Here is a 72089-nt window from a genome sequence, read left to right as displayed (position 1 = left end):
ATCTTAAGGATAAAATAATACTAACGTTCTATAAGATTTATAACTTAAATAAAAAGTAACTATAAACGCTATATAACTACTTTAATAAGAATCTTTAAAAGGGATAAATATAAACGTTAATATTTAAAGTAAGCTATCTAGTTATATTTATTTTAAAGAAAAATAGTAAGCTATAACTAATTATTAACTATAAACGCTTAAACGATATTATAATAAAGGACTAAATACTATTACTACTTATATCGGAACTATAAGATTAACTATATAGTAAAAAATAGTTTATAGCCCTTAACCTTAAAAGCGCTTATAACTTAATATATATAAAAAAAGGATATAAATAGATAATAGCCTTTAAAATAAAATTTAAACTATTTAAATATCTAGTAATACTATTTAGATATATAAATATACTAGCTACCTTTTAATAAATAGTTAATAATATCCTATATAAATACTTAAATATCTTTATAGTAGTATACTTAGATAATATTTTAATCTTCTTAAATACCTTAGAAGAATATAAAGAATATATTTATAAGGTACTTTATATACTTTAAAGTATAAAGTTACTAATTAAACTAAAGAAAAGTAAGTTTTATATATAGGAAGTAGACTTTCTTAGATATACGATCTTATTAAAAGAGAAATAAATATAATAAGATAAGATTAACTTAGTTAAAGAATAGCTAATATTAAAGAATGTTAAGGACGTATAAAGTTTCTTAGGATTTATAAATTACTACTAACGATTTATTAAAGATTTTAGAAAGATTATAGTACTATTATATAACTTAACGAAAAAGGAAAAAGAATTTATATAGGATAATAAAGCTAATAAAGCTTTTAAATATATTAAGACTATAATTATATAAGAACTAGTCTTAACTACCTTTAATTTAAAATAATAAATTAAACTTAAAATTAATATATTAGACTTTACTTTAAAAGTATAAATCGGATAAAAAAATAATAAAAAAAGACTATAATTAATTATATTCTACTTAAAAAAGCTATATAGTATAGAACTTAATTACCTTATTTATAATAAAGAATTCCTTATAATTATTTAAGCTTTTAAGGAATTTCGATACTACTTTCTTAAAAGTAAGTATAAAGTTAAAGTTTATATAAATTATAAAAATATCTTATACTTTATAATAATATAATAGTTAAATAAATAATAGATTTAATAGGCTAAATACTTATTAGAATTTAACTATAAAATAATCTATAAAAAAGAAATAGAAAACGGTTAAGTTAATACCCTTAGTTAATAAAGTAACTATAATATAAAAGTACTTATAGTAAAAGGATAGCTCTTAGAAATTAATAAAAATAAGAACTATTAATAACGATAGCTAAATATAATATTTAAAGTATAACCTAATAACTTAATATACTAAAGGATCTTAAAATAGATAAAAGAATATAAAGTATTAAATAAATATAATATAGAATATTTAGAAGTTTTAATATATAAAAATAAAATTTAAATACTACTAAAATTATAAGATAAAGTTATATAAGATATATATAAATATTTAATATATAGATACTAAGGAATCTAAAGAATAATAAAACGGATTAAATAATAATATAACTTTTTATAGCTTAAGGAAGTAGTATAATAAGTTATTAAAGAATATAAACTTTATATATAAAGTAAAGCTAAACGATATAAACTATATAGAAAATTATAACTACTACTAGTACTAAAGAAACTATAGGATTTAATAGCTTTTAATTATATTATAAAGCTACTACTATTAAAAGAATTTATAACTAACGTTAAGTATAATAATATATTTATTATTACCGATAAACTAATAAAGTATAAGTATTTCTTACTATATAAAGAAGTAAGTAATATAAAAGTACTAGTATATATATTTTTATAAATAATTACTAGTAATTATAAACTATTAAATAAGATTATCTTTAATAAAGGAAGTATATTTATAGCTAAGTTTTAGTAAGCTCTTATAATATAATTAAAAATAAAATATAAGCTTAGTATAGCTTATTACTTATAAATAAATAGATAAATAAAACGACTTAATTAAACGCTTAAATAATATTTATAATACTATATTAGCTATAAATAAAATAATTAAGTTAAATAGCTATTAATAGCGTAACTAGCTTATAATAGCTTAGTTATAAAAAGAACTAAGCTCTTATTAGTATACGCTAATTATAGATATAACCTAGAAGTATTTAAGGTTACTTAATAAGGACTATAAGTAAAATAAGTAATACTATAAGTAGATTAGCTATAAAAATTATATAAAGAAATATAATAAGAACTTTAATTTATTAGAAAATAAATATCTACTTACTATAATTAAAAAGGATTATAAGGACTAATCTTTTAAGAGGGAGATATAGTCTACCTTATATAACGAAATATTAAAATAAAATAACTAAGTAATAAATTAGATTTTAAGAAACTTAGACCGTTTAAGGTTAAGAAAACTATTTTAAAAGTTAACTATAAACTTTCGCTATTAATAATAATATAGATATACTTAATATTTTATATCTTATTATTAGAACTAGTACTATAAAACGCTAAACTATAGGAAAAAATTAAAGTTAACGACGATTAAAAATATAAAGTAAAATAAATACTAGATATAAGAAAATAAGGTTAGTAATAAGAATACCTTATTAAGTAAAAGTATAACGACCGGTATTATTTCTAAGGGATAAACCTATTAAGGGGTTTATATTAATAGATATAATAAGGCGTAGTTTAAGTAATAATAAGTATATTATATTAGTAATAAGTTAGAGGTCGTAGACTATAGACTATGACTAGGTAATTAGAATTAAAGATAGAATCGTAATAAAGATCTATATTAAAAGCTAGAGAGCTATTTATTTAAAGAAGTAAAAGTAGGTAGCTATATATACTTATAAAGACTATCCTTAGATTATAGTCCTAGCTATAATCCCCTTTATAGCTTACTATAGCTTACTTATAAGCTATACTCCTATATAGTAATCTATCTATATAAGGCTTACTTAGCTTATATATATTCTAGGTAAGCTAAGCTTAAGTAACTTCTTATCTTAACTATTATTCCGAGCTGCCTTATTATATAAATATAGCTAGCTCTCTTATAGCCCGCTAAATATAGTTATAATACGATATCTCCCCTCCTTTTAGTCTTATTTATAAGACCTACTACTACCTTAGCCGCTATATATAAATATACCCTTATTACGCGTATATATATTCCCTATTTCGTCCTTTCTATCCTTTAGGATATACTACTAATAGTATATTTAGTCGCGTATTAAAGGATCGTTCTTATAAGACCCTTAAGCGTATTTATTTAGCTAAGTCTATTAATTATCTTAGTTTTAACGTTATATTATATTCTTTTTATTTATTACGCGGCTTCCGCTATAAAATACTAAAGAAATCTTCTAAGTATACTAAATATATATAGTAAGGTTGTTCCTACGATACGTTGGGCGTAGCGATTAGCTCTTATAAGTAGCTTTATTATCCTACTTATTATTTATAGCTAACGTATTTCCTAGTATCCTAAATAAATCTAGAGTCTAATTAATTAGATAAAGAAAAAGAAATTACTAAGGAGCGAATATTAAAAGCTTAAGCCGACCTAAATAAAGCCTTAGCTTATTTAGCGTAGCTTCGCTATTAAAAGCGCTAGCTAAAGATAAAGGGTACTAAGATAGTCTATTAGGGCCTTTATTCCTTAAATAACCTTAATAAGGCTAAGCGCTAAGAATCTAAAGCGGTAGTTAATATTTAGTTTATAAGTAGATTTAATATAATTAATTAAAATACTATTAGTTTATTAAGCGATTTTATAATACCTAAGGTAGATTTTATTAATAAAACTATTAAAGTAAAAAACTATAGTAAGTTAAGTACTTAAGTAGTTCCTAAGTATTTTCTTTTAATTTATATCCCTTTTACTTAATAAGGTATTCTTATTACTAACCTTATTTTCTTATATTTAGTATTTATTCTACTTTATATTCTTAATCGTCATTAACTTTAATTTTTTCCTATAGTTTAGCGTTTTATAGTACTAGTTCTAATAATAAGATATAAAATATTAGGTATATCTATATTATCGTTAATAGCGAAAGTTTATAGTTAACTTTTAAAATAGTTTTCTTAACCTTAAATAGTCTAAGTTTCTTAAAATCTAATTTATTACTTAGTTATTTTATTTTAATATTTCGTTATATAAGGTAGACTATATCTCTTTCTTAAAAGATTAGTCCTTATAATCTTTTTTAATTATAGTAAGTAGATATTTATTTTCTAATAAATTAAAGTTCTTATTATATTTCTTTATATAATTTTTATAGCTAATCTACTTATAGTATCGCTCGTTCTACTTATAGTCCTTATTAAGTAACCTTAAATACTTTTAGGTTATATTTATAATTAGTATATACTAGTAAGAGCTTAGTTATTTTTATAACTAAGCTATTATAAGCTAGTTATACTATTAATAGCTATTTAACTTAATTGTTTTATTTATAGCTAATATAGTATTATAAATATTATTTAAGTATTTAGTTAAGTCGTTCTATTTATCTATCTATTTATAGATAATAAGCTATACTAAGCTTATATTTCGTCCTTAATTATACTATAAGAGCCTATTAAAACTTAGCTATAAATATACTTCTTTTATTAAAGATAATCTTATTTAGTAGTCTATAATTACTAATAATAGTTCGTAGGAATATATATTATTAAAAGACGCGGTTATTAGTTATATATATTAATTATAGCGTACCTATAAGAGCGCGTTTTACTTTTACTTATATAGCGTAATAGTCTTCGCGATAGTTATAAGCCCGGGAGGGGATAGTATACTACCCCTATAACTTCTAGTAACTATACGCGGTGCGGGGTTTAATCCCTAGTAGACGACTACCTCTCTTAGATTTCCTTAGGTTATTAGCGTAGCGCTTAGTATTCGACTCCCGTATCTTAGGCTATAAGGTCTAGGGCTCCCGGCGGAGCCGCGATCCCTAAGGGGGTATATCGGAAGACGCGGTTATTAGTTATATATATTAATTATAGCGCACTTATAGGAGCGCGTTCTACTTTTGCCTATATAGTATAATAGTCTTCGCGATATATATACTAGCTCTTTTATATTACTTACTTTTTTATATAGTAAGAAGTATTTATATTTTATTAATTAGTTAATAATAATAAATATACTATCGTACTTAACGTTAGTTATAAGTTCTTTTAATAGTAATAGCTTTATAATATAGTTAAAAGCTATTAAATCCTATAGTTTCTTTAATATTAATAGCGGTTATAATTCTCTATATAGTTTATATTATTTAGCTTTACTTTATATATAAAGTTTATATTCTTTAATAACTTATTATACTACTTCTTTAAGCTATAAGAAGTTATATTATCGTTTAATCCGTTTTAATATTCTTTAGATTCCTTAGTATTTATATATTAAATATTTATATATATCTTATATAACTTTATCTTATAATTTTAATAGTATCTAGATTTTATTTTTATATATTAGAACTTTTAAATATTCCTTATTATATCCGTTTAATACTTTATATTCTTTTATCTATTTTAGAATCTTTTAATATATTAAGTTATTAAGTTATACTTTAAATATTATATTTAGCTATTATTACTAGTAGTTCTTATTTTCGTTAATTTCTAAGAGCTATCCTTTTACTATAAGTGCCCCTATATTATAGTTACTTCGTTAATTAAGGGTATTAGCTCGACCGTTTTCTATTCCTTTTCTATAAATTATTTTATAGTTAAATTCTAATAAGTATTCAGCTTATTAAATCTATCGTCCGTTTAACTATTATATTATTATAAAATATAAGATATTCTTATAGTCTATATAGACCTTAACTTTATATTTACTTTTAAGAAAGTAGTATTAAAATTCCTTAAAAGCTTAAATAATTATAAGGAATTCTTTATTATAGATAAGGTAATTAAGTTCTATACTATATAGCTTTTTTAAGTAAAATATAATTAGTTATAGTTTTCCTTTATTATCTTTTTATTTAATTTATACTCTTAAAGTAAAGTCTAATATATTAGTTTTAAGTTCGATTTATTATTTTAGATTAAAGGTAGTTAAAACTAGTTTTTATATAGTTATAGTTTTAATATATTTAAAAGCTTTATTAGCTTTATCGTCTTATATAAATTCTTTTTCCTTCTTTATTAAGTTATATAATAGTACTATAATCTTTTTAAAATCTTTAATAAATCGTTAGTAGTAATTTATAAATCCTAGGAAACTTTATATATCCTTAATATTCTTTAGTATTAGCTATTTTTTAACTAAGTTAATTTTATCTTATTATATTTATATCTCTTTTAATAAGATTATATATCTAAGGAAGTCTACTTCTTATATATAAAACTTACTTTTCTTTAGTTTAACTAATAACTTTATATTTTAAAGTACGCGAAGTACCTTATAAATATATTCCTTATATTCTTCTAGGGTATCTAAGAAGATTAAGATATTATCTAAGTATATTACTATAAAGATATCTAAGTATTTATATAGGATATTATTAATTATCCGTTAAAAGGTAGCTAGTATATTTATAAGTTTAAATAGTATTACTAGATATTTAAATAGTTTAAATTTTATTTTAAAGGCTATTATTTATTTATATCTCTTTTTTATATATATTAAGTTATAGACGCCTTTAAGATTAAAGGCTATAAACTATTTTTTACTATATTATCGATCTTATAGTTCTAATATACGTAATAATAGTATTTAGTCCTTTATTATAATATCGTTTAAGCGTTTATAGTTAATAACTAGTTATAGCTTACTATTTTTCTTTAAAATAAATATAACTAAGTAGCTTATTTTAGATATTAATATTTATATATATCCTTTTTATAGATTCTTATTAAGGTAGTTATATAGTATTTATAGTTACTTTTCGTTTAAGTTATAGATTTTATAAAACGTTAGCGTTATTTTATCCTTAAGATAAATTTTATAGTTTTATTAGCTATATTTAAGTAACCCTATCTTAAGTTCTTCCTTAAAGAGTTTATTATATTTCCGGTATTCTTAAAGGATATTCTTTATTTTATCTTATAAGCTTTATTCTTTTTCTTAAGAGCTAGTTTCTTTTAACTTAAGCTCTTTATTAATTTATTTAAGGTCTTTCCTTAAAGTAGTAATAACTCTTTAAATATTTATATTATATCCTTTATTCTATTTATATTAAATACTAAGTTATATAGCTATATTAGTTAGTATATAGGTCTTATTAGTCGATTTTATTATATCTACTAGTTTAGTTACTATTTTCGTTTATATCGCTAAAGCCTATAATAATTTACTTAAACGGTTATCCTTTTTATCTTATTTAGTAGCTAAATTATTATAAAACTTTACTTTCTTTTAAATCTACTAGTCTTAGAAACTTATATCTTCGTTTTAATATAGCTAGTTAGTTTTCTAGTTAATTAATAAGTTACTCTCTTATAGCTATAAAAGTCTTAATATAAGGTTATATTCTTTAATATCTATAATATTAAAGTTAACTTATTCGTCGTAGCCTTAAATATTAATATTAAGGTAATTAATCTTTATATTAATAATTCTATTATTATAGTTAAAGGCCTCTCCTTTAATATTTATAAGTTTATATAGATCTTTCTTATATCTCTATATAAGTTAGTAATAATTAATAACTTTAGGTAAAACGTAATTACCTATTATATTATAGTCTAAAAGTATATATATATAATATCCTATAATTTAAATATCTAATACTATCTAGTTATTATAACTTACTATTACTATATATAAGGTCCTTAGATCTTATTATATTATACTAGTCTATAGCCCTTTTATAAATAATATACTTTATTTTTTACTTAGTCTTTATTTATTTTATTTAAGTATTCTTCTTTAATTTATTATTAATATTATTTCTTTATATTTTCGTTATATAGTATTATATTAAGGCTTAAGAGACTAATTTCTTATAGCTAATTAAAGATTTCTTATTTCTTAACGCTATATTATTTATATTATACTACTTTATAGTTAATTATATACTATACTTTATAATTCTATTTATTTTTATACTAAAGGTTAAGTTTTTATTCTATATCTTTTTATTTTTATATAGTATTTTTATATTAATTCTTTCTTAGTTAAATATAGCTTATAGCCTTTATATATATTACTAATAATCTTTTAGTATACTATTATATTATTTATACTATACTTATACTTTTTTATATTTATAAACTCTATAGTTTAAGTATATATATTCGTTATAATCTTCTTTATTATATTTAACTTATTATATAAGTCTTTAAAAGATTAATAGTTTAAATACCTTAAAATAAGTAGCGTTATACTATTCTTTTATTTTAGCGTATTTATAGATTTTATATATCTTTAAAAGATATCTCGTTAATAAACTATAATTATCGCGGTATTTAAGTAGTATACTATAATTAGGTTCTAATAATATAACTTAGTTATTTAGGTAGCGTTAATCGATTTTCTAGTAGTTTAGTTTTATACTTAAGTAGGGTTTTAAAAGTACTTATCCTTTAAATTTAACTAAGAAGGCGTTATATCGTGCCTTTTATTATAGAGTAAGTAGAGGTATATATATAGGTGCCGTTTATAAGATAATATTAATAAGCTATATAAAGCTCTTCTATATATAGCTAGCCCGCCCTTATACTTATAGGATCTAGCCCTCTATATATAACTACGCGGCTTAGGCTATAGCCTAAGCCTATTACCTATAATAGTTAAAGACTTTTATATAATACCCTTCCTTAAGTATAGTATAGCGCTACCTTATTATTAGCTCCTATATAATTAGGCTTATACTATAGGCTCTTCCCTACCCTTTCCTATTAATAAGGCCGGCCCTACTAGCCCTATTATCCCCGCGCCTATTAGCTTAGGTAGCCGGGACCTAGCTCTATACTCGTCGGCCGGCTAGCCGTTTAAATAAGGGTATAACTTATTATATACGCTCCTAGGTAGCTAGCGGCTAGTCTAGACCTACGTAAGCCTTAAGTTACCTATCCCCTCTACCTTAGGTAGCTTCCTCTACTAAGGGGTATATAAGGCAGTATCCCCCCTTCCCCCCTTCCCTTCCTTCTCTCCTTTCTTTAACTATAGTAGTAGTATTAATAAGTAAGTTCCGCTTTACCTAAAGTATTAGTCTATTCCTAGCTATATAAGCCGCTCTATTAATATATACTTATAGTAATAGCGGTAGTAGTAATAATAGCCCTAATAATAATAATAACTTTAATTAATAAGTTCTATGCCTTATAGAGCGGGAGGCTATATTCTATCGTACTAACTTCCGCAATAGATATATCCGCCTCTCCCTCTCTTACCTCCTCCTTCTTAGAGTATACAGAGTCGTTCGTCGACGCTATACTAGCCGCGGCCGATAATAACTCCGCCGCTACCGCCGCTCCTACCCGCGCCGCTACTACCGCTCCTACCGCCGCCGCCGCTACTTTTACTACGCTATTCGCTCTTACGTCGCCCCTTAAGGTAACGACGCTATCCCTGCCGCTACCTATAACGCCCGGCCTCTTAGCCCCCGCCTCTATCTCCGCTATCCCTATAAGTCTATAATTAGGTAAGCGTAATAGATATTATCCGCTAACCTCCTATAGTATAAGCGTTAAGTATAGGCTAGCGCTACCCGCTTAGCCCCCTATATACGTTATATATCGTAGGAGCTTAACTACTCTAACTAGGCCGGGCGCCGCTACGGTAGTAGCTACTACTAGTACGCGCGAGCCGGCCGCGCTTATAAGGCGGCGCCTCCTATCCTACTCGCTACGGTATTAGCTTAGAAGGCTAGCTCGTATAGGCAAGCGCGGGGGGCTACTAAGAAGCGCCTTACCGCCGCCGCCGCCGCTTACTATAACCTCCGCGCCCTTAAGCAATAGGGCCTTATACCTAAGTAAGTCCTACTCCTCCGCTCTTTTATTTTCGCCTTTAACGTACCTAGCGCTAAGGATACTACCTCCGTTACCTTATCGGCGGTCCCCTTAGCCGTGCCCGCCTCCGCTACCGCCGTTACCCTTACTACCGCCGCTAGCCGTCGCCCCTCTACCTTTAAAGCCGCCGCCGCCGCTAACTAGCTTATAGGCTTAGAGGGCCGCCTTAGCGCCCTAGAGACCGCCGCCGCCGCTAATAAGAAGGAGGAGGCTAATAAGGACGACGATAACGAGGATAATAATAATAATAATAATAAGAAATAGGCCTAGGTAATCTAAGGGCTCTACTTTATAATAAACGCTATTTTTATCTTTACTTATACTATTACGCTTATATTACCTATATTACTATAACTGCCCTTTCTACTATACTTACTTTATAGTCTTAGCTTAGGCTACTATTAGTAGTTTATTAGTTTATTATTCTTATCTACTATTTTAAATAAGGCCTTAAACTTATCGAGGGCTATAGTTCCTATAAACTTATATATAGGTTCCTATATAAGGTTAAGATACCTATACTACTTAATAAGGACCTTCTAGCGTTTCCCCTTACTAACCTTTTTCTAGCGCGCGGCCTATATCTCTTTAACCTTAAACTCGTCCTTTCTTTTTACTTTAATTATAGGCGGTTAGGCGTCCGCTACTTTTTATCTAGGTAGCGGGTTAAAGGAGGCTCTATAAAGGAGGTCTACGTTAATCTTATTATAGACCCCTATTAAGAGACTATTAAGCTCTATAACCTATAGGCTAATAACCCTCTATACTATAAACTTTATATATAGCTAGTTAAGCTTCTTTTTTAGTTATACCGACCTATAGTTATAGAGGTCTAGCTATACCTTATCTCTTACCGTAAACCTATCTACTAGGGCCCTAGTCTTATTAGCGTACCGCTCTTAATCTTATACCGCGGCGGCTATTATAGATTAGTAATAATCTATAGTCTCTTATAGCTTTTATATAAATATAAAGGCGCGGCCCTCTAGTAATAAATTACTATACTACTCCGCTACTATATTTATAGTAAAGGGAACTAGTAAGGGTAGTTTAAAGCTATATATTATAAAGAAAAGGGCTATCTTAATAAAGGTATATAGTTTACTATTTAACGTAAGTTAGGCCGCGGGGAGCTAATAGTCTTAGTTTACTTAGTTATAGGCTACGACGGCTTATAAGTAAGCCTATACCTCTTAGTTAACCCTCTTAAGCCCTTTATTAGTCTATAGGTAATATACTATACTAAGTAGCTATATAATTTAAAGTAGCTAGTATAAGTACTACTAAAAGCGGCTAGTTTAATTCGATCTCTTATCGCTTATAATAAAAGCTAGCTAGCTATATAAGCGGGCCTAGTACTATAGGAAGCGCTCTATATAGGACTCTATATCTATAAATAGTATTAGCTTTAATACTATAGACTTACTAAGTTAGTCCTTAATTACTTATATATAGCGGTTACTACCCTTTATAAGTAAGAGGTCTATTATAAAGTCTATCTATATATATATATAGAACCGGTTAGGTACTAGAAGCTACTTAAGTAGCCCTTTAAGCTATGCCCTTTAAATCTTAGTATAGCTATAGATATTATAGTTATAGAGGAAGCGGCGAATATAGTACTATAGGAGGGGCTAGTAAAAATCCCTCGTAAGGCCTACTACTATACCTTACCTACCTAGGTAGCCTACGATACTAGAGTTATAAACGAGCTAGACTAGCTTCCCTTAGAGCTTATTCTATTTATCTAGCTCTAGCGGTCTATCCTTCTCCTTAGCTTCTATAGTATACGGCGCGCCCGGTACTTATAGTCTCCCCCGCTAATATAGGTGCCCTTATAGGTTAATATAATAGTTAGCTACTTATACCTTTAGCTTTAGCTTTAGATCGAGGCGTTAAGTACTAGACTTAACGGCGCGGCGTATACTCTTATAGGTATAGTCTAGAGACGATATCCTATCCTATAAGCGCTAGAGGACCTTATCTTAGAATACCCGCGCTATACGCGCCCTTAGGCCGGTCTATCCCTCCTCGCTAGGCTAAGGCAAAGGTATAAGGGAAGGCTTATCTATTAGCGCCGCGCCTTCCTTTACTAAGGAAGCTCTTATATAAGTTTATAGCGCTTCTTATAGGATAAGCTATAGATCCTAGGCCTTAATATCTACTCTTATTAGCCGGTCTTAATCCCTTTAAGAAAGTATATCTAGGACTATAGAGTCCTACCCTAGCTAGTACTTAATCGAGAAGTTAAAGTATAAGAGATACTCTACTTAGCGGGCTTACTACTTTAAAAGGTGCTAGCGAGTTATAAAGTACTTAAGGTTCCTATAGTCTATAAGAACCTTAAAGCTCTTATAGCTCTAGAGCTCCGCTTACTATTACTTAAGGTAGCTAAGAAACGCTAGTATCTCTTTATCGTAAATAGCGTAATTCTACTTTACTAAGGTTAGCTTATAAGAGTAGAACGCTATTAGTTTCTTCTACCTATCTACCTCTTAAGAGAGCGTTCCTTTAAGTGCCTAGCCGCTATAGTCCACTTTAACTAACGTAGACCGGTCGAAGTCTTACTAGAGTAGTACTAGGGCTTAAGAGAATAGGTCCTTAAGTATATAGAATACTCCTTCTTATACGGGCCCTTAGTAAAAGGCGGTCCGCTTCCCGGTAATCTTATTTAAGGGCATTATAATATAAAAGAAGCCCTTAATAAATATCCTATAATAGTTCGCGAACCTAAGGAAGCTCTATATACTTATCTATATAGTTAAGGTAGCTTAGTCTTAAATCGCTTAGATCTTTATAGGATCCGCCTATATACCTATACTAGTATAGATAATAAAGCCTAGGTACTTAACCCTTTTAACCTTAAATTCGTATTTATTTAAGTTAAGGTAGAGCCTATAAAGTTAAAGGCGCTCTAGGACCCTCCGTACTTTCTATATATAGTCCTTATAAGAGCCGCTTATATAAATAAGGATATTATCTATATATATAGAAGCGAACTCGTTAAGGAAGTCTTAAAGTATATTATTAATATAACGCTAAAAGGTAGCGGGCGCTCCTAAGAAGCTAAAGGGTATTATAAGCTACTTAAATAAGCTATAGCGTATATAGAACGCTGTCTTTTACTCGTTACCCTCTAAGATCTATACTTTATAGAACGCTTATTTTATATCTAGCTTTATAAACTACTTCGCCTTTAAAAGGTTATAAAGTATATCTAAGATTAAAGGTAAGGGGTAGCGGTCTAGCCTTATAATTATATTTAAAGCCCTATAGTTATAATAGAACTATATCCCGCCCCTTAGTTTATATATAAATAAGACTAGCGCTCTTACTTTAAAGCTACTTACTTAAATAAAACCCTTATTTAAGAGGTCCCTTAGCGTCTTCTTTAGTACTAGTAGCTCTACGTATAATATACTATATAGCGGTCCGAATAGTATAGGTAGTTCCTACCCCTTCTTATTAGTATAGAGTATAATCTTATAGTCTACCCTTAGCTTATATAAGTTAAGCTTATTTACTTCCTAGGACTTAAATAGCGGTAGGAGGTCGTAAAAGCGCTCCGGTATCTACTACTATAGCTTAGAGGGCGACTTTAGCTTCTTTACCTAGAGGGCCTTATCGATATCCGCTAGGCTAACTACGTAGACCGCTATATTAGCCGCTACCTAGCCTTCCTCCCGCTTTAACTATTATATAGTTCCTATAAAGATAGAGGTAAGGACTTCTTATACTAAGTATAAAGCTCGTATACTTAGTCCTATACTTATAGAACCGTCGTTATAGCGGACTTACTATTACGTAGGCCTAAACTATAGCTTCTTTTAGTATAGAACTAAGTATAACTCTATATATAATAACTAGGGTTTCCTAAGGATTGAGGGAAACTCTAGTTAAGGGATTATATAGGCTACGATAAGCTTATAGTAACCGTTAACCTTTATAGCTAGCTATATAATACCCTTAATTATTATACCCTTTATTATACTTAAGGCGCCCTTTACTTACCTTAAAGCAATCTTTTCTACTAGTACTTATATCTCTTATATAAGCGCCTTATCGACTATAGTATAGTACTAGTAGCCCTTATTTATAAGGGCGGCGATAAGTAAGGAGTTATTAACTATAACCTATATTAAAGTAAGCTCCTCTTCTATATAGGCGGATAATTCCTCCTTCTCCTTTACTAGTACTAGTAATTAAGGCTTTAGAGCCCGTCTTTACTCTAGAGCTACTCTTTTTCCTCTAGGCTTAAGGGAGTAGAGTCCTCTTCGTCGTTTAAGGTAAGGAGCGGTTCTATCCTCGCTACTTAAACTACTATAGGCCGCTTAGCTAAAAGGAAGGGGCATTTTAATATAAAGTATATAGACGCGCTATAATATAGGTAGCGGCTATTAGCCTTCCTTTTTTTAATTTCCTCGCTTATTACTTACTTTACCTACTACTTAAAGAGCGGGATAGTATAGGGGATATTTAAAGATAACTTCCTACCGCGTTTAGCTTAGTCTATATAGGTAGCTAATATTAAGGTATCTCCGTTAATATCGATAGTCGGCTATTCCTTTTATAGAGGGGCGGTAATCCTATCGCCGCTATATAGCGTGCGCTTATAAAGCTTTTAAAAACGCGGCGTCTATTTATAGCCTTATACTACTTTTATTAACTAGCTTATATACTCGCTATAGTTAGTAGGTATAATTATAGGGATAAGTAGTTCTTATAGGGCTAGCGTAATTAAGTTCTATAACTATATAAGCTTTATACTATCTTCCTATACTATAGTTCCCGCTACTTATAAGAGCGTCTCTTTAAAGTTAAGGAGGAATTTACTAAAGGTCTACCTATCCTTCTATTTAAGGGTCTATAGCCTATCCTATGCCTTCTCCCGCTCTTATACGTTACTAAATATATATATAAGGTATTAAAAGAAGTCTTATAGGTCGCGTTTACCTTTAAGGCTGCCCTTATCCTAGAATCTAAAGATCCGCTATATCTAAGGCTCCGGTAGTATATAAAGGAGCGAATACTATACTATATTATAATAGCCGTTTAGGCCCTATTTCTTATCTATTATAAACTTTATCTATAGCTAGCTAAGGAAGAAGTAAAAGGACTTAGGCTTACTATCCTAAGTTAGCTAAGGAAGCGGCTTTTATATTAGTAGTACCGCCGCCGTAACTAGTATTACTAAGGTTATAGGGGTTAACGCTAGTCTTATAGATAGCTCCCTTAGTATAGCGAGAACCTCGTTCTTCTCGCTAGCCGTTGCGCTTTTAATTGCTTTTAGGATAGCTATATGTTACGACCCGACCAACGGTTGGTCACAAGCAGCCCTCAACAAGGCCGACACGTGACGGAGGGGTACAGGATCCCGCGAAGTCACGTGATGGATCATTTGGATCACTTGGTGATCCCAACGATCCGGCTCATTGGATCATCTCGATGATCCAACGACGATGTACAGGATCATTGGATCGTCTCAATGATCCAACGATCCGTGAACAGGATCATCACGTTCGCTGAATGATCCACGAAGGACCACTGGGTATATAAGGACACCCAATTCCACTCCTTTAGACTAGATAGCTCTTTAGCTTTCAACACAATCATTACGATCCCTATCACGATCTCATCTCTGATTCCGATCACTTGATTACCTGGTTACAGTCTACGGTCTACGACCTCCGACTCATCACCAACGTGACATACTTATCATTGCTCAGACCACGCCCTGTTGTATCTGCCAACATAAACCCCACGACAGGTTTATCCCTTGGGAATATCACCGGTCGTCACACTATAATACTTCCTATCCGCCTAAAGGGTAGCGGGGTACTCCCTTAAGGAAGTAGCACCCTTTTTAAGGAGATATCTATTAGATCTATTAGTTAATAGCTTATACTATTATAGAGTAGGTAGAGGCGTATATATAGGTGCCGTCCGTAGGATAATATTAATAAGCTATATAAAGCTCTTTTATACGTAGCTAGCCCGCCCTTATACTTATAGGATCCGGCCCTTTATATATAACTACGCGGCTTAGGCTACGGCTTAAGCCTATTACCTATAATAGTTAAAGACTCTTATACCTTTATCTAGAAGTATATTATATAATCTAGGTAGACGTATAATATCTATAAAATATACTTATAGTACTTATAAGTAAGTAGTATTTATAAATCGTCTTTAAATTCTCCTTATAGTTACTATTTTTATTATAGAGCTATAAAGGTATCGACTATAGTAATAGCTATAGTATAGTCTCCCTTATATAGTACTAGTTAATATCGAATTAATATAGCTTATTAGTTTTTTATAAGAGTTTAAGGTATTTATTAGGTTTTAATTTTAAGTATTTCTTTAATTTCTTTAAAGTATAGAGCGTATCCTTTAATTATAGTATTTTCCCTTAGTAGCGAGGGTAGTAGTATAAGCTTATTTTTATCTTTTATTTCTCTAGGTATTTCTTATTCTTTAAAACTTATATCGTTAATACTTCGTTATTCCTTTTTAAGTTATTATCTAAGTTTTATAAGTATAAGGGCTATATCTATATCTTCTTTATTATATTACTTATAGACTACCCGTTATTATTATTAATCTTTATTTTATATATCCTCCTAGAATCGTTTACCGTTCTTCTTAATCTAGTTTTAAGAGACTCCTTTAAGATAGGGGTATTTTAGTTCTACGAATTTAACTTATTTCTATATTTTAAGATCCCTTCGTTATATTATTATAAGGGTCTTCTTTAGTAGCTTTAAGAACTATCTAGTACTATTCTTATCGCTTAAGTATACTATATATTTATCGTTATAATATATAGTCTAACTAAGGAGTTTATACTTTAGTTCCTATTTATTAGTAATGTTTAAGTATTTCTTACCTTCTAAGGCTAGTACCTAGTAAGTTTTCTTTTCCTTATAGGGTTATCTATATTCCTTAAAGTAATATTTAAGTTTTTTATAGTTAAAATACTTTCCTTTACTTTTCTATATTACGTTTAAATCTATCTTACCTAGGTTAGTTATATAGGTATAAGCAATAAGAGTTTTACGCTTCTTTTTATAGTTAGCGCGTCGGTTAAAGTTATTTTTATAAGAAGGGTTTTTATTTCCTCTTTCTTATTTCTTTTCTTAGTATCGCGTATATTATCTATTATCGATTTATACTACTATAGTAATATAGTCTAAGAGGTTATTAGGTCGATTTTCCTTATAGAGCTTGTCTTTAACTTCTTCTTTAAGCCTATTATAGAATTATAATATAAGAGGTTTATTATCTTAGTTAAGTTTTAAGGTAACTTAATAGAACTTTATAGTATAATTTAATACTAAGATCCTTTATTAAAGTTCTTAAAGTTTTTATTTAGCTTTTCGTTCCTTATTAGTTATTCTAAATACCTTTATAATAGCTTCTTTAAATCCTTAAAAACTAGTAAAGACTTTATTCATCTTATTATCTCGTTACGCTAGTTAGTTATTAAGAAAATCCCTTATAATAAGTCTAAACTAAGTAAGTACCGTTCTAAATAAATAATTTCCTATATAAAGTACCTTTTCGACTAGGTCTAAGAGTTTTATAAGGTAAAACTAATAGTAGGCCTTAAGTTAGGTAAGAAAGTCTTAAAGCGTGCTATAAGTACCGTCGAATAGTCCTAGCTATTTTAGTTTAACTACTTCTCTAAGGTCCTTAACTTATCCGTTGCCTCCTCCGTTCTTAAGTAACTATACTTTATATCGAAGGGCGATAATCTCGCGTATTATATCCTAAGGCGATATAGTAGCTCTAGAGTTAGTTAATCCGGCTTACTATATAGGCATATTAATAGTTACGATATTACTTAGAGTAACGCGGTATTATATTAAATAAGAGCTTTTAATATATAACGACTAGTATTATTCTTAAAGGATAAACCTATTAAGGGGTTTATATTAGTAGATATAATAAGGCGTAGTCTAAGCAATAATAAGTATATTACGTTAGTAATAAGTTAGAGGTTATAGACTATAGACTATAACTAGGTAATTAGAATTAAAGATAGAATCGTAATAAAGATTTATATTAAAAGCTAGAGAGCTATCTATTTAAAGGAGTAAAAGTAGGTAGCTATATATACCTATAGAGACTATCCTTAGATTATAGGCCTAGCTATAATCCCTAATATTAAATCGTATAGAGCGTAGTAATCCTATTAATCTTAGATTACTTAGATCTCTACGATCCCCTTAATCCTATATCTATTAAATAGTCGTGCCGACTATTTATCCGTTAGACCGTGTTATATACTTAACGCGGTCGACCGTTAGCGGCCTAGTAGCCGTGGTCGTAATACTCTAGCCTATACTTAGTATTTATACTTTAAAAAGTTAGCGGAAAATAGCTACTATACTTATTAAGTAGCGGACTTATAGGGGTAGTAGAGGTAGAGGCGGGGGTAGAGGGGCCGGGCGTTATAGCTAGCGGCAGGGATAGTATCGTTACCCGGAAAGGCGATATAAGGGCGGCTAGCGTAATAGAGGTAGAGGTAGCGGCGGTAGGCGTAGTTATAGGGGCGTAGGTAGGAGTAGTAGTAGCGGCGGAGCTATCGTTAGCTATACTTAGTATAGCGTTAACGAACGACTTTATACGCTTTAAGAAAGAGGAAGTAAGGAAGGGGGAGGTAGATATATTTATTATAAAAGTTAGTATTATAGATTATAGCCTCTTACTTTATAAGGTAAAGAACTTATTAGTTAAAGTTATTATTATTAAAGCTATTATTACTACTATAGCTATTACTATAAGTATATATTAATAAAGCGGCCTATATAGCTAGGAATAAACTAATACCTTAAGTAGAGTAGAACTTACTTATTACTATTATTACTATAATTAAAGAAAGAGGAGAAGGAAAGGAAGGAAGAAAAAAAAGATACTACTTTATATACCCCTAAGTAAAGGAGGCTACTTAAAGCTAAGGGGATAGGTAACCTAAGGCTTATATAGGTCTAGGCTAGCCGCCGGCTACTTAAGGGCGTATATAATAAGTTATACCCTTATTTAAACGGCTAGCCGGCTAATAAGTATAAAGCTTAGTTCTAGCTACCTAGGCTAATAAGTATAGGGATAATAAGGCTAGTAAGGCTAGTATAATTAATAGGAAAGGGTAAGGTAGAGCTAGTAGTATAGGCCTAATAGTATAAAAGCTATTAATTAAGTAATACTATACTACGCTTAAAAGAAGGTATTATATAAAAGTCTTTAACTATTATAGGTTATAGGCTTAAGCTATAGCCTAAGTTATATAGTTATATATAAAGGGCTAGATCCTATATATATATATATAGGCTAGCTATATATAAGAGAGCTTTATATAGCTTATTAATATTATCTTATAAACGGCACCTATATATATACTTCTACTTACTTTATAATAATAGTTTCTAGCTACTAAGAATTAATAGCTTTCTTAAAAGTACCTTTAATAAGTCCCTTAATATAAATTAATAATAATAATATAATATATTTAATAGCGCGATAGTATTATAAAGAGTACTAGTATTAAGGTATACTAAACTTTAAGTAAGCTAACTTATAAGTTAATATTATAGAGTACACGTACCGCCCCGGCGCCCGGGCGCATCCCTGATATGCGTGGTCAATTAACGAAGCTGTCGCTTAGTCAATTTCCGTCTTCTTTTGCCCGCACTACTTTTCGGCCTCTGCGTGGCAGAGGGGTCAGTAGCATGTCCACTGCTTTAGCCCACCCTCCGGCCAAGACCCTTAGGTACTCTATATCTAGGTAAAGTATCGGAAATATAAAGATACTTATATAGTACTCCCCCTATATAGTACTTATCTAGGTATCTACCTTAGGTACCTACCTACTCCGTATAGTTCCTACTCGGGTCTCTCACCCTCAAAGTCCGCTGTCTGGTGGCTTGGCCCGTTATGCCGACGCTAAGCAAGTACCCTAGGAGGTCCCGCCCTGTCGTGCGGAAAGAACCTCACGGGGTAGCCTGCATTCCTTGGTAAGCAAGGGCCCTGGTGAGGGAAAAAAAAACAGTGGCGAGCTAAGCTGGGACGTTCCGGAAGATCTTTGGGTCCACGGAGCTCCTTCGACGACACATTGCCATATCGACCTTGCTCCATTTCTCACGTCTCTACGACCCTCCGCCCCCCCTCTCGCGTCTTCTCGACTTACCTCTCTCCTCGCTACTTCGTGTACGGCACCTGCTAACCGCCGCTCCGTCGCCTTCGAGGTGCTCCCAAGATGCTCGCCAGCCGTTCAATATCCCGGAAGGTCTTGCGCCCGGCCTCCTGGAAACAGTCATCGTGAGTGCTCCCGAAAGGCCTGCAATGTGCATGTCTTGGCTCGCTAACCCGCTGTCGCTGCGCAGCTTTCCCACAGTTGTCGCCTCTTTGAACTTGTCACGATGGAGTCGGGGCTTTGCTTCCGCCTCTGGTCCGTCCGCCCGCGCCGGCCGAGGCCGATTACGGAAACTGTGCTGACGTAGCCACAGATGAAAAGGACCTGGTCATTATTGGAGGCGGTGTTGCTGGATATGTCGCCGCCATCAAGGCTGGCCAAGAGGGCCTGAAGGTGAACTTGGCAACCGCCGCCTTTCCCATCCCCGTGTGTGCGCGTCCCGGCTTGGGTAGACGACAGGCTCACATCTTAATCTGCGCTTCAGGTTACCTGCATCGAGAAGCGCGGCACCCTCGGAGGCACCTGTCTCAACGTCGGCTGTATTCCCTCGAAATCGCTCCTCAACAACTCGCACTTGTACCACCAGATTTTGCACGACACCAAGAATCGCGGCATCGAGGTCGGTGACGTCAAGCTCAATCTCACAAACTTCATGAAGGCCAAGGACAGCGCCGTCAACGGTCTGACAAAGGGCGTCGAGTTTCTCTTCAAGAAGAACGGCGTCGAATATATCAAGGGCGCCGGCTCCTTCGTTAATGAGAACGATATCAAGGTCGCCCTCAACGATGGGGGTGAGACAACTATTCGTGGCAGGAACATTCTCATTGCCACCGGCTCCGAGGCTACCCCCTTTCCAGGCCTCGAGGTGGACGAGAAACGCGTCATCACTAGCACTGGCGCCATTGCGCTCGAGAAAATCCCCGAGACGATGCTTGTTATCGGCGGCGGCATCATTGGTCTCGAGATGGCCTCGGTGTGGTCGCGACTGGGTAGCAAAGTCACCGTCGTCGAGTTCCTCGGTCAGATCGGCGGGCCCGGAATGGACACTGAGATCGCCAAGGCCACGCAGAAGCTCTTGAAGAAGCAGGGCATGGAGTTTAAGCTCAACACCAAAGTCATCAGTGGCGACAAGACGGGCGACAAGGTCAAGCTTGAGGTGGACGCGGCAAAGGGCGGCAAGGCCGAGAGTGTACGTGACAATCCCCCTCCCCCAGGTCGAGGTGATGTCTAAGATGGACTGATGCAGCTCGAAACCGACGTCGTCCTGGTTGCCATTGGCCGACGCCCGTACACCCAAGGCCTCGGCCTCGAGAACATCGGCATGGAACTCGACGAGCGCGGCCGTGTCATCATTGACTCGGAGTACCGGACAAAGATTCCCCACATCCGCTGCGTCGGTGACGTCACATTCGGTCCCATGCTGGCCCACAAGGCCGAGGAAGAAGCCGTCGCGGTTGTCGAGTACATCAAGAAGGGCTTCGGTCACGTCAACTACGGCGCCATCCCGTCCGTCATGTACACCTACCCCGAGGTTGCTTGGGTTGGCCAGAGCGAGCAGGATCTCCAAAAGCAGAAGATGCCCTACCGGGTTGGAACCTTTCCCTTTAGTGCCAATTCGCGCGCCAAGACCAACCTGGACACGGATGGGATGGTCAAGATGCTGGCAGACCCTGAGACGGACCGCCTCTTGGGCGTGCACATCATTGGCCCCAATGCGGGCGAGATGATTGCCGAGGGCACACTGGCCCTTGAGTACGGCGCCTCGACCGAGGACATTGCACGGACATGCCACGCTCATCCGACACTGGCGGAGGCGTTCAAGGAGGCCGCTATGGCTACCAGCTCCAAGGCTATCCATTTCTGAGCCGGCACTTGCATTGAGTTTGATGTGGAGGTGGAGGCAGGTTGGGCCTGACACGCACACGGCGGGCGACTTTGAGCCCCGATCATTGCGATCAATAGACAGCGGCGTTGGAACATTTGTGGCGCGCGCCTCGCCTGTCGACTTTGCTCAAGCAGGGGGCGAGGCTGGTAATGAAAGAGCTCGAGACACTTTCACCTCGTGTCTCGTGCCAGAATATGCCACCGTGTGGAAGTAGGTTGGCTGTGTAAAGTAGCAATGTTGGAGTCAGCGCGTGGATGACATTGATGATATGATGCCGCGGCGGACTGGGGTGTTTCGTGCTCTTGTGGCCTGTGAGGTGATGCGAGCGGACTGGGACTCGCGCTGCCCGGCAATAGCCAGTCATGGTTGGAGTTGGGAGGTTCATATGAACGTAAGCTGCGTGACAAGTCTGACTGCCGGCGATTGATCTCTTGCCGATGCCCTTTGCCCAAGGCGAGGGTGAATCACCCCTTCTAGTTTGCGTCAAACCTAGCACCAGGCCTTGCGTGTGAACCTTGGGGTGAGGTTGGAGAGCGGTTGAACCCTTGCTTGCCTTGTTGGAACAAGCGACATGTCGAGTTGGCGGAGGGGAAAGGCCCGTATGGCATGGGGCTCGTCACGTCTAGTTGCCGATAGCGACGTCTCGGAGGGAGCCAGCAAAACCAAGAAAGAGATATGGTCCATTGCGAGTACGAGCACAGCTAAGTTTCGATGCTCGGTACAAAACAATGTAACTTTGCCTGGGTGGCCCGGCCCGGCTCAACGCATCCCCGAGGTGTGAAATGCAGGCACCCTTTGAACTTTTGGAGGCAGTGGCATGTTTATCCACCACGCCTCGACCGATGGAACGCCCCCTTTGTCTAAACCACTCGCCTGAACTTGGTCACTCTGCCCTGCATCTATCCCGTCCATCCCTCCCACCGACCTGCAACCCGCAGAGCACGCACCCCATCGCCGGTTTAGTGGTGAAAAAAGAAAGCGGGCTACCGAAGGAAAGGGAAAAGGAGTCGACACTCGTCCTTTTGCCCCATCCGCCTCCGCCAGAGTCAACGCGAAAGGCTGGAGCAAAAAGAGAAGGGCTCGGTGCTCGAGCGCAACATCTTCATCAACTAACTCTGCTATTGACTTCCCTGCCGACACCCCAAGGAGCCTCGCAGCTCTTGACCATGGCGCCCGTCTCCTCGCCCGAGCAGAGGCCATACCCTCCAATATCTCGCGATGAGGTCGAGGCGCTGATAGCCGATGGTCGCAAAATCGTCATTTACCAGGACCATGCTCTCAAGGTCGACCCGTGGCTGCCATACCACCCCGGTGGCGACAAGGCCGTGCTGCACATGGTGGGAAGAGATGCCACGGCTGAGATTGAAGCGTAGGCTCATGTCCCTTCTCCCCATTGCACCAGCTACTAACCTTCGCCATCCGCAGCCTACACTCCGACACTGCCAGGCAGCAGATGTTGCGATATCGGATTGGCAAGATTCAAGGGCTGTGGAGGAACTTCGTGCCTCCCATCCAGGGAGGCACGTTCCGCACTCTTGCAGAGATCAAAGACGATGCCACCCCCTCCTCCGACGTCGACAGCGCGAGGGAAGAAGCACGCTCACGCTCCCCGGCCTCCCGATCGCCGTCCCCCGTCTTCGACGTTGATGGTCAGGCATTGAAGCGCCGCACTGGCCGCGCTGCGAACCAACCTGCGGGGCCGCCCTCTGCATCTCGGCAGTCGGCGGCCGGCCCCGACATGGACGGCATGTCGTATCTCGACGCCATCACGCGCGAGCACATCAGCCTCGACCTCGAGAAATATCCGACGCCCGACCCGGAAACGCAGGCGGGCATCTTGGCCAAGTATCGCGCGCTGCATCAGAGGGTCCACGATAAAGGGCTTTACCGATGCGATTTCTGGGCCTATGCCGTCGACTGCTGCCGATATATCGCCTTCTTCGCCCTCATGTTCGTCTGTCTTGGCTGGGGTCAGTACGCTCTCGGAGGCATCTTCCTTGGCTTCATGTGGCACCAGCTCGTCTTCGCTGCTCACGACGCGGGCCACATGGGCATCACCCACAAATACAGCGTCGACACCATCATCGGCATCATCATTGCAAACTTTATCGGCGGCTTGTCCATGGGCTGGTGGAAGAGGAACCACAACGTCCATCACATCTTGACCAACGCGCCCGAGCACGACCCGGACATTGAGCACATGCCGCTCTTTGCCGTCTCGCACCGATTGCTAGGAAGTCTGCGGTCCACCTACTACGGCCGTGTCATGAAGTACGACGCCGCGGCAAAGTTTTTCCTCAGGATTCAGTCGTGGACCTACTACCCGTTGCTGGCCCTCGGCCGCTTCAACCTCTACGTGCAGTCGTGGGATTACATTCTGGCCAACAGGGGTGCTAAGAAAGGCCCCGGCGCCTGGCACCGGTGGCTGGAACTGACGGGCCAGGTCTTCTTCTGGACTTGGTTTGGGTATGGGATTCTGTACAAGATGATACCCGACGGCTGGTCCCGGTTTGTCTTCATCATGACAAGCCACGTCGCTTCTTCACCCCTGCACGTACAGATCGTATTGTCGCACTTTGCCATGAGCACAGCCGACCTGGGTCCGCACGAGTCGTTTCCCCAGAGGATGCTGCGGACAACCATGGACGTCGACTGCCCCCCGTGGCTCGACTTCGTCCACGGAGGCCTGCAGTTCCAAATTATTCATCATTTATTCCCACGCATGCCCCGACATAACCTCCGCAAAGCGCAGAAGCTGGTGCAAGAATTCTGTAACGACGTGGGCATCCCGTATGTCCTGTACGGGTTCGCGGACAGCAACAAGCAGGTAATCGGCCGTCTGTCCGAGGTGTCGAGACAGGCGGCCATCCTGGGCAAATGCCAAAAGACAATCGCGATGAGCGGCGACTTTTTTGGACATGACCACCATGACCACCGCAGTCACAATTGAGGAGCCTTGGCACGGCGAGACAGGGTGCTGGGCTGAAATGGTCGTTTGTCGTTTTGTTCCTGGTGCGTGTCCACCGGTTTCAAGGATGGGCAATGGAGGAGCATGTACTGTAGGCTGGAGACGATCGTCTTGTCTCGGATGTTTGGCAAGCCTTATTTCTTCACAATAAAAATGGTGTTGAATCGTCACTTACTGCGGTTGGTCGCGCGAGACTCTTTGAGCAAGGAGAGTTTGTCCTTGACAATCATTTCAAGGCCTTCCAATCTTGAAAATGTACGAAGTTTTGGAATCATTTATTGTTTCTCTCCATGCAACTTGAATGCCATCGAGCTTCCAAAGCTACTACCTAGCTATTCAGGTAGGCAAGGACAGACGGGCGGTGACGCCATTGGCTGCAGGCGCAGGGCCCAACAGCTACTGTTAACTTAGTCGTTGCATGCGGCGCCCCGTTACGGCCACCGGCCCTCACCTCACCTGCACCGAAGCCAGCTGAACTACTCGGTACCTGCCATCACCGACCCGGCGGGCGCGAACAGCATCACGTTTTGTACCACAATCAACATCGTCTGCTCTGCTTTCCATCGCCCTTCCCGCGGTGCCTCTGACCCTTCCCCATCTTCGCCTGCGGCCCGTCGTGTCTCATCTGCGGCAGCCAGCTCCGCTTGACTAGACGCGAGACCTCTCTCTGGGCTGAGAGGGAGCAGCTTCCTACCTACCCACCCTCCTACCTCGCCTGGCCATCTACCGTGGTTATCTGCGATAGAGATCCGAGGCAATCTCACCTCGCCTCACCTTGCCTCAGACGGCAAACCTCCATTCTCCTGGAGCAAACCCGGCGCCGGCCATGTTTCAGCAGCAACCATGGACGCCAACATCCAGCGGGCGCTGAACGACAAGCTCTACGACAAGCGCAAGGTCGGAGCACTCGAGTTTGTCAACCCGGAGCGCTGCGCGACGATTGACGAGCAACGTGAAGCTGACGCGTCTGCTCCCACGCAGGCTCGAGAAGATCATTCGCGATCTCGTCGTGGCCAAGGATTTCCAGCGCGTCCACGACGTTCTCGAGCAGCTCGTCAGTGACTACGCATACGCCGTGCATCAGCCCCATGCGCGCAACGGCGGCTTGATCGGCCTCGCTGCCGCTGCTATTGCCCTGGGCACCGTAAGTGTTATTTCTTCCGTCTTGATTGTCGGAAGCTTCCGTCCTGCCATCGCCTGAACCCTCTGCCACCGCTCGCCTCTCTTCCAGGGGCCCTCTTGCGTGGCTCTGGTGGGGATACACGGCTCCTCTCGTCTCACGCCTCTGTCCCTCGTTCCGACTCTGGGGTCCAGCCTGGAAAGCCTTCAAGAGAGGAGCCATTGCCTCATAAGCCTCGTCGACTATCCAGGGCTAACGATCACTCCAGGAGCTGCCGCGCTATCTCGCCAAGATTGTGCCGCCTGTATTGGCGTGCTTCACTGACCAGGATGCAAGGGTCAGGTATTATGCGTGTGAAGCCATGTACAACATTGCAAAAGTCGCCAAGGGCGAGATTTTGGTGTATTTTAACAGCATATTCGATCAGCTTTGCCGGGTACGTCCCTCTCCGGCCACATGGTCTCTGCCACTTATGGGAGATCGTCTCCGCTGACCAGACTCTCTTGTCGGGACCAGCTTGGTGCGGACTCGGAGCTCTCCGTCAAAAATGGCGCCGAACTGCTGGACCGGCTCGTCAAAGACATTGTTTCCGAGTCTGCTGCCTCGTATGTTTCCATCCTTGAAGCTTCTACAGACTTTGACGGCGGCAACAAGACGGACCTCGACGACGACAATGTCCCCTTACCCACCGCCTTCTCGCTGGTTCGGTTTATTCCCCTTCTCAAGGAACGCATCTGGGTCATCAACCCCTTCACGCGCCAATTTCTGGTGGGCTGGATCACCCTGTTGGACTCCATACCGGACTTGGAGCTCGTGACATATCTTCCCGACTTTCTCGCTGGAATTCTCAAGTTCCTGAGCGACCAGAACACGGATGTGCGGACCGCCACGCACGCCTGCCTCGACAAATTTCTGAACGAGATTAAGCGGATTGCGCGGGTCAAGAAGGGGATTCTGGAGAGCAGGAAGTCGAGAGAAGGCGGCAAAAGAAGACGGCAAGATTCCATGGATACGGGCAGCATTCGCCCCGATTTGGAAGAGGGGGAAGAGGTCGAGTCGGAGGCCCTGAACGATGACGACGACGACAGCATCGAGGAGGACTGGATCCCAGGTCAAGATGTCGAGATCAATTACAAGGAGGTGCTGGAGATCCTTACCGCGACGTTGGATTCGCCGCTAGGTTCGTTGCCCGTCCCCTCCGGGAAAAACGCCCCTGGAGCAAAGCCAACGATTGCTCACATTACGCAGAGGAAGATAGTCTTCTAGAATCGCTGAGATGGATTGTTGAGTTCCTCGACATTTGTCCAGAGGAAGTCCTGCCGTTCACACCCAAGATTCTGGCTCATATGCTGCCAGCCATGGCAAGCACGAAAGAGACTATTCATCGGGCGGCAACGAGGGTCAACACGTGCCTGCTTGACTACGTGGTGTCTCTGTCGGACGAGGCTGGGATCGGTCATCATAACCCCCATCAAGCCCCATTCCACCCAAGCTCGCGGCTCGCGCTTCCCGGCGACAAAGTGGACGACTCCAACAGCAATCGGGCGTCCTTGTCGAGTTCTCGCGACAAGGATGCGCTGAGTCCTGCGCCGGGCCAGGGCCAGGCTTCGTCCCGATCTGCTTCCCCCCCTCGGGCAGATCTCGACTACGCCGCGGCTGTCAACTCCTTGACGCTGCTGTTCCTCAACGACCACGAGGCGACTCGCGTCGCTGCGCTGACCTGGCTCATCATGCTACACAGAAAGGCCCCGAGAAAGGTGTTGGCCTTCAACGACGGCACCTTTCCCGCTCTTCTCAAGACTCTCTCGGACCCCTCCGACGCCGTCGTCACCAGGGATCTCCAGCTTTTGTCGCAAATATCGCGCAACAGCGAGGACGACTACTTCGCGAATTTCATGGTGAATCTCTTGCAGCTCTTTTCGACGGACCGCAAGCTCCTGGAGACGCGTGGAAACCTCATCATTCGTCAGCTATGCATCAGCCTCAGTCCCGAGCGGATATACCGTACCCTGGCCGAGTGCATCGAGAAGGAGGAGGATGTCGAGTTTGCCAGCATCATGGTACAGAACCTCAACAACAATCTCATCACAGCGCCTCAGCTTGGCGAAGTGCGGAAAAGGCTGCGCAACCTGGAGACCAAGGACGGACAGACGCTCTTTGTGGCTCTGTTCCGGTCATGGTGCTACAACGCCGTTGCCACCTTTTCATTGTGCTTGCTTGCCCAGGCCTATGAACAGGCCTATCACCTGCTGCAGATTTTGTGAGAAAATCCTTTGCCCGCAATTGGGGATGTATGTATTGCTAACGACCTCCAGTGGCGAGCTGGACATGACTGTCAACCTCTTGATCCAGGTCGACAAGCTTGTCCAGTTGATTGAATCGCCCGTCTTCACTTGTGGGTTGCCCGTTGTTTCCTGAAAAAGTCCGAGCAGCAATTGTTAACAAACGTATCTTGTCCTGGTCAGACCTGAGGCTTCAGCTTCTGGAGCCTGAGAAGTATCCCTATCTGTACAAATGCATGTACGGGATCCTGATGCTATTACCGCAATCGTCGGCATTTGCTGCCTTGAAAAACCGCCTCAACAGTGTCAGCTCCATAGGCTATTTGCACGTGGCCCCCCGGGGGTAAGTCTCTATTCTCGCATCCCATAGCTTCCACATCTCGAGACGAAGGCTAAACATGCACGTTTCGTGAAGCGCATCAGCATCGGCCAGCGGCGCCAACTATGACCGACCAAACCGATTGAAAGGGCGAGATGACGGGAGCATCCGGTGGCAAGAGCTGCTGGAGAAATTTCGCAGCGTCCAAGAAAGAGCGAGGAGAACACAGCGACACATGCTGGACGGTGAAGAGATGCCAGCGGCTGGACTCTCTGAGTTGAGAATGAGCGAAGGCCCGCTCGAAATCAAGGGGAGGGAAAGCCGCGGGCCGACTCCGACTGTGCCCCCGCCGGTGCCCCAAAAAGACTCTACGCCGGTGGCACCAGTTAAGAAGTCTGGCCTGGGCAGGCAGTTTGGAAGGCTTGGAGGTGCCGTATCGGGAAAAAGCCGTCGCAATCAGTAGCTGAGCCTGTATTACATTGTGAGGATATGGTGGACAGCGTTGGCGCGGGCAATGGCTTGTCGCTCGCTCGTCACCCAGCCCCTGATGTCCGTCTCATGCTTAGCCTTTGGTATGCGTGGGTTTGTATCATTTGAATTACTTTTCAGCGCCGTCTGACCGGGCTTTCGCGCTCGACTAGGCCCTCAAAGACAGCGTCACGATGCGAAGAAAAGGTTTGGAGCTGACGGCGGAGAGCATCCAGCTCACTTCGGGCCTTGATGGGATCATTCGGAAGACCCTCAAAGGCGGCAATTTGCGCATCGAGCTCTTTTTTGCATGACAAGAGGGCTAGCAAGTCCTTTTCTTGGAGGGAAACGTCGCCGATGGTGGGGTGCGAGGCATTGACGGGAGGCATCTTGGCGGCAGCATGATCTCGCAGATTGTCAAGATGACTAGACATGGACTTGATCTTGCGTTGCAGGTCCAGATTCTCCTTTGCCGAATCGGGAGGAGGCCTGAAGGAATCGCGTTGCCACATGCGCAGGAGACTGGCAGTCTGCTCGGCTTCAAGTTGGATTTGGCGCTCAAGCGAGTCGAGACGGGCAACCATCTGTTCCAGCTCAAAGAGGGTGCCTTGCAAGCTCATAATGTCGCAGCCGAGACGTTGGGGCTCTGCGAAGGCGGTCCTAGCCTGGACGGCCACTTTGGCAAGACAGTCGAGTGCATTTGTGCCCTCGTGGGGGAGCTGACGTTGGATCAGGGTGAGTAGGTCTTCTCTCAAGAGATGGGGCCGCAAAGCATGATTATCCGGTTTAGATCCGGTAGATGCACGGCCGCGGTTCTCAGCCAAGGCTGAAGCATCGGCGCGGGCCAGGAGTTGGCGTTGCTCGTCGGCAGCCTCGTTGGCCGTGGCGAGGACGAGGAGGGCCTTGAGAGTGTCCTGGTTGCGTTCAAAAGATGGCAGAGCCCGGCCAGGTGGGAACTTTGAAGCGAGCCAGGACTCGACGTGGGACCAGTCGCGGGCGGTGGAGGCAGCAATGCGGGCAACGGAGGGGGAGAAGATGGCGGCGGATTCGTCGTGCCGGGAGAGATGGTCATGGAGGTGAGCCATGGTCTTGGTATGCGGAGAAGACGCGTGGATGGATGAAAGACGGCCGTCAAGCTGCGTGCCCGTTTGAAGATGTTTCTCCTCGACTGGTCCGAGTACGGGGTCATGTGTTGAGTCACGTGCATTTCGATTATCGTCCCCGGCTTACCGAGGCGTGTCGGCAATGTGCATCCTCGCCGGCATCAAATGTTCCTGCGTGACTGACTCATTCGCCTCAGAGTCCTGCTCGCCACAGCCCGTAGCTAAGCAACCGACACTGCTCTTCCGAGCTTGCGACAAGGGCTTTTTCAACAATGAACAACGGCAAACAGGACTGTGTCAACGACCCCGAGGCCGGAGCCGCCAGTCGGATCCTGGTCCAAGGTCCAACCCTTGACCCCATCTGGTTCCAAGAAATGGCAACTATGAGCGATCCATGCATGTCCATCTTGAACCGTACATGCCAGCACCCCTGGAACTGCGATTTCGAGGTACCAAAATTCCGCTGGGCCTCGTATAATGATCAGTTCGCCTTGAACAACCGACGTTGCTTCTTCCTGATCGACTTCGGTCAATCTGGAAATGATGATGTGCCCGTTTTGGCTTACGAGTGAACGGGAGGGAAGAAAGACCCATGTCAGGCCTAGATTTTGGCGGAAATTTGTGGCCGAGGCCAATACTGTACTTACAAGTCTCCAGGGACTCCAGATATTAAGGAACAGCCGAATCCTGTTTCTCGGTCCGCGATCAAGGCGTCGAGGAATTACAGCAAATGCATCGAATTTTCTACTATTGCTGCAAACACCTCGAGAGTCCGCCAATTGAAATTAATTAGTAGGGAAGCATGGCGGCGCGGGCGGTGACATAACGGGGCGTGCCAACAGTAAAAAGGCACATTGTATTGACACCCCTGTTCCCACCTGTCGGCCCATCCATTGGTCGCATGAATCGAGAGCAAAGGCCAGCGTGGGCTTTTCTTATAGTTAGTGTCGATTCGCCGTCATTCGTCGTCCCTCGTCGTGACACGTTCTACCGTCGTCGCCTCTTGACATCGCGCGCTTGCCTCACTCCTTGCCGCAGGCCTGTCGCATACTCCCATTCATACTCACAGCGCTTCCAGCTGCTTGCTTCCCCACGACACCTCTCCTCCACAGCATCGCCGCCGCCACTGGCTTCGTCCGTCTTCGCATGTACTCGTCTTAGCCCCATCGTCGGCCGCCTCCGACCTCCTCTGCCAACATGCGCTTCGACTTGTCTAGCCTGGCTGTGACGGCCAGCCTGCTGGCATCTGCCGGCAGTGCGCTATCGTCCCACGATGTCCCCTCCGACCTGCCCGTCTCGGCGCTCCTGACGTCGGCGCAGTCGCTTCTGGCCAGGGGCGAGACAAGCGAGGCCCTCGTCTACTACGATGCTGCCCTCGCCAAAGACCCGACCAACTACCTGACCCTCTTCAAGCGCGCTACAACCTACCTCTCCCTCGGCCGCGCCGCTCAGGCAACCGACGACTTCAACAAGGTGCTTGCTCTCAAGCCTGGCTTCGAAGGCGCCCACCTGCAGCTGGCAAAGATCAAGTCCAAGGCCGCCGAGTGGGAAGCTGCTAGGGCCGAGTACAAGGCCGCAAACAGGGACCTCGACTCAACCGAGGTTGCAGAGCTTGCAGAGGCAGAGGGCGCCGCCAGGCTCGCCAACGACGCCGCGAGCGCTGCTCAATGGGACGATTGCGTCAATCATGCTGGTGTCGCCATCCTCGTCGCCTCCAGATCTCCGTCCCTGCGCCAGCTGAGGGCCCGCTGCCGCTTCGAGCGTGGCGAGGTTGAAGAGGGCATGGGCGACCTACACCACGTTCTGCAGATGCGCCCTGGGGACACGGATCCCCGCGTCCTGATTTCGGCCACGACCTTTTACGGCCTCGGCGATTTCGACAATGGCCTCGCGCAAGTCAGGAAGTGTCTTCACTCTGACCCAGACTCCAAAGTCTGCAAGAAGTTGCACAAGCAGCAGAAGCTCATCCACAAAATCTACACAAAGGCCCAGGGCCAGCTCAATAAGGGGCAATCGACGACGGCTGGGCGCACACTCATTGGCAACGCAGAAGAGCCTGGTCTGATCACAAAGATCCGAGAGCAGGTGGAAGAGCTGCGGCAGGATGGGAGGATTCCCGCCAAGTCGACGGCCAGATTATATGACCAGACTGTGGAGATGGTGTGCCAGGCATACTCTGAGGTAAGATGTGCAACACCTTCGGTCGCTGTGGAGTGAGGTCACGCTGACATGGGAATTTGCACTGCAGTCAAACCACAGAGATGCCCAAAAGTATTGCGACGAGGCGCTGCAGCTGGACTCCCAGTCTTTCTGGGGCCTGGTCCATCGGGGCAAGGTGCTGCTCAAGAAGGAAGAATTCGAGGCGGCCATCGAGGCGCTGAACAAGGCAGCCGAAGCGCGGCCAGACAAGCAGGACAAGGTCAATCCGATCCTCAACAAGGCCCAAATTGCCCTCAAGCATAGTAAGACAAAGGACTACTACAAAATCCTCGGCGTGCCCAGAGACGCCGACGAGAGGCAAATCAAGTCGGCATACCGGAAAGCATCGAAGCAGCACCACCCGGACAAAGCAGCCAAGCAGGGCGTCAACAAGGAGGAGGCCGAGAAGAAGATGGCGTCCATCAACGAGGCGTACGAGGTGCTCAGCGACCCGGAGCTCCGCACGCGGTTCGACAACGGGGACGACCCCAACTCGCAGGAGAGGACGAACCCCTTCCAGGGCCAGCCCTTTCCCGGCGGCAACCCCTTCATGTTCCAGCAGCAGGGCGGGGGCGGGCAAGCCAACTTCAAGTTCCACTTTGGCGGTGGCGGAGGGGGGGGGGGCCCGTTTGGGTTCTGAAATGCTGACGACGGCGCTGACGTTAGCGGAAGTGCTCATGCACTACCGCGCCCGCAGCAGGGCAAGGGCGGGGCGTTTATTGATACTATTGTCGACTGCGTGGTTGTACCTACTAACCTCTAGAGTCTGGAAGTGTAGTCTCAGCCGCAGGTGCGTGCCTATTTTCCAGCTGCTAGAGTATATCGAGCTGCCGGGCCGAGGTGAAAGATTCGCAGGCGGGGCTTTCGGGACCCTTAACGTAGAAACTCGGCAATGTATGATGATTGCACGTTACGCTGGAGCCCGGGAGCAAAGCAATAGACCGCAGGCTGGTTCTGGCCACGCACATCCGCTGCCAACGCATTTCCCTGTGGAAACCGAGCAATGATTATCTAGGTGCATCCGATGCCTGCATCCCGAAACGAGCATTCACTCCCAAAGTCATTGTCGCACAATCCTCCGGACCCATACCCTCTTCAGCAGCCAAGTAAGTTGGAACCCGCCGAGACTTTGCGCCGCTCTGTATACATATTCGTCACCGGGAAGCGCAGCCGCCCTCTTCTGCGGAATCCCACATTTCCGGCAATGAGTGAGTCTGGCGAGCCTGCGTGTATCGAGCCGGAACACGTAATCAAAAGATATCGAAGCAAAATTGCAAGTCTACGCCGCGGCATCGCGGCTTGGTTGACGCGGATTCGCTTCGGTCCACCGAGAAGCCCTGCTTACCCAATGCCTACGGGAGATAGCCGTTCCTTTCGCGACGGCTGACGGTCGCCAGATTCATAAGCTAAAGTCTCACGATTTATCGTTGCGCTTGATAAAGTAGGCTCTGGAGGGAAGTGGTCAGCAGCTAGACGCAGATGATAGACGGGTTCCCAGGAGAGTCCTACTTGGAAAACTCATAGGCCGACCAGCAAATGGCGGTGCTTGGCATTGTCGTGACAATCCTAGGCCGGACGCCCTTGAAAAAGCCGTGAAATCCTTCCTGGCGGTAGAGGAGCTGGCATCCGCCGACGAAACCGCTCACGTTGCGGACTTGGGGGTCGGAGGAAGTGCCACGAGTTTGCAGAATCGTCTTGACAACGTCCATTGGAGTCGTCAAACCGGCGGCGAAACCGCCTGCCACGGCGCCTGCCAAGCAATGCGTCAGGGGATCGTATTTTTTTTGTGGATTCATCGTCGTCGAGATGGACTCGTAGGCGAGGAACTGCAGTGCCGTGAATGGGACTGTCATCGATAACGTGGTCGGGTAGGAGATGTAGAAGGCACCGATGCCCTCGTTCCTATACACGTACTTGGCGCAGTCGACCATGGAGCGATATATCTTGCTCGAGTTCTGGATCTGCATGCGCTGCTTGATGACTGGGACACGTGAGATGCGTCAGCCCGGCACACACGAGCAAAGGTCGAGCACACATACCGTCAAACGGGTTCATGAAGGCATCGCTGGCAATGGTGGCGGCGGCGCCGCTCGTTGCTGTCAAGATTCCCGTGTTAGCTCCCGGACGGAGAGAAAGGGTGAGAGTAGGCGACGCCGTCAGAAAGGTCGACGCGTGGACACACCGGCAGCGAGAGGATGGTGAACGCCGACTTGGTTGCCTCCCATGGCGTGCTTGACAGCCTCGTACGTCGCAAAGTATACTGCATGGGCAGGGCCTGGGTTGCTCGGTCAGCAGGAGAGGCCCCTGGATGACAATGGCCGTGGCTCACCTGCTCCGATGATGACGCTAGACATGCCGCGCCACAAGCTGAGGAAGCCTTCGCAAGAGGCTATTTGGTAGGTACTGCGCAAGACTCCGGTGTATGCGGTCGTGGCATTCGGATTGAGAACCTGCATTCGAGTCTGCCCAAAACTGTCAGTGCTGATACCAGCGGGGGAACTCCCTGACTGAGGGGAGTGGCGTTTGGGCCGCCATACCTTGATGGCGTCAATGGGATACATGACGGTATGTTCCTGGATATCGCAGTCAGCCGCTTGCCCACCAGAGTCGAGGACAGGACTCGTGGCGATTCCCAGGAGATGCCTCGGGTCGGGTTGGGGCTTGGACATACGGCGATGCCAGCAAAGGCTCCGGCTGCCATGTTCTGGAGCAGGGAAAAGTTGGGCGGGAGTGATTCGTAGCTGCATAACAAGCTTTCCATCAGTACACGGCAGACTGAGCGATAGCAGGCGCGGGCACCCACTCATAGTCCTCAGCCGGCTCGGCACTTGGCTGGGCCATTTCGGCCACAGCTTCGGGAGCTCTGCCGAAGGACTTGGAGTCCAGGGCAGCCAGGTTGACAGCGATGCCGGAAAGAACGCAGCGCAATGGCGAATGGATGACGCACGCGGGGAGCTCGGCGACCTGGAGAGGAGCGGGCTAATGGATCGCCAACAGTGGGATACTGCAGCGGAGGTAGGTTTGCGGCCGTGGCGAGCGGGAGCGGGAGCGGGAGCGGGAGCGGAGGACAGTTTACAGGGCAAGGCCTTGAGACAGCGAAAAGGCTCCGAGGTCGTGCAAGAGTGGCTTCGTCTTGGCCGTGTCGCTGGAGCCAAAACACCAGGTAAGGATGCTGGTAATGGGAGAGGCAAAGCAGGAGTCGATGATGATGTTGGCTGCGCTGGCAAAAATTTCCGCCGTTGGTGTTGCTCTGCTCCGGTGACGGCCTCGGAGTCCGGCAGCCGAGCTTGCGCCATGGAGACCTGTTACAGTACGGCTCGGCTTCCGAGCACTGTACTTTCCCTAGCATGAGCGGGCTCTCTCCACAGTCGCCACTCATCAATGTCTACTGGATAGGTACAGTGCCGAATTGCCGTGACGCGGCGAACCATCGCCGAGCCTCAACTTTACTCCGTCATGTCCGCCCTCGACCGGCACCGCGCCGGCTGCCGTGGCGGAAATCTTAGGACGCGCTCCGGCACCTCAATTGTGCATGCGTAAAAGGGCATCGGCCAACGCCGCCACAGTGAAGCCACTTGACCGCCTATGCTCCTCCCGTGTCGCCACTAACTTAATACCTGCTAAACTCTTGAAATCGAGCGACATGTCGACAAGGGTCCCGAACCTTACCGAGCATGTCCCACGATTTAACTCCGGAGACATTCTGACTCCCTAAACGACACCGCCTCGCCTGCTGTGTTGCGTCTGCCGCAGCTGGTATATCAGCCCTAAAACGCCCGCCTCGGGCTCCTCGGCGTTGGCTGCGCTATTTTCGCGGCTCAGATCCTGCCCGGGCGAGGTTTCCCATGTAGACTCTCCAAGTATGCCCCCAACCTCGTGCCCGTCCAGCTCCTCGCTAGCCCGGTCCTCCGCCGCCTCTTCAATGATCTGGTCCTCACCACGGTAGCCCCCTCGACGATGCCGTGACCGGTGCATGCTTCTCGCTCCCAAACTGGCCGCTCCCGGCTGGTTGTGTGGATCAAGTAGCACCGATGCCATCGGTGACGGTTGAGCGAAGCTAGGTCCAGCTCGCGATACTCGCGATCCTCCCAGTCCCACTACCCGGCTTCGGGCCCGTCCGGACTCAACGGGTCGACCTACGTGGGAGCCCTGCATGTCTGCGGCCAGCGTCGGTGAGTTCAGGCTCGGGAATGCCGGTGGCGGATGGAACTGTTGCCGCACCCCAGGCGGCATATGCCCCGGGATTCCCGTCTTGGGGTTGATGACGTAGTTGTCCAAGAAGCCGTAATATGAGGCAGCCATCTTACCGTGCTTGGTCGAGTAGTAGTCTTCGCGAACGTCATGGTCTCTCCCCTGCTGCGCAGCCCTGCCGATCCCTTTTTTGAAGTCAAACACGGCAAACGAACAAACGTATCCCAGCCCATCGACGTGAATGGTGAATTCTCGGAAGAAGTCGACAATCTGCTCACTGCACTTGGGCAGCGAGAAGAGCAGCAGCATCGGCGTGGTGATGATTCCCATGACTTCCTCCAGGAATATGAGCACCTTCATCTTGTACAGCTCGGAAAATTCCTTTTTAACCTCGAAGCTGTGCAATCGCCCGTTCCAATGGTCTGGCATGTAGTGAGTGTACTCGATCACGTTTCGCAACGCGTACTCTGGGTTGAAGACGCTCGTCTCTTCAGAGATCATTCCGCGCGTCATCGCCCAGATGCCTCCAAAGACGCCGAGGTAGAAGAGAACTGTTCGGTCCTTGGTGATCTCAAACCCGAGGAAGAGCTCCGAGTCTAGGACTGTGCAGACGGCGAGCACCGCTGTGATTGCCCCAGACATGAACGAGATGCTGCGGGCAATTTCCTCCGTCATTCGTTTCGGGAACTGGTCAATATATCGGGTCGCGAATGGGAACGACATGTGCAGCCTTTCGTAGAAGATGTGCGGTAGCTCATTGAATTCTCGAAACTTCCACTCGGCCAGCGCAGTGTATTTGCGCGCCGCTGCCAGCTTGGGGTCTTTTTGGTACTCCTGGATTTGTGATTAGCATCTTCTCCCGCTCGCGCAAACAGGCGACTGACGTTGTAGTAGGTGAAGAAGTAGACGATGATGACATAAGCGAGCACTACCGGCGCAAAGACGAGGTTCAGGAGTCCAGCAAAATAAAGCCGCTGTTTCAACTTTTGGCTGAGTATGCCCCTTCGATCTGCCCGCAGGAAATCTTGTCGCACCTGTCCCAGCTCGTTGAACGCCATGTCGATGATACCGTAGTGCAGATACCACTCCATGGTCTTGGAGAACAGCTGCCTGCCCCGCAGCAGCGGCAGCGGCAGTGAAAGGTTCAGGACATCTTTGTTGATCATGGCGATGAGGTAGTTCTCCTTGCGCATCAACCGGTTCGCGATGTCGTGAGCATCCAACCTTTCCTTGGACTGGCTGCCGATGAAGCGGCGCAGGTTTTGGGGCATATTCATGGCCGTCTTTGGATTCTGGTCGCGCAGCGTCATGATGCGGGCTACAATGTCTTGCCATGACACTGTCTGCATGTCCTGCTCTGGAATCTCAAGTAGGTAGACGTAAAAGTCGCGGATATGGATGAGCCGACGGATCTCGAAGAAGTACTGCACAGACTTCCAGATGAAGAAGAAGGAGTAAAGCCAGATTCCGAAGCTCCAGAGGCCGGACATGTTTCTTGTGCACTGCTTGATGACAACTTGGTTGAGGGATTTGCTATGAGGAACCTTGGTGTAGTCAATACATTGGGTCAGGAACGTCAGTAACACGGCGACGAACAGCGTCTCCCTATCAGGTATTTGTTAGCTAGACAAGCGGAAGAGACGGGCGACTAGCCATGTTGGGAAAACACTGACAGGAGCCACAAGGCGTTCGAGCACAGAATGCACAGTAGGCCGCAACCCTCGTAATAATGATAAACGTCTCGTATGAAGGTGTCGAGGCTCGAGGTATTGGCCCATCTCCAAAGAGACTTCTCTCGTCGTCCGCCCGTGACGGTGTCCCTCATAAGAGATCGCGGTTGCGGCATAGACGATGGCCCTCGGGGTTCATCTTGATGGAGGCGTTGCTGAGCCGTCGCATCGTCCCATTGCAGCTGCGATCTACTTCCGGGGTTCCCACTGCCGTAGGGCGGCCGTGTCTGGGGCTGCCGGTTTTCAGGCATTTGTCCGCCTGGATGAAATGTGTCGACGTCGTTGGGCTCTACCAACAAGGATGCCGGAACATCACTGTCCAGTTCGTCGTCGTGGACGGGCCACCGCGTTGGTACTTCGCCAAGGCCTCGATGCTGTCTGGTCGCCTTGCCCAAGTGGCCACCGCCCCCCGCGGCGCTGTCAACGGTGAGGCGGCTGTCGCCGGCTGCCAGGGCTTCGGCATCGAACCCGCTGAGCTGCTGCCGGAAGTTTTCTTCGTCGACGTTCAGGCCTGCCCCCTCTTCCAAGTCGGCATCATCGTGCGAGCGCAGCTCCTCATAGAACGACCGGGTGCCTCGTGAGGACGGGGCAAGGCGGCCGAAGAGGTTGCCGGCCATTGTCGACGTCGATGGCGTCTAGGAGTTTTTCGATGTATTGTGCCCTCGCCGATGGAAAAGCTGCCCATTAGTAGATCGAGGTGCAGGCAGACAGCGTCGAACCCAAATAACGTGGGCGCCGAGGGTAGCTTTGTTGGTTCAGCGCCGTACAGGCGAAACTCGCGGCATGGTGCGAACGGTAGGTCCGAGGTCGCTATCGCAAGGGAAGTTTAGATGGAGATATCGTAGGGCATGCACCTGGACATCGCCACAGGCCATGAGTTACCAAGAACAAGTCATGTGGATGGGGAACGTGATGCTCAAGCCATGCGCCCCAGATCGACCAGCAGCTCGCGCTGGGGGAGCGCCGCATCCCTTTGAATGTCCGAAAGGCCAGCCCTAGGTCACTGGACCGATTAACCCCGCTTTAGTCAGCAGGTACTTAGGACTTGCCGAAGGGAGCTAGAAAAACGGTACTGGCTCTGCTATAGGTAGGTACCTAGGTAGGTAGTTTAGGTACTTTTCTCTCAGTGAGACGACCAGTTGCAATTAGGTACCTACTTACCTAGGGAGGTATGTACTTCTTGCAGCTTAAGTCTGATTTATCAGCCCCTTGAAAGTGACCTACGTGTGGCCATCGCACACTCAACAGGGTATGAGTCTCGGAAGTACTGCGAAACTACCTAGACGGGATCTTGTATTGTCTCGTATAACTATGCCGGCCTGTTTAAAGGCCGCCTTTCATATAGGAGATACACGACAGTAGCCGACAAATTCCGCAAAGCAAAAGTTAGTGCGGAGAATTATAGAAACACTATTAGGAGTTCACGTCTAACGTTAGCCACCTAGCTTATAGCATACCCCCCTTCTAGTATATCCCTACTACCCTCGCGCCGATATTAATATTATATCGTAACTAGGTTTTCTTATATATATTCTATCTAATAATTATAAATAATATACTATTTAAATTATAATACCTTAAGCTTTTAGATATACTAAAGACTAGCTCTAGGAAGTACTTTTTAATATTGGAAATAAGATACTATAGATATATACTAGTTATAAGTAAGGTATTTTAAGAGGTATACTTTAAACGCGTCTTAAAGGTGCCCTATTAATAAGAGAGGTATAAGAGTTATATTAGCGGCTTAGTTAAGAGTAAGAGAAATATTTTAAAGAATAAATTCTTACTTAAGCCGCCCTTAAGCTACCCCTTATATACTTTTAACTTAAGGAATTCGCTAGCTATATTATTAATACTAGCGGTATAAGGGCTTTTACCTTATATAGGCCTAGACTAAAGTCTAAGCTAAGCCTATATATAAGCGGCCTTTATACTTATATAGGCTAAGCTTATACTCCTCTTTTTTTTCTTTTTTATAGATTATTAACTTTCTTTTTATAAACTATACTTAAGCCTATACCTCTATATACTTTATAATAGTATAATCTACCTTTTATTTAACCTTCTTTATATCTTTATATATAAAATAGCTATTATAGCTACCTTTAAAACTAACGTTTAATTATATAGTTTAATTAAGCTAGCCTTATACTTATATAAATAGTATAGATAACGTTTACTAGAGCTAGCGTTATAAAGCTCTAGGCTATATAAAGACCGACCTTAGTAACCCTTACTACTTTTCTTATAAGCTTATTATACCTATACTTATATAAATAGTATAGATAATATCTATTAAAGCTAGCGTTATAAAGCCTAGGGCTATATAGAGACTAATCTTAGTAATACTTACCGCCTTTCTTATAAGCCTATTATATATATATTTTTTATCTTCTTTTATAGCTTAAAAAAGGATATCTTTATTTTTACTTTAATAGCTAAGGATAGGAAGAGGTAGCGGTAAGAAGGCCGCTATATAAGCTATAGTAGTAAATCCTATTAGTTTTAAAGTACCCGCGCTAAGAGGTATAGGTAAATATACTTTAAGTAGTAAAGGGGCGTATATACTAAGATAAAAAGGAGGTTAGGTTTAATAATAGTAACTTTAATAATAAGTAATCTTAGTAATACCTTTATAAGCTTTATTAGCGTTCCCTTATATATAGTAGTAGCTACTATATAAATAGAACGTATACTTATAGTAATTAAAAAGGTAGCTAAGATATAAAAACGCTAATATAATATAACTATAGTAAAAAGAAGTATCTATAAAGCCTTATATAAAAAGGAGTAAAGCTTTATATACTAAAGTACTATCCTTTATATTATAGTACTAAGAGCTATTACTATACGCTAATATAAAGGGGGCGGGATATTATAAGCTTACTAAAGCTAGTTATATACTATTATATATACTTTTACTCCTTATTATAGGCTATGCTTATAGAAGGCTAAGGTTATACTATAGCGACTATATTAAAGTTAGGCTAAAGTAGACCTATATATAGGCAAAGCTTGACCTAAACTTAGGCTAAATAGTACTTAAATATAGGTCGAGCTAAGGATTAAGGAAGATAAATAACTATCGCGACTAAGATAGAGTTTTCTTCCTTTCTCCTTAGCTTTAGATAAATAATTATTTAGCCCTATACTACTATACTAAGTATACGCTAGCCCTTAATATATCTAAAGCTCCTTTTAGATAAGGCTATAAAGCCTAAAAAGAGATCGGACTAAAAGGATATAATATAGATATCCTAATAACTTAAAGGAGGGAGAAGTATAGATTAATAAAGAATTCTTTTTAAGCTTAAGGGAAATCTTCTACCTTATCTATAACTACCTAGACGCCGGGCTATAATAAACGGTCGCTATATACTATAAAATAAGAGTAAAGAAGGGCTATAATAAAAAGGAATTCCTAAAGTACCTTAACTTAATCTACCTTAACGTAGATATCTAGTTACGCGCGGTAGCGGCGATCTAGATAATAAAATAAAGGGAAAGTTAAACGTTTATAGTATTCCTCTTAAAGTTTAAGTAGAGACCTTTTAAAGCTAAAGGCGGGTCTTAGCTATATAACGTTTAGATCGTCTTCTTAGAAGGGGCTCTAGGAATCTAGCTTTATAAGGCGTTAGCTATAGTCGACCTCCTTATATTAAGCTTCGCCGCCTATATTAATTAGGTAGCGTAAATAGTAGCTAAGCTAGAGAGGGTTTAGTAAATAAGATAACCCCCTTTAAACTAAAGGAGACTAGCGGATATATACCCCTAAGAAAGGAAGGATAAAGATAGGGATACCTTAATAACTAGTATTAATACCTTAGATAAATAAAGGGGGGGGTAGAGCTAGCTAAAGAATTAAATATACTTTAACTATAAAGTTAAAGGATATATCGCGCTTTATTATAAGAAGAGGAGATAGGAACCTTAGAGGGTAGGTATAATAAAGAAAGAAAGGGACGCCGAGGATAATAATAACTTAGAAAAAAGGGAACCTTAGTATAAAGTTAAGCGCTAAGGGTAAAAGAGAAATAGTAAAAAGCTTAGAAGTTAATAAGGGACTATCTTATACTAAGCCTAGTAATACTAAGGGTAAGTATTAATAAGAAGAAGGGACTTAATATACTTATAAATACTAGCTATAATTATTATACTATAGTAAGTAAGAGGGTAGTAAAAAAGCTATAAATACCTCTTACTATTAAGAGGAAAAGATAACTAAGGCTATTCTTAAAAGATACTTTAACTTAGTTAAAGAATAGCTAACGTTAAAGAATATTAAGGATATATAAAGTTTCCTAGGATTTATAAATTACTACTAATAATTAATTAAAGATTTTAAAAAGATTATAGTACTATTATATAACTTAATAAAGAAGGAAAAAGAATTTATATAGGACGATAAAGCTAATTAAGCTTTTAAATATATTAAAACTATAATTATATAAGAACTAGTCTTAACTACCTTTAATCTAAAATAATAAATTAAACTTAAAACTAATATATTAGACTTTACTTTAAGAGTATAAATTAAATAAAAAGATAAAGAAGGAAGACTATAACTAATTATATTCTACTTAAAAAAGCTATATAGTATAAAACTTAATTACCTTATTTATAATAAAGAATTCCTTATAATTATTTAAGCTTTTAAGGAATTTTAATACTACCTTCTTAATAGTAAGTATAAAGTTAAGGTTTATATAGATTATAAAAATATCTTATACTTTATAATAATATTATAGTTAAACGGATAATAGATCTAATAAGCCGAATACTTATTAGAATTTAACTATAAAATAATTTATAGAAAAGGAATAGAAAACGGTCGAGCTAATACCTTTAGTTAATAAAGTAACTATAATATAAAAGTACTTATAATAAAAGGATAGCTCTTAGAAATTAATAAAAATAAGAACTACTAGTAATAATAGCTAAATATAATATTTAAAGTATAACTTAATAACTTAATATATTAAAAGATCTTAAAATAAATAAAAGAATAAAAAGTATTAAATAGATATAATATAGAATATTTAAAGTTTTAATATATAAAAATAAAATCTAGATACTACTAGAATTATAAGATAAAGTTATATAGGATATATATAAATATTTAATATATAGATACTAAGGAATCTAAAAAATAATAAAATAAATTAAACGATAATATAACTTTTTATAGCTTAAAAAAGTAGTATAATAAGTTCTTAAAGAATATAAACTTTATATATAAAGTAAAGCTAAATAATATAAACTATATAAAGAATTATAACCGTTACTAGTACTAAAGAAACTATAGGATTTAATAGCTTTTAACTATATTATAAAGCTATTACTATTAAAAGAACCTATAACTAACGTTAAGTATAATAGTATATTTATTATTTTTAATAGACTAATAAAGTATAAGTACTTTTTACTATATAAAGAAGTAAGTAATATAAAAGAGCTAGTATATATATTCCTATAAATAATTATTAGTAATTATAAACTACTAAATAAGATTATCTTTAATAAAAAAAGTATATTTATAACTAGGTTTTAGTAAGCTCTTATAGTATAATTAAGAATAAAATATAAGCTTAGTATAGCTTATTACCTATAAATAAATAGATAAATAAAACGACTTAACTAAACGCTTAAATAATATTTATAATACTATATTAGCTATAAATAAAACGATTAAGTTAAATAGCTACTAATAGCGTAACTAGCTTATAATAGCTTAGTTATAGAAATAACTAAGCTCTTATTAATATATACTAATTATAGATATAACCTAGAAGTATTTAAGGTTACTTAATAAAGACTATAAGTAAAATAAGCGATACTATAAGTAGATTAACTATAAAAATTATATAAAGAAATATAATAATAACTTTAATTTATTAGAGAATAAATATCTACTTACTATAATTAGGAAAGATTATAAGGACTAATCTTTTAAGAGAGAGATATAGTCTACCTTATATAATAAAATATTAAAATAAAACGACTAAGTAATAAATTAGATTTTAAGAAACTTAGACTATTTAAGGTTAAGAAAACTATTTTAAAAGTTAATTATAAACTTTCGCTACTAATAATAATATAAATATACCTAATATTTTATATCTTATTATTAAAACTAATACTATAAAACGCTAAATTATAAGATAAAATTAAAGTTAATAATAATTAAGAATATAAAGCTAAATAAATACTAAATATAAGAAAATAAAGTTAGTAATAAAAATACCTTATTAAGTAAAAGGGATATAAACTAAAAGAAAATACTTAGGAACTACTTAAGTACTTAACTTACTATAGTTCTTTACTTTAATAGTTTTACTAGTAAAATCTACCTTAGGTATTATTATTATTATTAAAATTATACTAAGGACCTAGCTAAAGGTATCTAGAACTTCGATATTAAATAAGAGGGAAAAACTAAAGTACTTAAAGGAAAACCCTCCTTTCTTTTAATATAGGTCCGCCTTAAATAAGGTCGTAATTATAGTATATAGGAAATTTACGCTAGCTACTATAAGCTTCTCTTATATATTTACTTTTTAGTATAAGCCCTTTTAGGCTATAGCCGCTACTATCTTAAGCGGCTATAGCCTAGGCTCGCTAGCTTAGGCCTAGGGTTATAGGTAGTAGTCTCTTTTTAAGGGCCTAGCGTATAAGCGCCTTTATTTTCTATAGCTCCCGCGCTATTACTATATAGCTATAGTAGCGGCCGCGTTAGCTTATTAGTTTATTAGTTAGTAGGGTAGGTAATATCTAGTTACTAGGCTAAGCGCTAGTATAGGTCGCTCCTAGGTAGGGCCGGCTAATTAAAATTTAGTTAGCTAGTTCCGCTAATTAAAAATTAGTTCTTATCTAGCTATATAACTTCTTAATTAAAAGCATAGTAGCTTATATTTACTATCTATCGCGTAGTTATTAATTACGCGCGCCTAGCTCGTATATATATATACCTACCCTCCCCTTATAGTTTTATTCTTATCTCTTCCTACCTCTTTATTTATCTTTACTTATATAGGCCCTAGCTCCTTACCTATATTATTTCTATATCCTTAGTTTTCCCCTATACTATATTTAGTTTATTAGCTATTATATTACTATATTTAACTAAAAAGGTAACTTAGGTAGTAGCGGCTTACTTCCTTTAAAGCCCCCTCCTTATAAGAAAGTCGCTATTATAGTAGGATCGGAACGCTTTATCTCTTATTTTACGTATATTAAGCGTATTACTAATAAGCTTACTTATAAGTCCTTCGCTAGCTATTAAAACTAATCTTATAAGTATTAGTCTTAGTCCTATCTTATCTTATATAAAGAGATATAAGAAGTATATAAAAATATATAAAGGTAAAATTAAAAGTAAGGGGTTAAATAGGTAGGGTAGAGAGATTTAATTCTTATAGGGGTAGTAATAAAGGTAAGGGAGTAATTATAATATTACCTTAATTATCCTTCTTTCCTTTATCTAACGCCCCTCTTTATACCCGTCTAGCATCTTAATTAATAAAGAAGATCCTACTTAAAGAAGCTACTAATATCCTTTCGACTACCGAGCTTTTTACTAGTTTTTCCCCTCCTTTCTAGCCGTTGCTAGTATATCCGTCTTATCTCTCGCTACCTCTATAAGAAGCTATCGCTACTTTTACTTCCCCTCTTACCCTTACCCTCCTCTCTATACCTCCTTTTAGCTCCTTCCTTAAAACCTATTTTTTAGCTTCCTAGGTCCCTTATACTAAGGGATATCTCTAAGAACTACGAAATTAAGCTACGCTTTACGATATACCCCCTTAGCTATAGCCTGCCCTTATAGAAAGGGTAAAGCTAAATACTTAGGCCGGTAAGCGTATAGAGGAGGTCTTAGTCTATACTTATCCCTTACTTAAGAAATCCGGGTTTTAGCCCTAGGCTCTTTTAGACCTATTTTAGGAAAAGGGGCCTTAAGGAGGAAATTAAGTCCTATAAGAAAGGGGGGCTTCTCTAAGGATAAGTCCCTAAAAAGAGGGCCTTTAATAAGAATAAGTCCTAATTAAGCTAGGGGCCCTCCTCTAAGATAAGTCCTAATTCTACTCTTCGGCTATAGATGTCTCCTTCCTCCTATATACTATTAGCTCCTCTTATAGACTCTTAAGGTAGGCTTCTAAGGATAGCTTCTCTTAAATGTCTTTTAGCCTAATTTACTATAAAAAGATAGCTAGCTTTTACTTTAGTAGGGGCTTTATAAGACCGTCGGCTTTTATTAATACTATTAGAACCTAATAGATAGAAATAAGTCCCCTTTAGACCTCTTAGCGTAACTAATACTAGTAGATATCGATATACTATAGCTAGGTCGATAGCTTACTATTTTCCTCTATAAGAATTTATATAGTCTATATATTATTATATTCTATAGCTAATAGGGATAGAATTTATAGTTATAGAAATATTAGTAGCCGGCTAAGGAAAATCGCTTCTTTTAACGCTTTTAAAAGAGTTAGTAGCTTTACCTCTATACTAAAAGTTATAATAGTAGCTTACTTCGAAGCTCTTTAAGTAATAGTTCCTTTAAAAAGGGATATAATATACCCCTATAAGCTCTTTCTATCTAATAAATTATCTATAAAGGACGAATCGCTTAAATAGAGGAAGATTTCGGTAGCTAATTTCCTTCCCTACCCTCTTAGGCGTAGACTATATAATCTCGTTAAATAGAGATAAAGGATAGCTCTATCTACTACTTCTTAATACCTAGGGCTAGGATTCTAGTTATACCTAGCTAGCCGGGAGACCGTAAAAGAGATATCCGGTCTAGTAGAAATAGCTAAAAAAAGCAGGGAGCCTACCTTTTATTAATATTAGTGTTTCTCTTACTCCCTAGCCTAAAAGGATAGATTAGGTAAAAGCTCTTTATCTAATATAGGCATAAAGGGAAGCTTCTTATTAAGGGAAGTAAGGAGGAATTTATAAGCGACCTTATCGATATAGGCGTCCTAGGTAAGCTAGATAGTCCGTTAGGACCTATTCTTAAGGATTCGTATCCTTAGGAACTACTTTAGCTCCCCTAGCTTAGTTATCTTATACCTTTATTATAGGCCTCGTATAGCCTCCTTAGTAGTAGCTTCTTTCTCTTTTAGGTAGGCCTAGATAATATCGTCGACGTAGAAAAAGACTATAATTTTACCCTTTTATATTATATATAGTTCTTAAGGGATTTTCTTAAAGCCTAGGGCTTTAAGGGAACCTATTAAATACTATTACTAAAGAAGGGGTAATCTTTATAGTCCGTATAGAGCTTTCCTAAGCTAGAGAACCTTTCCTAGTTATTAGAAACTAAGAGGAAGTTATATATAGATAACTTCTTTTTCCTTAAGAGGGTATATAAGAATATACCCTTATATTCCTATTTTACTATTATAAAGAAATAATAGGTATAGGGAGGCTTTATAGAATAAGCTAGTAAAAAGAGGCTCTATAATATAGTCTAAGGGAATAACCCTTAAAAGACAAAGACCTCTACTAGATAACTATACCTTCCTCTAGGAAACGCGGGTCAGGATAAGCCTATCCTTACAAACAAAAACATGCATAAAATGCATAAGTTAGTTACGAGCAGAACGGATACCCTATTGCCTATTTTGGCCTAGCGGTTCCGAAGATATTCGCGATACGAGAATAGGTAGGGCATAGAACATTCTAGTTAAATCCACTACTTATACTAGAACCCATAGTCTTACGTTAACTATTACGCTACAATTAGACTACCTACTAAGTTAGGAAGATATACTATAGATAGAGCTTTTTAAGCACTATAGAATGTGCTAGAAAGCTAACTAATTAGTCTACTAGTAGGCGAGCAATAGTCTATAAAAGACGAAGGATTTCCCTAGGAGTAGTAGATAGAATAAGTAAGTTTATAAGTATCTTTTGCAACGCTATTCTTTTAATATATTATTTAGCCCCTTATATGCTCGTTATAAATTCCGGACGAAATCCTACCCTATACTCCTTCGACCGATCTTTCCGCTTATATTATCGATTACCCGATTCTACGCTTATTGCTTATACCTCCTTATAGGTTATAAGCCCGGCTTCTCTATAAGTCGGGTAATAACTTCGAAAAATCTTCGAAATTCTAATACTAACTATACGACCTCGAATTATCTAAAATAGGCTCTAGGGACAAGTTCGAATTTGCTAAACTTAAGGGTAGTTCTAACTATACCTTCTAGGCTATTCGAATATAGGCTCTTTTAGTTAGAGAGAAGCTTTCTACTACTATATAGTAAGAAAATTACTCGAAAATAAAAGAAGCACTTGCTTTGATTTTTCTTCGTATTAAAGATAGTCCTTTAACCTAAATAAAGTATATAATAAATGCTAAAGAGGCGTAGGATAGGTTAAAAAACCTATATAACCCTATTTCCTTTACCTTAAATTACTTACTTATAAAGGAGCTTTTTAATACTTTAGTAAGGGATTTCGAATCCCTAGAAGGCTACCTAAATAAGGTAAAAGAGGTATTTAAAGAGCTAAAAGCACGGAATATTATAATTCCGGAAGTAGTTATTATAGCTTAGATTTTAAACAGCCTTTCGGGCTCCTTTTCTAGCTATATAACTAATATAACGTAAGCTCTTCGAAATAACTTAGAAGCTTTTAATCTAGAGTCTCTCTTTAGTAGTCTTATAGACGAATTTAAGAGGACTAAGTCTCTAGAAAATCCTCCTAAGCAAGCTTTCTTTACTAAGAAGCCCTAGAAAAAGATAAAAATTATATTATAATGTACTTACTATAAGAAGAAAGGGCATTTAGTTAAAGATTACTACTATCTTTACCTAGAAAAGGCCCTTAAAGGCTTTTCTAAAATTTTAAAAAATTAAAAGAAAGGAATACCTTTTAAGAGGCCTAGAAAACCTTTTATAAAAGGAAATCCTATTAAATTAGACTCTTACGTCGATAAGAAGACGAAAAAACCCTCTTCTCTATATATATTAGAAGCAGAAAAAATAGAAATCGATAATTAAACGGACGAAGAACCGGAAATCGATTTTTCTATTCCTCCTCCTACCCCTAGAGGCTATAAAAGCTCTAAAGAAGAAGCAAAGGTATATATCTCTTCGAATATCCTTAAAAAAGCCGTATTTAATAATAGGTAAATAGGACCTTTAAATTCCTCTCGAATTAAAGACCTTATATATAAGGTAAAAGAGAAGGAAATCCCTTATAAAACCTTAGAGAATAGAAATTTCTATAATTTTATATACGATACCGGTGCTACTAGGTATATAGTATCGGAAAAGAAATCCTTATTAATTTTCAAACTATCTCTACTAAGGTTAATTAGGGAAAGGCATCCTATATAATTATTAAAGGCTACGGAGATCTTCTTTTTAGATTTCCGAAAAATAAAAGGCTATTTATCTTAAGAAACTGCCTTTTTATACCTAAATTAGGGGTAAATATTATAAGCTAATCGTATTTTAAAAATACTTATGCCTTTATTAATAGCAAGGAAATTTTCCTGCTAGATAACTAGGCTAATATTATATCTAAAGGAAAATAGTAAGATAACCTTTATATCTTCTCTTTAGAAATTCCTTTCTTAAAAAAGAAGACGTTCTTATATAATATTAATAATATAAGGAATAATATAAATGACCTTAACTTTTATTTATAGTATTTAAGGCTAGGATATATAAGTCTTAAAGCCTTACTAGAAACCTTTAAAAGATATAATAAAGAAATAACTATCCTTAAGAAGGATATTATAAAAATTAAAGAATATAAGGCTTATATTAAAGTAAAGGCAACTAATAAGAGGAATAAATCCCTATCTAATAAGGTATATAATTACCTTAATAGAGTTACTATTAATATTTAGGGACCTATAAAGACCCCTACTTATAATAAATATACCTCCTTTATATCCTTTTTAGATATAGGGATAAGATATTTAGAAATATCTTTAATAAAATCTAAGGCAGAAGCCCTAGATAAATTCTTAGAATATAAAGCCTTAGTTTAAAATAACCGGGATAATATTACTATAAAGGAAGTCTTTTCGGATAACGTAAAAGAATTCTATATAAAATAAAACCCTACTACTTAAGAAAGGGAATAAAATATTATACTAGCCCTCCTAGGACTCCCGAATTAAACGGAGTAATAGAGAGGATTAATAGGACTATTTTAAATAAAGTCCGAGCTATTTTATTTATAGTAAAACTACCTAAATATCTATAGGGAGAAGCTGTTCTAATAGCAGCCTATTTATATAATAGGACCCCTTACTTACGAATAGGCTTCTAAACTCCTATAGAGAAGAAGGAAAATAAATCTCTAGCCTTAAAAGACTTAGAGAAAATTAAGACCTTTAGAAGTACTATTTATTATAAAAATAAAGACCCCTTAGATAAGCTAGAGATAAGAGCTTATAAGGGTATTATTATAAGCTATACCGAAAATGCTTATAAAATATATAACTTTTCGAAAAGAAAGGTAATAATTTCTAGAGATATTATTATCCTAGAAAATAAATTTATAGAAAATTAAAAGGAAGAAGACCTTAAGGACTTCGACTTTAATACCTTACCTTCTATAAATAAGGTCCTAGATAATTATTTATAAAAGGAACCTATATATAAAGAAGGCAATAACTCTTCTTTAGAAGAAGAGGAAAATAACCCTCTTATAGAGAAGGAAGATAACCCTCTTATAGAAAAGGAAGATAACCCTCTTATAGAGAAGGAAGATAACCCTCCTATAGAGAAGGAAGATAACCCTTTTATAAAAAAGGGAAATAATCCTCTTTTAGAAAAGGGATTAAATAAGGATCTAAAAATCCGTATTAATATACCTAAGAAGCTAAACGGATTTTATAAAGACTATATCGTATACCCCGAAATAAATACTATATTAAATAATAAAAGTAAAGAGATTATTCTATCTTTACTAGAAAATAAGGATCCTATAGAGCCTAAAATATTTAAATAGGCTATAAATAGCTTAGAAGCTATAGAATAGAAAAGAGCTATATTTCTAAAAATAGAAGAGCTCTTAAACTAAAATACCTAGGAATTAAAGCCTCTTCTTAGTAATAGGGAGGCCCTAGGCGGCCGTTAGGTCTATAAAATAAAGCGGGATAATAATAATAATATTATTAAATATAAAGCCCGCTATATAGTATAAGGATTTAATTAGGTCTACGGCCTAGATTATTTAGAAACCTTTTCTACGATAGTAAGACCCGAATCTATTAAAATGCTACTTATAATAGCTATTTCTAATAATTATACTCTACTATAATACAATATAAAAAATGCTTTTATATATACCGAAATAGATACGGATATTTATATAAAAATCCCTATAGGCTACGAAGAGCTAATACTTAAAGACTAGTTTAATAAAAACTAGTATAAGTATAATATTAGCTATTTATAGTTTCTAGAGCTATATAAAAAAAAAGGCTAGTAGTAAAATTAAAGAAAGTATTATACGGCCTTAAATAAAGCCTAAAGCTCTAGTATAACTATCTTAGCTCTATATTAGCTAAGATAGGATTTTCGGCCCTTCTTATAGACGAAGGGGTATTTATAAATACGTAATATAAAATTATAATACTAATCTACGTAGATAACCTCCTAATAATAGGGCTTAATAGAGGTATAATAAATAGTCTACTTAAAAAAGTAGTAGATTATATAAAGGTTTAGCCTCTAAGCGAACTAAAAGACTTCTTAGGAATATATATAATTATAAACTAGAGTAGAAAGGAGATATTTATATCCTAGGAAAAATATACTTATAATAAAATACGAGAATATAATAAAGAAGACTTAGGGACTTCTAATACGCCTACTATAGTAGGAGTAAAGCTTAAAAAGGCTACTATAACGCCTTTATAAAAAGAAATCCTTATTTACTAAAGGGAAATAAGGGCTCTATTATATCTAGCTATAATAAGTAAGCTAGATATTTTATATGCTGTTATTTCCTACGCTAGATTTACTTCTAAACTAGATAATACGTATTTTAAATCGTTAAATACTATCTAGAAATATTTAAATAAATATTCTAACTTAGGGATAATTTATTATTATAATATCCCTTATACTTATAGTTTTATAAAAGGTTATTCTAACGCTAGCTAGGCGTCTAACCTTATAGATAGAAAATCCGTTTCCGGATACTATTTTTATATTTATAAAAATATTATAAGTTAGGCCTACTAGAAGTAAAAATCTATAGCCTTATTAACCTACGAAGCTAAATTTATTGCCCTTAGGGAGGCTAATAAAGAAGCTTTATATCTAAATCGGCTATTTTATATAATAAATAATAGCTTATCTATTAGAATTCCTAATACTATACCTCCTATCTTAACGGATAATAAGGTAGCTATTAAATTAGCTAAAAATCCGGAATTTTATAAAAAGATAAAGTATATAGACATTGCCTACTTTTATACCTAAGAAAATATTAGGGAAAAGAAGATTCGGATTTTCTATATTAAATCCGAAGATAATATTGCCGATATATTTACTAAGGAACTAAGAAGAGAAAAATTCTTTAAGTTCTAAGAGCTTCTTTCCTTAGGAAATTAAAAGAGCCTTAAAAGAAAAGCATATCCCCTTAATAGAGGTTTTTAGCTATCTTTACTTTCTTAGCTTTTCCTCTATATATAACTAATAGGTTTTTTCCTTTAAAAAGGTTTCCTATTAGTAAAAAACAACTTATAAAAATAAGGGTTTTCCTTATTAAAGGTTTCCTATAATAATAACTCTATAAGGCTTTTTCCTTATAAAGGTTTACCTAAAAAGAGGAGAAATAATTATAACTATAACTAGGATTTTTCCTACTAAGGTTTTTCCTAGAAAGGGTTTTAAAATTTTTCCCTTATATTCCTATTATATACCTTATTCTTAATAAGGATAATTCTACTATAAAAGAAATAACTAGTAAAGAGTACTATTTACCTAGTACTCTTTAAGGGAGGCTATAAGAATATACCCTTATATTCCTATTTTACTATTATAAAGAAATAATAGGTATAGGGAGGCTTTATAGAATAAGCTAGTAAAAAGAGGCTCTATAATATAGTCTAAAGGAATAACCCTTAAAAGACAAAGACCTCTACTAGATAACTATACCTTCCTTTAAGAAAGGCGTGTTAGGATAAGCCTATCCTTATAAATAAAAATATATATAAAATGCATAAGTTAGTTACGAGCAGAACGGATACCCTATTGCCTATTTTGGCCTAGCGGTTCCGAAGATATTCGCGATACGAGAATAGGTAGGGCATAGAACATTCTAGTTAAATCCACTACTTATACTAGAACCTATAGTCTTACGTTAACTATTACGCTATAATTAGACCACCTACTAAGTTAGGAAGATATACTATAGATAGAGCTTTTTAAGCACTATAGAATATACTAGAAAGCTAACTAATTAGTCTACTAGTAAGCGAGCAATAGTCTATAAAAGACAAAGGATTTCCCTAAGAGTAGTAGATAGAATAAGTAAGTTCGTAAGTATCTTTTATAACGCTATTCTTTTAATATATTATTTAGCCCCTTATATACTCGTTATAAATTCCGGACGAAATCCTACCCTATACTCCTTCGACCGATCTTTCCGCTTACGTTATCGATTACCCGATTCTACGCTTATTACTTATACCTCCTTATAAGGCAGTTAATAAAGGCATTAACTATATCTATCTAATCGAGCTCGAGGTCGAATTCTACTACTATAGCTATAAGAGTCTAAAAAGACATCCCTACTAAGGTAGTTGCCTTAGTAAGTAGATCCCCCTTTTCCTATTAATTCCTATAAATAACTAGCCGGGCTTTATACTTTTAAAGGAAGCTATATTTATTAGTCTTATAAATAAAGACCTACTTATAGCTAAGGACCTATTTTCCTCTTACCTTTTCCTTTAGGACCTCTTCGAAAGACCCTATCTCCTTATATAAGGCTAGGTAGTCTTTCTAGGCCTAGAAAAACTAGTCTTTAAAGGGGTATTTTTCTAGCTACTTTTAGTTTACTAGTAGGTCCGGGAGGTCTCTTTTATATACCTTCCTTACTAATAGTAGCTTAAAAAGCCGGCCTATTATAAACGCTTTATAGGAACCGTCTTCTATTAGCGTTAGGTAGAAGTTAAAAAAACAATCGAAATAAGGGAGAGGTTAGTCTTCTTTAGTATCCGTATCGGGCCCTATACCTTCCTTTGCTTCTTAAAGCAAGGATAAAAAGGCAGCTAGGTAATCCTTTAAGAGAGGTGCCTTTCCTACCCCTTTAGGGGTTAAGATAGGAAGACTAACTAAAAAAGCTACTTTTAGATCTTCTTCTTATTCTATAAGAGGAGGCGTAGGGAGGTAGGCGTATTCTAGCTCTACCGCTTTCCTATAGTCTCCTTCTTCGTTTAGATTATCTAATCTAGTAGCTTCCTCTTCTTTAAAGTCGGCGTTATCCTTAACTACTTCGACGCTAGTTTCTTTTTCTATTTCCTTATCTAGGACCTCTTCTTAAGACTATTAGGAAGGGGGGATTTAAATCTTTTAAATTAGCTAATATTAAGAGAGTAAGAGGGGCTATTAATCCCTCTTTTTATCGAAGAAGCTAGATTCGTCGAAAATTATATCCCTAGTTAAAATAACCTTCTATAAAAGAGGAATTTAAATCTAAAAGATATTTATAGAATTATAACTAATAAAGTAACTAATAAAGGCTCTAGGATTAAGCTTTCTTTTCTTCTTCCTTTTTAGCTATATATCGGTAGTTATTATATATACCTTATAGCTATAAGTATAAAGGTAGGCTAGCGAGGCCCTTTTCTTTATAAAGAGCTTAAGGGGGGATTTCTAATCTATTCCTTAGGTCTTAAAAAGGGTCTCTAGGTCCCTATAGTCCCTTAGTCCCTTAGGGTCCCTTAGGGTCCGGTTCTAAAAGTAATAAGCGGTCTTAACGACTTCCCTTTAAAGGTCGTATAGAAGCCTTATAGTAAGTCTTATTATACGGGCCCTTTTTATTATAGCACCCCTTAATCTTTCTACCCCTCTATTTTAGGCCTAGGTATTTAGTGCTAATAGGAGGGGTAAAATTCCCCTTTTTCGAAGCTAATTTAAGATATCCTTTATAAATAGCTCTTTATTAGACTATATCTTCTTTACCTTATAGCAAAAGTAGGATTTTATCTAGTTAACGAAGTCCTAAAAGGTAAACTAGTTATACTTACTTAGGTAGGTCTATAAGAAATAAGGGAAAACTATCCTTAAAAAAGCGTCTATAAAAAACATTACCTTAACGAAGCTTTCTTAATCCTTAGAGACGTCGGTCTAGTTAACCTAGATTTCCTTATATAGCTAGTCCGGCCGTATTAAGGTCCGTTTAGAAATTCGTCTCTTAGTCTTCCCTTAGCTATAGTATTTATATTTAACGGTTTTTAGGCCCCTTATTTATACGCCCTATTATTAGCCTAGCTTATATAAAGCTAAGGGGCCCGGGTAACTAAGTTATACGTACTAAAGAAGACCGTCTCCTTAGGCTACTAGAAGAAGGTCCTTTAAACCTACCCTCTTTTAAGTAAGGAAAGCTAACTTCTTAAGAGATTCCTTCCTAAAGATAGGTTAGAATTCGAAAATAAATTAACCGAATTTCTCCTCGATAAGCCTAATAGTCTAATTCTTCTAGACTAGCCTTATAGGCTTAGACGTCGTATCTTAGAAGATTCCTTCCTTTCGAAGAAGGTAGAAGGAAATTAAGCTTATTAAAAATCAAGGGTAAAAAGCTACCCTTTTCTTTTAAAGAATTCGTATAGATCTATTAAGTAATTTTATTATAAAATTTACCCTTCTATATCCTTTTATCTATATAGTTAATTCCCTAGTAATAAGATATTCCTTTTATACCTTCTTAAAGGACCGGAATTATAAGAGTTTATTATAGATATTAAGGGAAGTACTAAAGTTAAGGATAGCTAATTTTTATAGGGGATAGTTAAAGGGTCCTAACGGTTAGTCTTACTAATCTATAGGGAAGACGAATACTAGATTTACTATACTAACGATTTTTCCTTAAATTTATAGTAGCGGCGTTAGTTACTATTTCCTAGTAACCTAAATCTTATCTATCTTCTTTTATAATAAGGGGTCCTCCTTAAAAGACTATTATATTATTTCTTATAGCCTCTTTAAAGGGTTAAATCCTTTAGGTCGGTTTTCCTTAAAAACCTACTAGTATTATAATAATTAATAACCTAGGGATTTATATACTAGGTAGCTATTTCGTTATTTAGTCTTTTATTTTTTCGAGGAATCCTTATCTTAATCTAGAAGGTTTACTTAAAAACCCCTCCTTTTTACCTCTTATTACTAATTTTAATAAAGAGGTTCGATTTCGACTAGTTCCTTAATTTTTTAATTAATAGACTAAAAGGTCTATTAAGGGACTAGTTAAGCCGGTCTAACTAATAGGACCGGGGCTAGGCCCGGAGTAAGATACGGAGCTAGGGCTAGGGCCGTAGCTATAGTTAATAACGTCGTTAAGGCTCTTAAGGGAAGAGGAGCTAAAGTATAAGGGAATATATATTATAGTATAATTAGTTAGGTAGTAGAGATAGCTAGAGGTACTACGCTATATATATTATATTCTCCTTATCGTAAGACTAAAGCTTACGAGAAGAGGGATTTCTCCTCTTTAGTTAGAGTAGTAAGTAGTCTATAATATATAAGCGGGGTAGGCACGATTCCCTACTAATACCTTACCGATATATTAGTACTATATACCTAAGTGCTTTATTAGCCTATACCTCTTAGTAGCGCTCTTATAATTATCTCCCCTTCTATATAGACGTCTTAGCTATATCTTTAATATATATTACTTTCGCTATACTATATATATTCGGTTAAGAAGAAAGGTAGTTTCGGTTATATATCGCGCGTATATACTTATATAAGTATACGTTAGTCTATACTCTATAATATTAATAGTTATTATACTAGTAGTTACCGCTAAGTAACCGTTATAGTATTGCTTATATATCGGCCGCGTAACTATAATATAAAGAGTATATATATATATCTCTTACTTCTTCTATTTTCTTTTCTTCTTTAACTCTTCTACTTACGATTATTATAGAGTTTTATACTTTTTTTTATTAATCCTTTATACCTTTTTATATTACTTTTTATTAACGATTTATTAACGATAATACCTTTTATACTAAAGAAAATAAAGAACTATAACGCCGATTTCCTATGCTATATATAGGAGTAGGTAGCGGCGGGTTTGCCCTTAAAGCGTAAGCGATTAGCCTAAAAGTCTTATAGCGACGCTAGTTCCCCTTTAACGAAGAAAGCTAAGAAAGGTATAAGGGAATCTTAGTCCTAGGAGACTTCTAGTCTAGGACTTAACGTTAGCGAGGGTTATGCCCCCGTTACCCCGCTAAATACCCTAACTCCGACTATTAATAAGCCTACCTCTATAGGCCTAGAAACTTATAAGTTTATTACCCTTATTAGCGATACTAATACTAGTAAGGAGATCGTGCTTAGGCGCTCCTAAGTAAGTACTAATAACCTAGCTACTTCGTCTTAATAGGGCGGCTCTAGCTAATAGGAGATTATCGCCTAGGCCGCTCCTTAAAATAAGTAGGCTAATATTAACGATAAGGCCTAGCTAAACGAGGGCTAAGACTATCTTAATACTTAGCTAAATAAGGGCTAAGATAACGATAATAGTAATAACGGAGACGGCCGCGATCCGACTCCTTCTACTAACGAACCTAAGAATAGCGGCGCTAAAGATAAGGGCACCTAAGTAGCGGTATAAGGCGGTCGCGCTCCTATAAAGAAGCGTACTTAATCTAAGGCTAAAGCCCGCCCGGTTAAGGCCTATAGGGTTATCCCTTATAAGCTTTAGTATATATATTATTTTAGGATAGTTATTAAGGAGTATAGTACGACCGAGCCTAAGCTTATTAAGGTGCTCTTAATTAGCTATATTTTCTCGGGGGTTTCCTCGACGCGCTATAAGTAATACTATAAACGTACCGCGACCTATAACTAAGTAAGTTTCCCCTTAACTTTAAATATTACGATTAATAAGCTAATCTTTCTTAAGGCCGCTACTCTTATATCTAGTAACCGGGCTAATATAGTCGCTATCGTTAAGTACCTACGCGAGCTTAATAAGCTAAAGACTAATAACGAGGATACTAAGGACGATAGCTTAAACGCGGGTATACTCGTTTTTAAGGAGGCTAATTAGTACTATCTCGCTATTACGGTATAGTATTTAGCTAAGGCTTTCGACGCCGCTAAGACGGCTTATTATAAGTCCTTTAGGACTATAAGTATATAGAAGTCTATTATTATAAGTTTTATCCGACCCTTTTATTAGCGACCGCTTAATAATATACTAAGTTAAGCGTACTAACTACTATACGCTAATTAATAAGCGCCGCGAGCTTATTATTCGCTTTAACCCTACGCCCTTATTCGATATCGCTTATATAAGCTTAGAGTACTAGTCCTAAGAATCCTAGTTAAAACTCCGCCTTATCGACGGCGATATAGGCTATACTTCGTAGTAATACGCCTTACTATTTACTAAGGCTAAGGTAAGTACTATATTAATAGAGATAGGTCTTAACGTAAAGGATAAGGAAGGAGCGGAGGATAGGGTAGTTTTAGTATTTCCGGAGGTATTTAGTATAGCGGAGGGGGTGCCTTAGTTAGTTCCCGCTACGCTAGTAAAGAAGAGGGGTAGTTAAAAGTAATAGATAGGTCTTATCTTTCTTTTATTTAGCTATAACTATCCTTCTCTCTTTTATTATTAGGGCCTTAGTAGAGTTATAGTTTAGTTTTATTTTCCTTAATAATATTTAATAGGTAGTATAGATAGGTTTTCTTATTCTCTTATTTTACTATTTTATATATAGGTATAGGACGTTTAGGCATACTAATACGTTAACGAGTTAGTAGCGATTTAGTAGGGATTCGTTACTAATTTAGTAGCGTCTCCCTATACTAATAGGTTTCCCTACCTTACTTAGTCTTACGCTTCTTTTTCCTAGTTAAGTAAGTAGTATATTCTTTAATAAGGTCTTAGCTATTTACTATATCTTTAGCCTTAACCTATTAGTTATACTTAGCTAGCTATCCTTTTTATTTAATAAAGAAAAAGGTATCGCCCTTAGATCTCTTTTAGTCTTTAATCTCTTAGACTTCTTATTTACCTTCGTTATCCTTTAAGTCTAGTATTAATAGGGTTTTACTATCTTTATAGGTGCCTTTACGCTCCTTTTATAGCTCTAAGAGACTAATATAGAAAACGTTATAGAGGCGTAAGTACTTCTTAGGGAGTATAAGACGATATACTTACTTTCTAATAGCTTATAGGACCTAAAACGGTCTAATATACTTAGGTAAGAGTTTTCTTTTTTCGTCCTTAAGGCGTAAGTTCTTTATCGATAATACTATAAGGTCTCTTACTTTTAGTATAAGCGGTTAGTGCCTTAAATCGTAGTATTTCGCTTATAATTTAATAGCCTTTTCTTAGTATTCCTTAAGCCTCTTTCGTAGCTCTTATAGCCTAGTAACTCTTACTTTTACTTTAGGTACCCCCCTTTAAATAATATCGTCCTTAGTATTAATATAGAAGTTTAGTTAATAACCTATTAACGCTTTATTAAGTAATAACCTAGTTATCGCGTTCTTTATATTATTATATATAAATTAAGTAATACGTAAGAGTAACGCTTAGTTAGTTTATTCTAAGTTAGTAAAGTATCTTAAGTAGTACTATATAGCTTAGTTTATTCGTTCTATTTACCTATTAGTTTATAGGTAAAATACTATCGATAGCCTATATTTTACTTATAAGATAAAATAGAGATCTAACTAGAACTTACTTATAAATAAGGACCTTCTATCTAAGATAATACCTTTCGGAGGTCTATATACTAATTTAACTTAATAATAGAATAATTCTACTAGCTTTAAGGCTAATATTATCTTAGAGATAAGAAAGAAGAGGTAATACTTAGTATATCGGTCTATAATTACTAAGATTATATTAACGTCTTATTTATTATACTATACTTTAGGTAGACCTATAGTAAAGTCTATTAATAATTCTTCCTATAGTCGTATAGGATATAGTAACGATTATATAATACTATAAGGGCGATACCTCCTAGATACTATACCTTAATATACTAGGTATAACTAAACGTATTTATTTATATCTTTTATTATTTTATCTTAGTAGAAGTTCCTTACTAGTAGTTTGCTAATACGTTAAGAGCTAAAGTATCTTACTAATAGATCGTTATAAAAGAGCTATATTAGCTCTTACTATAAGGCTACCTTTAGAGGTACTATAATACGACCCTTTTATAGTAGTAGTCTATCTAAGCGTATTAACTAAAAACCCTTCCCTTTTAAGAAGTCTTCGGTCTTCTTTAGCTTACTAATCGCTATATTAACCGACTAAGTACGTTTTAGTAACTCTAGTAATAGTTCTAGAACTTCTACTATATAAACCTTTATATAGTAGGCCGCTTCTTTAGCAGTCTTCCTTAAGAGTAACTATTTATAACTAGCTCTTTCTTTAGCTTAATTAGCTAATTATTTAGGTCTTACGCCTAAATTATTATAGTTTTACTATAGATAAGCTTATATATTTTCCTTATATAAAGGCACTTTACTACGCTTATATTAACTTAAGGTTAAGTATCTCTTTACCTATAAAAACGCCTTATTATTTCTCTATATAAATACGGTGTTAATAGTAGCTAGCTTTACTTATAGCTCTAGTAATAGTTTTATAGATAGGGGCCTCTTACCCTTATATCTAGGCATTCTTAATAGCGCGTTTACTAGGTTAGATTTACCTATATAATACTTAATTATAAAGTTAAATAGTACTAAATATATATACTATCTTACTTACCTCCTATTTAGGGAGGTTTAGTATATAAATATTTAAAGGTTATAATAGTCCGATAATACCTTTACTTTATACGCTGCCCCTTCGATATAATATCGCTAGTATTTAAATAACTTAACGATAGTAAAGAGTTCTTAGTCTAAAACACTATAATTAAGTTTAGCTCTAGTAAACTTCCTTAACTAAAATACGATCGGATAGTAACGCCCTTTATTATTAGGTTAAGAAATAATCCTTACTATTGCGAATTACGATATATCTATTTCGATATAAATATATCTTTCTAGATCGTAATATTAAAGGAGTAGGGCTCCTTAAAAAGTATCTTTAAGAGCCTAAAACGCTACCCTTTCGGTAAGGTTTAGCTCTATATTCCCTAGCTTCTTTTTATTCTTACTCCCTTTTAGTAATATAGTTAGGGGCGCTATAACTCCTAAGTACCTATATATAAATTATTAGTAAAAATTATAAAACCTAAGGAAAACCTAAATATTATAGTAGGTTATAGGTTTAAGCTATTAGGCTATTGCCTCTACTTATTAAGGGTCTATCGATACCCTATTAATAGATAATATAAACCTAAGGAACTTAACTAACTATTAATAAAAGATATACTTTAATAGTTTTATATAGAGCTCTATAGCCCTTAGCCTTTCTATTACTTATCCTAAGTATTTAGTATATTCTTCTCTTATTTTAAAGTATATAAGGATATCGTCGAGGTAGACTATATAGATTATATCTATAAGCCCTTTAAGCGCTTAATAGATATAGCTCTAAAATATAGCTAGTATATTAGTAAGTTTAAAGGGTATTACTAGGTATTTAAAATATCTATAACGCGTTTAGAAAGCGGTCTTTTATTTATCTCCTTCTTAAATTTAAATACATTAATATATATTCTATATATTAATCTTAGAAAAATACTTAGCTCCTTAATAGTAGTTAATAATCTCTAAAATAAGGGGTAAAGGGTACCGATTCTTTTATATAACCTAGTTAAGTCCTTAGTAGTCTATATATAGCTATAAGGTGCTATCCTTTTTTAGAACGAAAAGAATAGGCGCCCTAGCTAGGCTCTTTAACTCCTAGATTATTTTTCTTTTTATTGCGTCTTAGATCTAGTCGCGTAATACTTAGAGTTCTTTTTACGATAGAGGGTAAATCGGTCTATAAGGAGGTTCTATATTAGGGATTAAATTAATTAAGTAATCCGTTCCCTTTCTAGCTAGTAATAAATCGGATTTATTAGCTAAGAAGGTATCTTTAAACCGGTAGAGAGTTAGTAGGATTTCGGCCTATTCTTCTTATAAAATCCCTTTATCTTCGTTTTTATCTAGTAGTAAGATTAGCTTAGGATTAAGCGCTATTATATATACCCTTACTTTATTCCTATATTCTTAAAGGAATCTATAAGGGTTCTATAAGGTTTTACTACTTAGTTAATACTTAAACTACTACTATTATTTTTATAAGATAATATAAATACGTTTATCCTTTAAGGTAGTAACTAATAAAAGGATTAGTACCCGATCGTTTAGCGTTAACTTATCGGTACTAATATAGAAATAAGTAATTATCTTTTTAGTGCCCCTTATATCTATTATTTAGAGCGGTACTAACTATACTCTATACTCTTTTACCTTACTATTATTAAGCCTTAATAACTTAGGGTATAATAGCGCTACTTATAGTAATCCTTACTATTAGGTAAAGTATATATTTATAAGGTTAATAGTACTATAAGTATTTAAGTATATAAGGACTTTAATAGGGTTTTACCTTAATATCGTTATAGGAGTTTTAAGTAACTATCCTATAAGTATTAAGTTTACTAAGGGAGAGGTATTTACTCTAATATCTTACCTTTTCCTTATTTTATAGTATTAAGTTTAAAAGTCTTTACTAGGGTTTCTACCTTTAGAGAATTAATATATTCTATAGATAGGTATCCTAGCTTATTATATTAGAAATATATAATTCCTAATTAAGTAAAAGATCCTCTTCCTCGATAACGTCCCTTAGTTTAGCCCCTAGTAGGTATATCGCTAGCTTACTAGTTATTAGTCGAATTAGTAGTATTTCCTTAACGATTTAGCCTAGCTTATCGGCCTCTTTAATTCCTTCCCTTATATATACCGCCTTAAGGTATAGTATTACTTCTATTCCTAGTTCCTTTAAAGGTAGAAGTAGTATTAGTACGTTGCCTTTTATTAGTAGTAGTATCTTAATATCGTTAAGTAACTTATATAAGCTCTTCCTATTAATAGGTATAAATAGGTATTAAATAAAGGTTAATTTAGTCTCGAAGTTATAGCTCTAGCTTAGCGAAAAACGTAAGAGTATATGCCTTTTCCGATAAGCGTTTAAAATACCTCTCTAAGGAGTTAAGGTATAAGCTAAACTCTAAGGGGGACTAGCCTTCTCGTTAGCGAGCTTCCTTTAATTATATCGCTAATAGTATCTCCTTATTCGTAGTATCCTTAATTAAGATAAGTATCTATTCCTTAAAGTATACTTAATCTATACTATATTTAGTTTAGTTAATCGGCGTTTATTCTTTAAGGTATCGGCGCTATCTCGCTTTATAGTCGCTATATATATAATCTACTATATAGAGGATCTTTATTTCGTCGCGATAAAAGCGTCTAGGCGCTGCCTTAAAGGCGTCCTTTAAATCGTAAGTCTAGTCTAGACGTTTCCGTATATTAATAGGTTAAGATAATTAAGCGATGTTTTTAATCTTAACCTCGCTACCGCGACTACCGTCCGATTTAAGGGAGTAGGACTATTAACGCTTCCTTAAATAGATAGCGATAGTACTAGCGCGTTTAGTAATTTCCTCCTTTAATTATATAACGCGATCTTATAGGCGTTTCGTCTCTTCTAGCTTTTTAACGCGCGCTTATAGGGCTATAAGCTTTTCCTTATAAGACGGTTATCTTACGCCTATAGGTAGCGATATCTTTAATATAGTTATAACGCCGTCTATAGTAAGGGTCTATTCTAAGGATATATCTTCTTATTCTTTATCTCCTAAGTAGATACTTACTATATATAACGAAGAGGCCTCGACTAGTTAACTACTACGTCGCGCTATAGTATTACGACTACGGTTAGCGGGCCGTAGGAGAGCCGGCTACGTTTACGTAATAAGGCGGCTCGGAATAATAGTTAGGACGAGAAGTTACTTAGGCTTAGCTTATTTAGAGCGTATATAAGCTAAGTAAGCCTTATATAGATAGATTACTACTTAGGAGCATAGCTTATAAGTAAGCTATAGTAAGCCACGAAGGGGATCACGGCTAGGACCGTGATCTAAGGATAGTCTCTATAGGTATATATAGCTACCTACTTTTACTCCTTTAGATAGATAGCTTTCTAGCTTTTAATATAGATCTTTATTACGATTCTATCTCTAATTCTAATTACCTAGTTATAGTCTATAGTCTACGACCTCCGATTTATTACTAACGTAATATACTTATTATTGCTTAGACCACGCCCTATTATATCTGCTAATATAAACCCCTCGATAGGTTTATCCCTTAGGAATAACACCGGTCGTTATACGTTAAAAGCTCTTATTTAGTATAATACCGCGTTACTCTAAGCAATATCGTAACTATTAATATGCCTATATAGTAAACTAGATTAACTAACTCTAGAGCTACTATATCGCCTTAGGATATAATGCGCGAGATTATTACCCTTCGATATAAGGTATAGTTACTTAGGAACGGAGGAGGCAACGGATAAGTTAGGGACCTTAGAGAAGTAGTTAAACTAAAATAGCTAGGACTATTCGACGGTACTTATAGCACGCTTTAAGACTTTCTTACCTAACTTAAGGCCTACTACTGGTTTTACCCTACTAAACTCTCGGACCTAGTCGAAAAGGTACTCTACATAGGAAATTATTTATCTAGAATAGTACTCGCCTAGTTTAGACCTATTATAAGGGATTTTCTCGATAACTAACTAGCGCGACGAGATAACGAGATAGACGAAGTCTTTGCTAGTTTCTAAGGATTCGAAGAAGCTATTACGAAGGTATTTAGAACAACCGACGAGGAATAAGAAGCCGAATAGAAACTTTAAGAACTCCGATAAAAGATCTTAGTATCGGATTATACTATAAAGTTCCGTTAAGTTACCTTAAAGCTTAATTAAGACGACGAACCTCTTATATTACGATTCTACGATAGGCTTAAAGAAGAAGTTAAGGACGAGCTCTATAAGGAAAATCGACCTAATAACCTCTCGGACTATATTACTATAGTAGTACGAATCGACGATAGATAGTACGCGCGACGCTAAGAAAAGAAATAAGGAAGAGGAAACTAGAACCCTTCTTATAGGAATAACTTTAACCAACGCGCTAACTATAAAAAGAAGCGCGAAACTCCTATTACCTACGCCTATATAACTAACCTAGGTAGGATAGACCTAGACGTAATATAGAAAAGCAAAGGAAAGTATTTTAACTATAGGAAACTTAGATATTACTTTAAAGAATATAGATAACCTCGTAAGGAGAAGAAAACCTACTAAGTACTAGCCCTAGAAGGTAAGAAATACCTAAACGCTACTAATAGATAGGAACTAAAGTATAAACTCCTTAGTTAGACTATATACTACGACGACGAATATACGGTATACTTAAGCGATAAAAACGGTACTAGATAGTTCCTAAAGTAACTAAAGAAAACCCTTATAATAATATAATAAAGAGATCCTAAAATATAAAAATAAGTTAAATTTATAGAACTAGAATACCCTTATCCTAAAGGAGTCTCTTAAGACTAGATTAGGAAGAACGGCAAACGATTCTAGGAGGATATATAAAATAAAAATCGATAATAACGACGGGTAGTCTATAAGTAATATAATAAAGAAGATACGGACGTAGCCCTTATACTTACGAAACTCGGATAGTAACCTAAAGAGGAATAACGAAGTATCGACGATATAAGCTCTAAAGAATAAGGAATACCTAGAGAAACGGAAGACAAGAACGAACTCGTACTACTACCCTCGCTACTAAGGGAGAATGCTACGATTAGAGAACACGCTCTATACTTTAAAGAATTTAAAGAAATACTTAAAATTAGAACCTAATAAATACCTTAAATTCTTACGGAAAACTAATAAGCTATACTAATTCGATATTAACTAGCACTATATAGAGGAGACTATACTATAGCTATTGCCGTAGTCGATACCTTTATAGCTCTATAACGAGAATAGTAACTACGAGGAGAATTTAAAGACGATCTATAAATACTACTTACTTATAAGCACTATAAGTATATTTTATAGATATTATACGTCTACCTAGATTATATAATATACTTCTAGATAAAAGCACGATACGATGCCTTCCTAGTTAGGTTCGAAGGATAAGTACTTTCGAAACCCTACCTAAGCATAGAACTAAACTACTAGAAAATCGATTAACGCTACCTAAACGACTAAGTTATATTATTAGAACCCGATTACGGTATACTACTTAAATACCGCGATAATTACGGTTTATTAACGAGATATCTTTTAGAGATATATAAAATCTATAAATACACTAAAATAGAGGAATAGCATAACGCTACTCGCTCTAAGGCATCCGAACCCTTAATCTTTTAAAGACTTACGTAATAAGTTAAATGCAATAAAGAAGATTATAACGAATATATATACCTAAACTATAGAGTTTATAAATATAAAAAAGCACGAGTATAGTATAAACGATATAACGGTATACTAAAAGATTATTAGTAATACGTATAAAGGCTATAAGCCGTATTCGACTAAGGAAAAATCGATATAGAAATACTACGCGAAAAATAGAAAGACGTAGAACGAAAACTTAACCTTTAGTACGAAAACGAATAGAATTACGAAGTATAGCACGTAATTAACTACGAAGTAGTATAATATAAACGATATAGCGTTAAGAAATAAGAAATCTTCGATTAGCTATAAGAAATTAGTCTCTTAAGCCCCGATATAATACTACGCGACGAAAATATAAAGAAACGATATTAATAATAAATCGAAGAAGAATACCTAAATAAAATAAATAAGGACTAGGTAAAAAACGAGGTATACTATCTATAAAAGGGCTATAGACTAGTACGATACGATAAGATCTAAGGACCCTATACGTAGCAACGGCAAGCTATAGCGACTAAATAGTATTAGATATCTAAATCGCGGGATATTACGTACGTATACTTTTAGACTACGGCGCGATAGGTAATTACGTTTTACCTAGAGTCGTTAATCGTTACCGACTTATATAAAGATATAAGAAAGATCTATATAAACTTACGAATATCGAAGGAGAGGCCTTTAACTATAATAACGGAATTATTAATATAGAGATTAATTACCTCGATATTAATATCTAGGGCCACGACGAACGAGTTAACTTCGATATTATAGATATTAAAGAACACGACCTTATATTAGGGCTTCTATAGCTATAAGAGAGCAACCTACTAATTAACTAGAAAACTAGCTAGCTATATTAGAACGAAGACGTAAGTTTCTAGGACTAGTAGATTTAGGAGAAAGTAAAATTTTACGATGATTTAGCTACTAAATAGGATAAAAGGGATAACCGTTTAAGTAAATTATTACGGGCTTTAGCGATACGAATAAAGATAGTAACTAAACCGGCGGATATAATAAAATCGATTAATAAGACCTACGTACTAACTAACACGGCTATATAACCTAGTATCCGATATAAATAGAATAAAGGATATAATATAAAGATCTAAAGAGTTATTGCTACTCTAAGGAAAGACCTCGAATAAATTAATAAAGAGCTCGAGTTAAGAGAAACTAGCTCTTAAAAGAAAGAATAAAGCCTATAAGATAGAATAAAGAATATCCCCTAGGAATACTAGAAATACGATAAACTCTTTAAAGAAGAACTCGAGATAGGGTTACCCGAATATAGTTAATAGGACCACGAAATTTATCTTAAGGATAGAATAACGCCGACGTTCTATAAGATCTATAACCTAAACGAAAAGTAACTATAAACGCTACGCGACTACCTTAACGAGAATCTATAAAAGGGATATATATAAATATTAATATCCGAAGTAGGCTACCTAGTTATATTTATTCTAAAGAAAAACAGTAAGCTATAACTAGTTATTGACTATAGACGCTTAAACGATATTATAATAAAGGACCGAATACTATTACCGCTTATATCGGAACTATAAGATCGACTATATAGTAAAAAATAGTTTATAGCCCTTAACCTTAAAGGCGCTTATAACTTAATACGTATAAAAAAGGGATATAAATAGATAATAGCCTTTAAAACGAAATTCGGACTATTCGAATATCTAGTAATGCTATTTAGACTTATAAATATACTAGCTACCTTTTAATAGATAATTAATAATATCCTACGCGAATACTTAGATATCTTTATAGTAGTATACCTAGATAATATCCTAATCTTCTCGGATACCCTAGAAGAATATAAGGAACACGTTTATAAGGTACTCCGCGTACTTTAGAATACGAAGTTACTAGTTAAACTAAAGAAAAGTAAGTTCTATATATAGAAAGTAGACTTCCTCGGATATACGATCTTACTAAGAGAGATATAAATATAATAAGATAAGATTAACTTAGTTAAAGAATAGCTAACGCTAAAGAACGTTAAGGACGTATAAAGTTTCCTAGGATTTATAAATTACTACTAACGATTTATTAAAGATTTCGGAAAGATTATAGTACTACTATATAACTTAACAAAGAAGGAAAAAGAATTTATATAGGACGATAAAGCTAATAAAGCTTTTAAATATATTAAGACTACGATTATATAAGAACTAGTCTTAACTACCTTCGATCTAGAATAATAAATCGAACTTAAAACCGATATATTAGACTTTACTCTAGGAGCATAAATCGGATAGAAAGATAATAAAGGAAGACTATAATTAATTATATTTTACTCGAAAAAGCTATATAGCGTAGAACTTAATTACCCTATCTACGATAAAGAATTCCTTGTAATTATTTAAGCTTTTAAGGAATTTCGATACTACCTTCTTAGAAGTAAATATAAAGTTAAGGTCTATATAGATTATAAGAATATCTTATATTTTATAATAACGCAATAGTTAAACGGATAATAGATCTAATAGGCCGAATACTTATTAGAATTCGACTACGAAATAATCTATAGAAAAGGAATAGAAAACGGTCGAGCTAATACCCTTAGTCGACGAGGTAACTACGATATAAGGGCACCTATAGCGAAAGGATAGCTCCTAGAAATCAACGAAAAAGGGAACTACTAGCAACGATAGCTAAATATAATATTTAAAGTATAACCCGACGACTTAATATACTAGAAGATCCTAAAATAGATAAAAGAATATAAAGCACTAAACGGATGCGATATAGAATATTTAGAAGTTCTAATATATAAAAATAAAATCTAGATACTACTAGAATTACGAGATAAAGTTATATAAGATATATATAAATATCTAATATATAGATACTAAGGAATCCGAAGAATAATAAAACGGATTAGACAATAATATAACTTCCTATAGCTTAAGGAAGTAGTACGATAAGTTATTAAAGAATATAAACTTTACGCACGAAGTAAAGCTAAACGATATAAACTATACGGAGAATTGCAACCGCTACTAGTACTAGAGAAACTATAGGATTTAATAGCTTTCGACTATATTATAAAGCTACTACTATTAAAAGAACCTATAACTAACGTTAAGTACGGTAGTATATTCGTTATTACCGATAGATTAATAAAGTACGGATACTTTTTACCGTATAAAGAAGTAAGTAATATAAAAGAGCTAGTATATATATTCCTATAAATAATTATTAGTAATTACGGACTACCGAACGAGATTATCTTTAATAAAGGAAGTATATTTATAGCTAAGTTTTAGTAAGCTCTTATAGTATAATTAGGGACGAAATATAAGCTTAGTATAGCTTATTACTTATAAATAGATAGATAAATAGAACGACTTAACTAAACGCTTAAATAATATTTACGATACTATATTAGCTACGAATAAAACGATTAGGTTAAATAGCTACTAATAGCGCAACTAGCTTATAATAGCTTAGTTACGGAAATAACTAAGCTCTTACTAGCATACGCTAATTACGGATATAACCTAGAAGCATTTAAGGTTACTCGATAAGGACTATAAGCGGAACGAGCGATACTATAAGTAGATTAGCTACGAAAATTATATAAAGAAATATAATAAGAACTTTAATTCGTTAGAGAATAAATATCTACTTACTATAATTAGAAAAGATTATAGGGACTAATCTTTTAAGAGGGAGATATAGTCTACCTCGTACGACGAAATATTAAAATAAAACGACTAAGCAATAAATTAGATTTTAAGAAACTTAGACCGTTTAAGGTTAAGAAAACTATTTTAAAAGTTAACTATAAACTTTCGCTACTAATAATAATACGGATATACCTAATATTTTATATCTCGTTATTAGAACTAGCACTACGAGACGCTAAACTATAGGATAAAATCGAAGTCGACGATAATTAAGAATATAAAGCCGAATAAATACTAAATATAAGAAAATAAGGTTAGTAATAAGAATACCTTATTAAGTAGAAGGGATACGGACTAGAAGAAAATACCTAGGAACTATTTAAGCACTTAACCTACTACGGTTCTCTGCTTCGATAGTTCTACTAGCAAAATCCCCCCTAGGTATCGTAAAATCGCCTAACGAACTAATAGCATTCTAATTAATTATATTAAATCTACCTATAGACTAAACATCGACCACCGCTTTAGATTCTTAACGCTTAGCCTCGTTAAGGTTATCTAAGGAACGAAGGCCCTAACGGACTATCTTAGTACCCTTTATCTTTAGCTAGCGCTTTTAACGGCGAAGCCGCGCTAAACAAGCTAAGGCTTCGTTTAGGTCGGCTTAAGCTTTTAATATTCGCTCCTTAGTAATTTCTTCTTCTTTATCTAATCGATCGGACTCTAGATTTATTCGGGATACTAGGAAATACGTTAGCTTTAAATAATAGGCAGGACAACGAAGTCACCTACGGGAGCTAATCGCCACGCCTAACGTATCGTAGGAACGACCCCGCCGTATATATTCGGCATACTTAGAAGATTTCTCTAGTATTTTGCAGCGAAAGCCGCGCGACGAATAGAAAGAACACGGTATAACGTCGAAACTAAGACGATTAATAGACTTAGCTAAACGAATACGCTTAAGGGTCTTATAAGAACGATCCTTCGGCACGCGACTAGACATACTATTAGCAGTATATCCTAAGGGATAGAAAGGACGAAACCGGGAATATATATACGCGCGATAAGGGTATATTTATACACGGCGGCTAAGGCAGTAGTAGGTCTTACGGATAAGACTAAAAGGAGGGGAGACATCGTATTACGACTACGGTTAGCGGGCCGTAGGAGAGCCGGCCACGTTCACGTAATAAGGCGGCTCGGAATAATAGTCGGGACGAGAAGTTACTTAGGCTTAGCTCACTTAGAGCGTATATAAGCTAAGTAAGCCTTATATAGATAGATTACTACTTAAGAGTATAG

The 72089-nt window shown here is 37.7% G+C and overlaps 8 protein-coding genes across 8 annotated transcripts; 5 read left to right on the top strand and 3 right to left on the bottom strand.

The window, feature by feature from the left end:
* Positions 1-20300: 20300 nt before the first annotated feature.
* On the top strand, positions 20301-22101 carry HRG_11058 (pyridine nucleotide-disulfide oxidoreductase domain-containing protein; the record flags this gene model as incomplete). Its single annotated transcript, XM_044869528.1, has 5 exons — positions 20301-20362; positions 20428-20492; positions 20551-20630; positions 20722-21426; positions 21484-22101. The coding sequence occupies 5 exons, from the start codon at positions 20301-20303 to the stop codon at positions 22099-22101; spliced, it is 1530 nt and encodes a 509-aa protein (XP_044715479.1).
* Positions 22102-23288: 1187 nt separating this feature from the next.
* On the top strand, positions 23289-25072 carry HRG_11057 (fatty acid desaturase domain-containing protein; the record flags this gene model as incomplete). The annotated part of the gene is made up of 2 exons (XM_044869527.1): positions 23289-23491; positions 23548-25072. 2 exons carry the CDS (start codon positions 23289-23291, stop codon positions 25070-25072), a joined length of 1728 nt encoding a protein of 575 aa, XP_044715478.1.
* An 861-nt stretch (positions 25073-25933) lies between these two features.
* HRG_11056 (vacuolar 14 fab1-binding domain-containing protein) lies at positions 25934-29274 on the top strand (the record flags this gene model as incomplete). Its single annotated transcript, XM_044869526.1, has 9 exons — positions 25934-26001; positions 26072-26234; positions 26479-26646; positions 26727-27390; positions 27459-27665; positions 27849-28470; positions 28526-28605; positions 28676-28835; positions 28908-29274. 9 exons carry the CDS (start codon positions 25934-25936, stop codon positions 29272-29274), a joined length of 2499 nt encoding a protein of 832 aa, XP_044715477.1.
* A 142-nt stretch (positions 29275-29416) lies between these two features.
* Positions 29417-30364, bottom strand: HRG_11055 (uncharacterized protein; the record flags this gene model as incomplete). Its single annotated transcript, XM_044869525.1, has 1 exon — positions 29417-30364. One exon carries the CDS (start codon positions 30362-30364, stop codon positions 29417-29419), a length of 948 nt encoding a protein of 315 aa, XP_044715476.1.
* Positions 30365-30654: 290 nt separating this feature from the next.
* HRG_11054 (uncharacterized protein) lies at positions 30655-30954 on the top strand (the record flags this gene model as incomplete). Its single annotated transcript, XM_044869524.1, has 1 exon — positions 30655-30954. One exon carries the CDS (start codon positions 30655-30657, stop codon positions 30952-30954), a length of 300 nt encoding a protein of 99 aa, XP_044715475.1.
* Positions 30955-31579: 625 nt separating this feature from the next.
* HRG_11053 (dnaJ domain-containing protein) lies at positions 31580-33221 on the top strand (the record flags this gene model as incomplete). The annotated part of the gene is made up of 2 exons (XM_044869523.1): positions 31580-32563; positions 32631-33221. 2 exons carry the CDS (start codon positions 31580-31582, stop codon positions 33219-33221), a joined length of 1575 nt encoding a protein of 524 aa, XP_044715474.1.
* A 774-nt stretch (positions 33222-33995) lies between these two features.
* On the bottom strand, positions 33996-35422 carry HRG_11052 (mitochondrial carrier protein; the record flags this gene model as incomplete). Its single annotated transcript, XM_044869522.1, has 8 exons — positions 33996-34029; positions 34091-34562; positions 34621-34677; positions 34764-34856; positions 34911-35043; positions 35119-35154; positions 35253-35322; positions 35385-35422. 8 exons carry the CDS (start codon positions 35420-35422, stop codon positions 33996-33998), a joined length of 933 nt encoding a protein of 310 aa, XP_044715473.1.
* An 870-nt stretch (positions 35423-36292) lies between these two features.
* HRG_11051 (autophagy protein apg9 domain-containing protein) lies at positions 36293-39119 on the bottom strand (the record flags this gene model as incomplete). The annotated part of the gene is made up of 4 exons (XM_044869521.1): positions 36293-36508; positions 36722-37606; positions 37657-38377; positions 38446-39119. The coding sequence occupies 4 exons, from the start codon at positions 39117-39119 to the stop codon at positions 36293-36295; spliced, it is 2496 nt and encodes an 831-aa protein (XP_044715472.1).
* Positions 39120-72089: the final 32970 nt, after the last annotated feature.

This window comes from Hirsutella rhossiliensis (genome assembly GCF_020360975.1).
Source record: "Hirsutella rhossiliensis strain HR02 chromosome Unknown scaffold00018, whole genome shotgun sequence".
Taxonomy (NCBI): domain Eukaryota; kingdom Fungi; phylum Ascomycota; class Sordariomycetes; order Hypocreales; family Ophiocordycipitaceae; genus Hirsutella; species Hirsutella rhossiliensis.
This window is presented reverse-complemented; position numbering and strand designations above follow the sequence as displayed.